Below are 72,089 nucleotides of genomic sequence, written 5' to 3'. Positions count from 1 at the left end.
TCATTCCACGTGAGTAAATCGTATAGAGATAAGTGACGTTTTTGAGATCCTTGGGAAGATATAGTCGTGTTGTTTTATTTCTACAGTAGTGGGAAGGCACTACAGGAAGTCTTTGAATGAATTCAACAACGAGCTTCACACCTCGCTCGGATGTCGCATTGGGGCGAACTGAGTGGCGTCCTCGACCATCAGGTTTTGCTGAGCCTTCAGTGGATAGTGTAACAGTGTAATTCACAAACCTTTGTGAGGTATCTAATGTTGAGAGCAAGAATTGAAGACAAACTCTTCTATAGCCTTCACTTTCGTTAATAAAATACTGAAAAGATGATGCCCGTGGGATCTTACCATGAATCCTCCTTCTTTTCACTGGAACTTGTCTGGTTGCTCTTAAGATCCAATTCCTTTGATCATTCGGTTTTAAAGACCAAAAGTGTCTAAATAAGGATTGGTGCCTCTCTTCCATAATATCAGAATATTTATTTGGGCAAGACTTGCATTTGTTTGGTTGTACAGTATTTGTTTCTTCTCCATTCTTTCTTGCCTGTTTCTGTTGTAAGCTTGGCCACTTTGCTTTAATCATTTTTCTCTCTTTTTGAATAATTTTATTTTTAATTCTCAATCCCTTTTCCCCTACGATGTTCTTTTCTGGTGTAAAAGTAATCTCTCTACTTACAATCTTCCTCCGTTTCCTAGCACCGCTTCCTCATTGGAATCATCAATTGAATTCGACTATCCAGCTGAATTTCCTGAAACCCTTTTTCTCTTAACATATACTATACCTAGGTATATTCATCTGATGAGGTTGGTGTTTTGTCCAACCAATGTATTGAGTTTTCGGAAGGACAAGCCTGATTAAATATGATATCATCGTCAGAGAAATAGTCTAAATAGCTCAGTCCCAAATTTGTTCTTTTTCTCAAGTTCCGTTTCTCAGCGAAATAATGTTCATCTCTTTCTCGATTCTTTTCTAAAGTTCCCTCTTCATTCGGGTTTAGGGTCTCTTCCTCTACTGCTGTCTCCTGATGTTTGTTTGGGTTTTTCTTCCCTTCTTCAGCCTTCTTCTCATCCGGGTTTAGGGTATCTACTACTGCTCTCTTCGGATACTTGTTTGGGTTTTTCTTCCCTTCTTCAGCCTTCTTCTCATCCGGATATAGGGTATCTTCCACTGCTACTCTCTTCTGATGCTTGTTTGGGTTTTCCTTCCTTTCTTCAGCCCCAATTTTCATGATCTCACTCTTCAAACAATTAACTATATTGGAATATGTCCCGTTTGGTACCCTCGGCTTCATGACTTGTTTTTCAACTTGCTGTTTGGTTAGATTAAAAATCTTCCTCCCACGGGAAAACTAAAAGCAGAAAATAGCAAGAAAATGAACCAACCTAAAATGTGATAAAAGGTTTTTTTGTAAGTGGAGTGCAAAGTAATAGTTTTAAAAGCTTTGACTAATAGTACCTCCTGCCTACTAAATAAATCTGACTTTTGAAGTTGGCAGAAATCTTACAGCCATTAAATAAATTAGGTAGCTTTGATTTCCATTGACCTAAGAGGTCAGCTATAAGTATTAGCACGTGATAGTGTAAGTCGAAGCTTTAGGAAAATATTACTCTGCTATTTTTATCACGCTCTTTGAAATCGGTTTAATTTTTATATAATTAACATTGGCAATTTGTTACCTGGCCGGACGGGTAAGGGCAACTTGCCTGCCTGCCAAACAGCATTGGATAGGTTGAACGTGAGCACGAACCTTGTTCTAGCTAGTCATTCAAACTGAAGATCTCCGTGATATTTTTCAGTCTTAACAGGCGAATGCCGGAACGGCACTTCTGTAAGGCCAGAGCCGCTGGCTTTCCACATCCTTGCCCTCTATTCTTCTACGGTCTGACCCTTAGTTTCCTAAAGGCCACAACTAATTGGCATTGCTAATTAGTTACTAAAAGCAACCTTTCTTAACAGCTAGAGTTTATATGCACAGAACGATCATTACAATAGGAATAACCGCCATCAAATATCGATAACACGTAACTTCCACGTCATGAGCAGGTTAAATAGAAGACGCGCACGGCTACCGAACATAATAGAATGCACCTGATGCCCGTTATGGGCAAACAAAATTATGTGAGTAAATTTTGACTAGCGCAAACTGTTGGGGCACAAATGACTGCTGCCAGTACACCTGAGACCGTCGTACTTGTGAGATGTTCACGCGCTACAGTGTCAAGATTTTACCAACAGTGCTCATGACGGTCAGTCATTCGCCAAGCGATCACACTTGGATCAGGTACGTGCGGTGGGCAGAAAATGAACAACGAATAGCACTATGGTATCTCACCACAGGCGTATGTCAATGGAGGAATTGACGCACCAGAACAATGTGGGCCAATAAATCCTACAACAAATTTCAACCATGACCATGTGACATACCTTACATCGGTTAGGGTAACATAGCCGTAGACCAACACTATCACAATAACACAGAAATAACATACGGCTGACATGAAAAAAAGCAAAGGGATCATTGGACTATGGATCAATGAAAGAAGGTTATCTGCAGTGGTAAGTCCGGCTTTTCACTGAACCATATCGATGATATTGTTGGAAACAGCATAAGTATACGTCTCCGGGTTGCAGCATGGTAATTCAATAGGACGGTGGCGGTGCTGTTTATTGTCTGGGTCTGGGAAGTGACGCACAAGTATTTCTTACTCGATTAAACTTTTCATGGCCCATACATCCAAGTCCAAGAGAGCAGCGTCATATTCTAGCAGGAGAACGGAAGGTGTCATCAGGCTCCGTTTTTTACATAATGGTTGGAGGAACATGAAAATGAGTTTTCAATACTACCCTGATATCCAAAATTGCCAGACTTAACACTATTAAGCATGTATGGAACATGCTGTGATGTTCTGTGCAATGTGCTGCACATCGTCCAAATGTGCACCACTTGCAGGAACTGCTGCAACATAAATGGCTTGGATTGAACCTGCAGAATACAAGGAGTATACCTTGAGGAATCTATTCATAAGCGTTTGAATGCTTTGATTAACCACAATGAACACGCTATTAGATAAGTGTCCCTAATGTAGTGATCGTTTAGTCTTAGTGTATAAAATAATCATTCCTAATAACTTGTCAACAACAGGAATATTTTATATAACATGTTTACTGAATTTTAACGACTCTTTCACCATTCCGTAAGCTGAACAGTGTTACCTATTGCAAAAAGCTGCGCTTAAATAAGAATTTTCGAAGATATTAGTGGACAAAAATAAAATACATGCACACATGGAGTCATCCTTAAAAAATGAATTATTGAAGTCCTACGTTATTTTCAGTGTGTGAAACCGGGATATTGTTCTTTCCATTTAAGTGATAGGATGTTTAGAACACACTTTTTGTGATTGTTCATATTTTACCTTGACTTTCATCCAGTTGTACACAGGAAGTTTATTAAACAATGAAAAACATGTTCACGAAACTTTGATGATCGTTCATTAAGCAGAAAAATGTCCGGCTTTTCAACGATGTTTTAAACGTTTTAAAGGCAAAGTTTAAACTTCTAAGACCCACTGATATTCTTTAAAAAAATCTTCAGTCAATTACGGTGAATATCAACCCATGTATGTTGATAGTAGTTCCCCGAGATCATAGGCGTATCGATCCTAGCAGGAAAGTCTAGCTTGGATACGGTCATGTGGGGTCATGGAATGCTCCATCAAAGGGGTCCTTGTATAATTGATATACTAAAGTTAACTGTAAAACAATGAATAAATAATTTCTAATAGTTCTTAATATAAACTTACTCAATATGAAAAACAAAATCTCAGTTTAAATGTATATTTCTGACTTCAATGAAAATATTTGTGGAAGTGGATGCAACTGGTAGAAATTAATGTCAAAAAATCGTAATTATTTTCATGAATTTTAATTTTTCTAGACTTTGATTTAGGTAAGGATTATGCCCCCTAGGCCCGCTATTTACACCTAAGCTACACCTATTTACACCTAAGTTTTCTTTTCTGCCCGACAACAATTACCATCGTTAGGCTTATATTCATACAATGCCGTTGCATGTACTGTCTGGGAATAGTTTGTTGTTTAGGATTTTAATTCAACTCGCAGAGGCGTTGTTGTGCTAAGGTTAAGTAAACATACATTTGCTTTCCCCCACCTATTGTTGAAAAGGACGCATATGTACAATAATTTTACCATTCTCCCTGAAACCATTAAAATAACACCGACTATTTAATACACACCAGGCCCACTATGGAATTTCTGTTCCTATTTTGTTGACAAGTTTTGAAATCATTATATTTATTATAAATGAAAACGAAATGATTGATTTTAGCCTACTATTTAGTGAAATGATGTTAAAAAAAAATGATATCTGAAACCATGCAGTAAAGGGAACGGAAACAATCATTGTGAAAACTTGCTAAAAGTTGCTTCAAGCCTTACTATTGTTTTCCTCTTGCATGATCAATATAATTGTCACTTTCAGTCTACTGGCAAAAATGTATTAAACGCCAAGCGTAGAACCTCTTAGCTCCTTCCCCCTTACTGGCTCGCAACACATTTTTTTTTTTTTAATAGGCGCTCTGAAGTCGTGTAAATTGGACGCTTGTGCAGCTTCGGAAGTTCTCGCCGAAGAACTTCTGCACCGAAATATGAAACCTTAAAATGAATTATACGACGTTACACACTGTTATTGCAAGTAAAATAGCAGTAAGTAGCTATAATAATATTACCGTTTACTTCAGAAATGAGGCTGAGAGCTTCTTACATATATTTTTAAGATAGCAAAATTGCTGTAAGGAAAAGTATTTGTTCTTAGCAGGTAAATAGAACTGCAACAAATACTGGAAATCATTGATATCATTACATCAAAATTGTTTCAAGCGACTCAGAACCAACTTCAATCTGTCGCTTACTACACTTTTGCCATGAAATATTATAATAATCATGTTAATACCACATTTATTTGCTCCAAGCACGAAAATAATTTGGTTTTTGAAACAATCTAGAATACAAGTCAGTTTCTTCGTTTCATCGGAAACATTTATGCAGTAAATACAAACGACTGAGTGTTACTTACGACATTTTTGCCTCCAGCAAGTCTAATTACACCCGTGTAAGCGACATAGCTATCTCGGCAACCGTTAAAGATAGAAACATGGCAATTAGACCATTCGATGCACCTTAAAATTCTGAGCCAAAAACTGCAAAAAAGTCAATTTCGAAAAAAATGTCGCTTACTGCGTTAATGCCGGAAAGGGACGATATGTTTAATGTTTAACTTTGATTTTTTCCTTCTCTCTTCGTCTTTGGTTTTGTCGATTTTTTTAAATGTAATCCAATTTTTTAATATCTCTAAAAGAGAAATGTGTTATTTGATATTGTTGAAAGTAACAGATTTCTGTGCATGCCTATGTATTATTATGAATATAATTTTTTTATTCATGTATCAAACTTTTTCTGTTATGTCAAACTAAGTTTTCTTTTCTTGAAATGTAATAAATGTCTATAGAAATGTAGTTAGGTTAGTTTAATTCAACGAAATACAATCTGAAGTATACATTGTCCTGTATGAATGTGAGTGTGAGTGGAATGTAGGTTTAGTATTAAACGCACCAATTATTTTGACATATATATGTGACTTACTACAATTAATGGTAGTTGGCAATTAAAGTCTTTGAATGTCAATACTAACTTAAGTCGGCTCTATGAAGGAAGCGAAAAGGACCGAAGTAACCTGAACGAATGATCATCATAGGAGAACTTCGAGAGACAAAATTTTCGACAAATAGATGTGTTACTCTGATTTTTTTTTCTGCGGTCGATTCTAACAGGCCATCAACTTCGTCGTTTTTCTTTCAAATGTTGGATACTAGTCGAGAACTTTCGGAAATATTGAATAAACTGTTAAATCAAACTTTCTCATCTATCCCAGATCTAGATTGGGATAATTCAGTAGTTGGGGTTACATGGATCTAGGTCTGGAAAGTATGGGTTGACATGTGTCTACCTTTGATCACCTTAATACCAAATATTCACCCAATAGCTATTGAAAATGATCCCAATTCGATAATTATTCACTTTCCTTTACCATATTTCTCAAAAATATCAAGTAACAGTTTCTATATAATTTATAGAAATATCACCATATATTGAGGAAACTTAGAAACTTCCCTCGTACATATCTTAATTAAATATTAATTCCCCACTTTCATTTTAACATATGTGATGTATGTAGTGTCAATCTGTTAGAAAATGCTAAGATAATGAAATTTGGAGAGGGGTAAATTGACCTAATGTTAGCCCATTTCGATATAATATATATTGAAGAAACTTAGAAATTTCCTCGTACATATCTTATTTAAATATTAATTCCTCACTTTTATTTTAACATATGTGCTGTATGTAGTGTCTATCTGTGAGAAAATGCTAAGGTTATCAAATTTGGAGAGGGGTAAATTGACCTAATGTTAGCCAATTTCGATATAATATATATTGAAGAAACTTAGAAACTACCCTCGTACATATCTTATTTAAATATTAATTCCCCACTTTTATTTTAACATATGTGCTGTATATAGTGTCTATCTGTTAGAAAATGCTAAGATAATGAAATTTGGAGAGGGGTAAATTGACCTAATGTTAGCCCATTTCGATATAATATATATTGAAGAAACTTAGAAACTTCCCTCGTACATATCTTATTTAAATATTAATTCCTCACTTTTATTTTAACATATGTGCTGTATGTAGTGTCTATCTGTGAGAAAATGCTAAGGTTATCAAATTTGGAGAGGGGTAAATTGACCTAATGTTAGCCAATTTCGATATAATATATATTGAAGAAACTTAGAAACTACCCTCGTACATATCTTATTTAAATATTAATTCCCCACTTTTATTTTAACATATGTGCTGTACGTAGTGTCTGTCTGTTAGAAAATGCTAAGATAATGAAATTTGGAGAGGGGTAAATTGACCTAATTTTAGCCCATTTTGATATAATATATATTGAAGAAACTTAGAAACTTCCCTCGTACATATCTTATTTAAATATTAATTCCCCACTTTTATTTTAACATATGTGCTGTATATAGTGTCTATCTGTTAGAAAATGCTAAGATAATGAAATTTGGAGAGGGGTAAATTGACCTAATGTTAGCCCATTTCGATATAATATATATTGAAGAAACTTAGAAACTCCCCTCGTACATATCTTATTTAAATATTAATTCCCCACTTTTATTTTAACATATGTGCTGTATCTAGTGTCTATCTGTTAGAAAATGCTAAGCTTATCAAATTTGGAGAGGGGTAAATTGACGTAATGTTAGCCCATTTCGATATAATATATATTGAAGAAACTTAGAAACTTCCCTCGTACATATCTTATTTAAATATTAATTCCCCAATTTTATTTTAACATATGTGCTGTACGTAGTGCCTGTCTGTTAGAAAATGCTAAGATAATGAAATTTGGAGAGGGGTAAATTGTCCTAATGTTAGCCCATTTCGATATAATATATATTGAAGAAACTTAGAAATTTCCCTCGTACATATCTTATTTAAATATTAATTCCCCAGTTTTTTTTAACATATGTGCTGTATGTAGTGTCTATCTGTTAGAAAATGCTAAGATAATGAAATTTGGAGAGGGGTAAATTGACCTAATGTTAGCCCATTTCGATATAATATATATTGAAGAAACTTAGAAACTACCCTCGTACATATCTTATTTAAATATTAATTCCCCACTTTTATTTTAACATATGTGCTGTATCTAGTGTCTATCTGTTAGAAAATGCTAAAATTATCAAATTTGGAGAGGGGTAAATTGACCTAATGTTAGCCCATTTCGATACAATATATATTGAAAAAAATTAGAAACTTCCCACGTACATATCTTATTTAAATATTAATTCCTCACTTTTATTTTAACATATGTGCTGTATGTAGTGTCTATCTGTTAGAAAATGCTAAGATAATGAAATTTGGAGAGGGGTAAATTGACCTAATGTTAGCCCATTTCGATATAATATATATTGAAGAAACTTAGAAAATTCCCTCGTACATATCTTATTTAAATATTAATTCCCCACTTTTATTTTAACATATGTGCTGTATCTAGTGTCTATCTGTGAGAAAATGCTAAGGTTATCAAATTTGGAGAGGGGTAAATTGACCTAATGTTAGCCAATTTCGATATAATATATATTGAAGAAACTTAGAAACTACCCTCGTACATATCTTATTTAAATATTAATTCCCCACTTTTATTTTAACATATGTGCTGTATATAGTGTCTATCTGTTAGAAAATGCTAAGATAATGAAATTTGGAGAGGGGTAAATTGACCTAATGTTAGCCCATTTCGATATAATATATATTGAAGAAACTTAGAAACTTCCCTCGTACATATCTTATTTAAATATTAATTCCTCACTTTTATTTTAACATATGTGCTGTATGTAGTGTCTATCTGTGAGAAAATGCTAAGGTTATCAAATTTTGAGAGGAGTAAATTGACCTAATGTTAGCCAATTTCGATATAATATATATTGAAGAAACTTAGAAACTACCCTCGTACATATCTTATTTAAATATTAATTCCCCACTTTTATTTTAACATATGTGCTGTACGTAGTGTCTGTCTGTTAGAAAATGCTAAGATAATGAAATTTGGAGAGGGGTAAATTGACCTAATTTTAGCCCATTTTGATATAATATATATTGAAGAAACTTAGAAACTTCCCTCGTACATATCTTATTTAAATATTAATTCCCCACTTTTATTTTAACATATGTGCTGTATATAGTGTCTATCTGTTAGAAAATGCTAAGATAATGAAATTTGGAGAGGGGTAAATTGACCTAATGTTAGCCCATTTCGATATAATATATATTGAAGAAACTTAGAAACTCCCCTCGTACATATCTTATTTAAATATTAATTCCCCACTTTTATTTTAACATATGTGCTGTATCTAGTGTCTATCTGTTAGAAAATGCTAAGCTTATCAAATTTGGAGAGGGGTAAATTGACGTAATGTTAGCCCATTTCGATATAATATATATTGAAGAAACTTAGAAACTTCCCTCGTACATATCTTATTTAAATATTAATTCCCCAGTTTTATTTTAACATATGTGCTGTACGTAGTGCCTGTCTGTTAGAAAATGCTAAGATAATGAAATTTGGAGAGGGGTAAATTGACCTAATGTTAGCCCATTTTGATATAATATATATTGAAGAAACTTAGAAACTTCCCTCGTACATATCTTATTTAAATATTAATTCCCCACTTTTATTTTAACATATGTGCTGTATGTAGTGTCTATCTGTTAGAAAATGCTAAGATAATGAAATTTGGAGAGGGGTAAATTGTCCTAATGTTAGCCCATTTCGATATAATATATATTGAAGAAACTTAGAAATTTCCCTCGTACATATCTTATTTAAATATTAATTCCCCAGTTTTTTTAACATATGTGCTGTATGTAGTGTCTATCTCTTAGAAAATGCTAAGATAATGAAATTTGGAGAGGGGTAAATTGACCTAATGTTAGCCCATTTCAATATAATAAATATTGAAGAAACTTAGAAACTTCCCTCGTACATATCTTATTTAAATATTAATTCCCCACTTTTATTTTAACATATGTGCTGTATGTAGTGTCTATCTGTTAGAAAATGCTAAGATAATGAAATTTGGAGAGGGGTAAATTGACCTAATTTTAGCCCATTTCGATATAATATATATTGAAGAAACTTAGAAATTTCCCTCGTACATATCTTATTTAAATATTAATTCCCCAGTTTTATTTTAACATATGTGCTGTATGTAGTGTCTATCTCTTAGAAAATGCTAAGATAGTGAAATTTGGAGAGGGGTAAATTGACCTAATGTTAGCCCATTTCAATATAATATATATTGAAGAAACTTAGAAACTTCCCTCTTACAAATCTTATTTAAATATTAATTCCCCACTTTTATTTTAACATATGTGCTGTATGTAGTGTCTATATGTTAGAAAATGCTAAAATTATCAAATTTGGAGAAGGGTAAATTGACCTAATGTTAGCCCATTTCGATACAATATATATTGAAAAAAATTAGAAACTTCCCACGTTCATATCTTATTTAAAATTATTATTCCTCACTTTTATTTTAACATATGTGCTGTATGTAGTGTCTATCTGTTAGAAAATGCTAAGATAATGAAATTTGGAGAGGGGTAAATTGACCTAATGTTAGCCCATTTCGATATAATATATATTGAAGAAACTTAGAAACTTCCCTCGTACATATCTTATTTAAATATTAATTCCCCACTTTTATTTTAACATATGTGCTGTATGTCGTGTCTATCTGTTAGAAAATGCTAAGATAATGAAATTTGGAGAGGGGTAAATTGACCTAATGTTAGCCCATTTCGATATAATATATATTGAAGAAACTTAGAAACTTCCCTCGTACATATCTTATTTAAATATTAATTCCCCACTTTTATTTTAACATATGTGCTGTATGTAGTGTCTATCTGTTAGAAAATGCTAAGACAATGAAATTTGGAGAGGGGTAAATTGACCTAATGTTAGCCCATTTCGATATAATATATATTGAAGAAACTTAGAAACTTCCCTCGTACATATCTTATTTAAATATTAATTCCCCAATTTTATTTTAACATATGTGCTGTATGTAGTGTCTACCTGTTAGAAAATGCTAAGATAATGAAATTTGGAGAGGGATAAATTGACCTAAAGTTAGCTCATTTCGATATAATATATATTGAAGAAACTTAGAAACTTCCCTCGTACATATCTTATTAAAACATTAATTCCCCACTTTTATTTTAACATATGTGCTGTACGTAGTGCCTGTCTGTTAGAAAATGCTAAGATAATGAAATTTGGAGAGGGGTAAATTGACCTAATGTTAGCCCATTTCGATATAATATATATTGAAGAAACTTAGAAACTTCCCTCGTACATATCTTATTTAAATATTAATTCCCCACTTTTATTTTAACATATGTGCTGTATGTAGTGTCTATCTGTTAGAAAATGCTAAGATAATGAAATTTGGAGAGGGGTAAATTGACCTAATGTTAGCCCATTTCGATATAATATATATTGAAGAAACTTAGAAAATTCCCTCGTACATATCTTATTTAAATATTAATTCCCCACTTTTATTTTAACATATGTGCTGCATCTAGTGTCTATCTGTTAGAAAATGCTAAAATTATCAAATTTGGAGAGGGGTAAATTGACCTAATGTTAGCCCATTTCGATACAATATATATTGAAAAAAATTAGAAACTTCCCACGTACATATCTTATTTAAATATTAATTCCTCACTTTTATTTTAACATATGTGCTGTATGTAGTGTCTATCTGTTAGAAAATGCTAAGATAATGAAATTTGGAGAGGGGTAAATTGACCTAATGTTAGCCCATTTCGATATAATATATATTGAAGAAACTTAGAAACTTCCCTCGTACATATCTTATTTAAATATTAATTCCCCACTTTTATTTTAACATATGTGCTGTATGTAGTGTCTATCTGTTAGAAAATGCTAAGATAATGAAATTTGGAGAGGGTAAATTGACCTAATGTTAGCCCATTTCGATATAATATATATTGAAGAAACTTAGAAACTTCCCTCGTACATATCTTATTTAAATATTAATTCCCCACTTTTATTTTAACATATGTGCTGTATGTAGTGTCTATCTGTTAGAAAATGCTAAGATAATGAAATTTGGAGAGGGGTAAATTGACCTAATGTTAGCCCATTTCGATATAATATATATTGAAGAAACTTAGAAACTTCCCTCGTACATATCTTATTTAAATATTAATTCCCCACTTTTATTTTAACATATGTGCTGTATGTAGTGTCTACCTGTTAGAAAATGCTAAGATAATGAAATTTGGAGAGGGATAAATTGACCTAAAGTTAGCTCATTTCGATATAATATATATTGAAGAAACTTAGAAACTTCCCTCGTACATATCTTATTAAAACATTAATTCCCCACTTTTATTTTAACATATGTGCTGTACGTAGTGCCTGTCTGTTAGAAAATGCTAAGATAATGAAATTTGGAGAGGGGTAAATTGACCTAATGTTAGCCCATTTCGATATAATATATATTGAAGAAACTTAGAAACTTCCCTCGTACATATCTTATTTATATATTAATTCCCCACTTTTATTTTAACATATGTGCTGTATGTAGTGTCTATCTGTTAGAAAATGCTAAGATAATGAAATTTGGAGAGGGGTAAATTGACCTAATGTTAGCCCATTTCGATATAATATATATTGAAGAAACTTAGAAAATTCCCTCGTACATATCTTATTTAAATATTAATTCCCCACTTTTATTTTAACATATGTGCTGTATCTAGTGTCTATCTGTTAGAAAATGCTAAGGCTATCAAATTTGGAGAGGGGTAAATTAACCTAATGTTAGCCCATTTCGATATAATATATATTGAAGAAACTTAGAAACTTCCCTCGTACATATCTTATTTAAATATTAATTCCCCACTTTTATTTTAACAGATGTGCTGTACGTAGTGTCTGTCTGTTAGAAAATGCTAAGATAATGAAATTTGGAGAGGGGTAAATTGACCTAATGTTAGCCCATTTCGATATAATATATTTTGAAGAAACTTAGAAACTTCCCTCGTACATATCTTATTTAAATATTAATTCCCCACTTTTATTTTAACATATGTGCTGTATGTAGTGTCTGTCTGTTAGAAAATGCTAAGATAATGAAATTTGGAGAGGGGTAAATTGACCTAATGTTAGCCCATTTCGATATAATATATATTGAAGAAACTTAGAAACTTCCCTCGTACATATCTTATTTAAATATTAATTCCCCACTTTTATTTTAACATTTGTGCTGTATGTAGTGTCTATCTGTGAGAAAATGCTAAGGTTATCAAATTTGGAGAGGGGTAAATTGACCTAATGTTAGCCCATTTCGATATAATATATATTGAAGAAACTTAGAAACTTCCCTCGTACATATCTTATTTAAATATTAATTCCCCACTTTTATTTTAACATATGTGCTGTATGTAGTGTCTATCTGTTAGAAAATGCTAAGATAATGAAATTTGGAGAGGGGTAAATTGACCTAATGTTAGCCCATTTCGATATAATATATATTGAAGAAACTTAGAAAATTCCCTCGTACATATCTTATTTAAATATTAATTCCCCTCTTTTATTTTGAGATATGTGCTGTATGTAGTGTCTATCTGTGAGAAAATGCTAAGGTTATCAAATTTGGAGAGGGGTAAATTGACCTAATGTTAGCCCATTTCGATATAATATATATTGAAGAAACTTAGAAACTTCCCTCGTACATATCTTATTTAAATATTAATTCCCCACTTTTATTTTAACATATGTGCTGTACGTAGTGTCTATCTGTGAGAAAATGCTAAGCTTATCAAATTTGGAGAGGGGTAAATTGACCTAATGTTAGCCAATTTCGATATAATATATATTGAAGAAACTTAGAAACTTCCCTCGTACATATCTTATTTAAATATTAATTCCCCATTTTTATTTTAACATATGTGCTGTACGTAGTGTCTGTCTGTTAGAAAATGCTAAGATAATGAAATTTGGAGAGGGGTAAATTGACCTAATGTTAGCCCATTTCGATGTAATATATATTGAAGAAACTTAGAAACTTCCCTCGTACATATCTTATTTAAATATTAATTCCCCACTTTTATTTTAACATATGTGCTGTACGTATTGTCTGTCTGTTAGAAAATGCTAAGATAATGAAATTTGGAGAGGGGTAAATTGACCTAATGTTAGGCCATTTCGATATAATTTACATTGAGGAAACTTAGAAACTTCCCTCGTACATATCTTATTTAAATATTAATTCCCCACTTTTATTTTAACATATGTGCTGTATGTAGTGTCTGTCTGTTAGAAAATGCTATGATAGTGAAATTTGGAGAGGGGTAAATTGACCTAATGTTAGCCCATTTCGATATAATATATATTGAAGAAACTTAGAAACTTACCTCGTACATATCTTATTTAAATATTAATTCCCCAATTTTATTTTAACATATGTGCTGTATGTAGTGTCTATCTGTGAGAAAATGCTAAGGTTTTCAAATTTGGAGAGGGGTAAATTGACCTAATATTAGCCCATTTCGATATAATATATATTGAATAAACTTAGAAACTTCCCTCGTACATATCTTATTTAAATATTAATTCCCCACTTTTATTTTAAGATATGTGCTGTATGTAGTGTCTGTCTGTTAGAAAATGCGAAGATAATGAAATTTGGAGAGGGGTAAATTGACCTAATGTTAGCCCATTTTGATATAATATATATTGAAGAAACTTAGAAACTTCCCTCGTACATATCTTATTTAAATATTAATTCCCCACTTTTATTTTAACATATGTGCTGTATGTAGTGTCTATCTGTTAGAAAATGCTAAGATAATGAAATTTGGAGAGGGGTAAATTGACCTAATGTTAGCCCATTTCGATATAATATATATTGAAGAAACTTAGAAACTTCCCTCGTACATATCTTATTTAAATATTAATTCCCCACTTTTATTTTAACATATGTGCTGTATGTAGTGTCTATCTGTGAGAAAATGCTAAGGTTATCAAATTTGGAGAGGGGTAAATTGACCTAATGTTAGCCAATTTCGATATAATATATATTGAAGAAACTTAGAAACTTCCCTCGTACATATCTTATTTAAATATTAATTCCCCATTTTTATTTTAACATATGTGCTGTACGTAGTGTCTGTCTGTTAGAAAATGCTAAGATAATGAAATTTGGAGAGGGGTAAATTGACCTAATGTTAGCCCATTTCGATGTAATATATATTGAAGAAACTTAGAAACTTCCCTCGTACATATCTTATTTAAATATTAATTCCCCACTTTCTTATTTTAACATATGTGCTGTACGTAGTGTCTGTCTGTTAGAAAATGCTAAGATAATGAAATTTGGAGAGGGGTAAATTGACCTAATGTTAGGCCATTTCGATATAATTTACATTGAGGAAACTTAGAAACTTCCCTCGTACATATCTTATTTAAATATTAATTCCCCACTTTTATTTTAACATATGTGCTGTATGTAGTGTCTGTCTGTTAGAAAATGCTATGATAATGAAATTTGGAGAGGGGTAAATTGACCTAATGTTAGCCCATTTCGATATAATATATATTGAAGAAACTTAGAAACTTCCCTCGTACATATCTTATTTAAATATTAATTCCCCACTTTTATTTTAACATATGTGCTGTATGTAGTGTCTGTCTGTGAGAAAATGCTAAGGTTATCAAATTTGGAGAGGGGTAAATTGACCTAATGTTAGCCCATTTCGATATAATATATATTGAAGAAACTTAGAAACTCCCCTCGTACATATCTTATTTAAATATTAATTCCCCACTTTTGTTTTAACATATCTGCTGTATGTAGTGTCTATCTGTTAGAAAATGCTAAGATAATGAAATTTGGAGAGGGGTAAATTGACCTAATGTTAGCCCATTTCGATATAATATATATTGAAGAAACTTAGAAACTTCCCTCGTACATATCTTATTTAAATATTAATTCCCCACTTTTATTTTAACATATGTGCTGTATGTAGTGTCTATCTGTGAGAAAATGCTAAGGTTATCAAATTTGGAGAGGGGTAAATTGACCTAATGTTAGCCCATTTCGATATAATATATATTGAAGAAACTTAGAATCTTTCCTCGTACATATCTTATTTAAATATTAATTCCCCACTTTTATTTTAACATATGTGCTGTACGTAGTGTCTGTCTGTTAGAAAATACTAAGATAATGAAATTGGAGAGGGGTAAATTGACCTAATGTTAGCCCATTTTGATATAATATATATTGAAGAAACTTAGAAACTTCCCTCGTACATATCTTATTTAAATATTAATTCCCCACTTTTATTTTAACATATGTGCTGTATGTAGTGCCTATCTGTTAGAAAATGCTAAGATAATGAAATTTGGAGAGGGGTAAATTGACCTAATGTTAGCACATTTCGATATAATATATATTGAAGAAACTTAGAAACTTCCCTCGTACATATCTTATTTAAATATTAATTCCCCACTTTTATTTTAACATATGTGCTGTACGTAGTGTCTGTCTGTTAGAAAATGCTAAGATAATAAAATTTGGAGAGGGGTAAATTGACCTAATGTTAGCCCATTTTGATATAATATATATTGAAGAAACTTAGAAACTTCCCTCGTACATATCTTATTTAAATATTAATTCCCCACTTTTATTTTAACATATGTGCTGTATGTAGTGCCTATCTGTTAGAAAATGCTAAGATAATGAAATTTGGAGAGGGGTAAATTGACCTAATGTTAGCCCATTTCGATATAATATATATTGAAGAAACTTAGAAACTTCCCTCGTACATATCTTATTTAAATATTAATTCCCCACTTTTATTTTAACATATGCGCTGTATCTAGTGTCTATCTGTTAGAAAATGCTAAGATAATGAAATTTGGAGAGGGGTAAATTGACCTAATGTTAGGCCATTTCGATATAATATATATTGAAGAAACTTAGAAACTTCCCTCGTACATATCTTATTTAAATATTAATTCCCCACTTTTATTTTAACATATGTGCTGTATGTTGTGTCTATCTGTTAGAAAATGCTAAGATAATGAAATTTGGAGAGGGCTAAATTGACCTAATGTTAGGCCATTTCGATATAATATATATTGAAGAAACTTTGCAAACTTCCCTCGTACATATCTTATTTAAATATTAATTCCCCACTTTTATTTTAACATATGTGCTGTGTGTAGTGTCTATCTGTTAGAAAATGCTAAGATAATGAAATTTGGAGAGGGGTAAATTGACCTAATGTTAGCCCATTTCGATATAATATATATTGAAGAAACTTAGAAACTTCCCTCGTACATATCTTATTTAAATATTAATTCCCCACTTTTATTTTAACATATGTGCTGTATGTAGTGTCTATCTGTTAGAAAATGCTAAGGTTATCAAATCTGGAGAGGGGTAAATTGACCTAATGTTAGCCCATTTCGATATAATATATATTGAAGAAACTTAGAAACTTCCCTCGTACATATCTTATTTAAATATTAATTCCCCAATTTTATTTTAACATATGTGCTGTATGTAGTGTCTATCTGTCAGAAAATGCTAAGATAATGAAATTTGGAGAGGGGTAAATTGACCTAATGTTAGGCCATTTCGATATAATATATATTGAAGAAACTTAGAAACTTCCCTCGTACATATCTTATTTAAATATTAATTCCCCAATTATATTTTACCATATGTGCTGTACGTAGTGTCTGTCTGTTAGAAAATGCTAAGATAATGAAATTTGGAGAGGGGTAAATTGACCTAATGTTAGCCCATTTTGATATAATATATATTGAAGAAACTTAGAAACTTCCCTCGTACATATCTTATTTAAATATTAATTCCCCACTTTTATTTTAACATATGTGCTGTATGTAGTGTCTATCTGTTAGAAAATGCTAAGATAATGAAATTTGGAGAGGGGTAAATTGACCTAATGTTAGCCCATTTCGATATAATATATATTGAAGAAACTTAGAAATTTCCCTCGTACATATCTTATTTAAATATTAATTCCCCACTTTTATTTTAACATATGTGCTGTATGTAGTGTCTATCTGTTAGAAAATGCTAAGATAATGAAATTTGGAGAGGGGTAAATTGACCTAATGTTAGCCCATTTCGATATAATATATATTGAAGAAACTTAGAAACTTCCCTCGTACATATCTTATTTAAATATTAATTCCCCACTTTTATTTTAACATGTGTGCTGTATGTGGTTCCTGTCTGTAAGACAATGGTACGATAATGTAAGTTTGAGAGGGGTAATTTCACTTTGTACTTTCAAGTTTTTTTTTCTGTTGATGAGATTTTGGAAGTATTTTAAATGAGCTGTTCTTGATACTATTTTTCTCTTTTTAATTAATATATTTAGTGGAGGAATGCTTCGTGGATAGCACAAATTGTTAGTAACAGTATTTGTTTGTTGTTGTCTATAGTGATAATTGTTTTGTTTCTATTACTGGCAACCCTGGTAGTTGTTGAATTGTCTGCGGACGAACGTCTGCCAAAATCACTCCGGTTATGCTATGCAGTGCCATATTTAAGGTGGTGGATTCAGGGCTTAAACACTCACCGAAATTTTATCACAAGTTTTTATTGTTTTATATATATATATATTGCAAAATTTTCACATTTTCAGGAATAAAGTTAGCAAAGCCCCTCGAAAGAAAATCGTAAATACCCCATTGATTCTATAAAATAGAAAACTCAACTAAAATTATACACAAATATTATTTTATCCTGTACGGTAGCGTTTGGTAAATTTATATATATGTTTAATGTATCAGACTTTTATTCTACAGGCTATTATAGTCCAAGCCCTATGTATGAAGAAAAAAAAAACAGGTACTCTGAATAACTCTTGAGAGTATATATCTAAATTAAACGGTGTCGTCCCACTTGCGACAGTCCTATTATCGACAGGAACTGTTAACTGTCCTATGAGCGACTATTCGATCTGTTAACTGCCCTATTAGTCACCGATTCGTCCATACTAAGATAATGAAAGAATATAAGGTTCTCTCTTCTTTAACCTGTTTCATGCAAATGTGATTTAGAACCTAACAAAATGTATTATGAAAATTTTCGCTCTACCTGAATTTAATACATGAGAATGCTCTCATTACAATAACAATCTTTTATACGTTTTTCCTAATATTATATTTTTGAATTAATTTCTATGAATACATTGACTATATCAAGGGGAAAACTAACTAAATACTTAGAGTAGCTCCGCCTTTGTGTATGGTTCTAATATAATTAAAAATTTCATGTTAAAATTATACGGAGCATAAGTTTAGATTGAATATGTTTATGGCATAAGATAGAAATCAGAAAGAGGTAGGGGCACCCGAAGAAAATTTTCTAGGGAAGGACATCTCCATGGTTGCTGTATCACGTCTGGTATATCTGATATTTAATATATGTGGTTTGCTATATTACGTATACACTTTTGTGAGCCAGGGGAAAAACTTCTTACTATGTGTTAAAGAAATCATTTGATAACATATTAGCATTGATAGATGCCTTCCACGCCAAAACTAAACTCCCAGAGGCGAGCCTTCGCATGTTCCCAACAATGTGTGCAATACCCAGTGATAATAGCTTCGTTTCCTGACTGTGAGCAGTATAGCCCGTAAGCCTGTCTAGCGAGCTGGTGAGGCCCAGAAGGAAGGGTCTCTAAGTGTTTCCAACTTACTATTTTGTTACCGAAAAAGGCGAAATTTTGAAGTATTTATTTTATAAGAAACCAAAGGTAAAGAAAATATACGATAGAAATCAGGGTAGGCCCGGCCTTAGAGCCTCATAGTACGCTTCGGCACTGTAAATAAATAAATAAATAATATTTTTAAAAAGAAAAGAAGCACGCGAAACTCATGTCTGTGGACATCTTGCTTCCCCCTAACAAAATCCGAAATGACGCCAGCTTCTAAAGGGTGCGTCAGCAGAGCTGTAGTCGAGGGTACACGGCGGTACACGACGTATACCCTCTGCTTAATAGTAGTCATTAGCGTTTACCTTCTCCTTCAAAGCGTACAGTACTATCTACTTTTATTTCATTTACATTTATTTATTTAATTGGGTTATGATTTCAATGATAACCCGGCGTCGGGATGTGACGCCTCTATCACCCACTTCTTCGAAACTGCAGTTAGGCTGGTCTTCCAGGTTGAGGATTATGCAGGACTGATCACCCGGCATTTAAAACCTGAGACCGAGCACAGCAGAAAGACAAACCTAGAATGTGGACTGCTCTTTTTGAATACCAACCTTGCTATGTCCTGTTTATGATAAATGGATTTGTGGTTTTAATACGCATGGATCCGGAGCCATGGGACGGAGGAGTGAAGCTCATGGAATAGATCGAATGGTTCCGCAGAGCTATCGCAGAAACTGCACATGCTATACGGGCAAAATTCCATACCTAACCTCAGAATATATCCTATGGATTGCCAACCGAACCAAAGACAATGTATCCTTTACAACCGTTATATCGCCATACCTATCCTCTACAAACGCAACCTGTCACACAACCAGTGCACAGTTATGTACCTACATATAAACAACAATTTAATCCTTCTATGACGACTTCTCAACCTAATCCTCAAGAATATCAGACCACAAATCAAGAACCAAAGACCGTTCTCCACCACGAGCAAAATCCTCCACAAAATGACCTATCTACCTTGGCCAATAAAATGGCAGAATTATCGCTGGTGATAGCGCAGACAACTTACAGAAATCAACTGAAGAACAGAAATCAGGGAAACTGAAGGAGGGATAACAATAATAACGGGAAAAAATGGGAACAAGCCTAGAACAGTCAGCAGGCTACACCCACGAAAGATCAAATTTTGGTATGCGCGATATGCCAGAAGCGGGGGTATGGTGCATACGTTTGTTATAAGCGTCAAAAACGTGTAAGGCAGCCTTTGGGCAAGGGGGCCGACAGCCATCATTATCCGGAACATGAAGACCAGAGAGAAACTAACAAACATAATAGCATAAATTACGAAATTCGTGTGATAGAAGGACAATCGGGACAATTGGCAGAAAAAAGGGAAAACATTGCCCTAGAAGACGAAAATAACAGGTCACATTTAATAATTAAAACTAAATCAGGTTCTCAGAATGCAATAATTGACACCGGTAGCACAATATCGCTCTGGCCTGCCGATATCTTGCCCCCTGGAACAAGTCTAATTCCATTGCAGACAATAGTAAAAGGAATTTCGGGAAACAATATTTGTTTAAATCAAATAGCACTGATAAAATTTAAAATAGGTCAAAGAACATTTACTCATTACTTTAGAATAATCAGCAGGACAATGGAAATAATTATAGGAATTAACTTTCTCCAACGTTCGCATTCCAACATCAACTTAAACAAGAATATAATTTCTTTCTTTAAAAGTCCACGGAAGCCACAGCTACCAGCTGAGAGCAAAGAAAATACACTGTTATCTTTTACAACTCAGATAATATTGCAGACAGACTACAACTGCTTATACGTGACTAAGCAAATAACTTTACCTCCACGCTCGCATACGTTCATTCAAGTGGCAGGAAAGAAAAAATAGCTGATGCGGAATTCTTGTATATATCATTGCTTCCTGGAATACTTGAGAAACTTATGTTAAATGCTCTCGACCAGAAGATAGAAACAGACAAAATGACAATTTTAATTTGAAATCCTAACAGCAGCAGCGTGACTTTAAAGAAGTGGCGGTTCTTAAAGAAGGACACGAATTTTTTTTAATTCCTTAGAAGAACCAAATTTTCTAGAAAAGCGTACCAGTTTAAGACAAAAGAAGAAACTGAAGAAATCTTAAAATATACAGAAAAACTTTTCAATAGAGGTCTTTGACGTCAAACCCAAAATTAGACAAAAAGCAAAAACAAGCAGTTTATGAACTATTGTTCAAGTATAGGGACGTTTTTACGTATGCCCCTGACGACATCGGATGTTTTAGGGGATATGTTTATAAAATTAGTAATTTTAAGTCTGCTGTATTTCACGACCATTCCCCACCAATTCCATTACATATCAGGAACCAGGTAGACAAACAGATTCAAGAGCTTATCAAGGCAAAAATAGACCCACATGCAATAATGAATATTGCCCTCCACTTCTGGTGCTCAGGAAACCTAATACGCAAGAATTCCCAATAGTTCTTAATCTGCAGAAGTAACTTATAACAGTTATACCAAGTATTTATCAGTGCCATTTCAATCAACAGAGGATATTCTAAACTCTATAAAGGGGAAAACCTTCATAACAAACGTTGAGCTCTCCAATTCATACTTCCAAATTTTGCTGCATTCTAAGAGCCGAAAATATATGACCTTCGAGGTCAATCATAACAGAAAATCATACAAATTTTTTAGGTGCACAATCGGGCACAAGACGAGCTCCCAAAATCTCAGTGTCGCGACGAGGAAGATTTTGGAGGGACTACCCGATAGGATTACAAGTTTTGCAGATGATTTTGTCAGCAGCGCATATAACTTTCCACAGCATTTGCAGGATTTAGAATTACTATTTTAGAAGCTTAGAAAACACGATTTTCGGGTTTCACCCAAGAAGACACACATCGGTTACCATGAGCTTAATGTATTAGGACACCTTTTTAGTGGAGAATCAATTAAAATATCTCCAAAGATAGCCAAGAAAATACGAAATTTTAAGAGACCGACTGCAAAGCGAATTCTTAAAAGTTTTCTCGGCCTATGTTCATACTCGCTAGAAATCCGCGTCTATAGTGATAGCAGTCAAATGCAAATAGCTGGAATACTCGCTTACTATGATACAAAAACTGACACTGAGAAGGTGTTTGCCTACTGTTCTCGAAGACTGATGAAAACTGAAGAGAAAGCTAGCATATGGCAAAAAGAATTATACGCAGTCATATATACTTTGCATAAATTCCGCTAATTTTTGTTAAACAGAAGTTTCAATCTATTCGTAGACTCAAAATGCATAGCGACGATGAACACAACTTGATAAAGTTGGAAAATATATCAGATACAAACTATTCTTAGCCGATTATGATTTCGATATACAGTATTTACCAGGGTCCAAAGATCCAGCAGATATAATCAGTAGGCTTGAACAAACGCGAGATATCAAGAAAGAAGAAAAAGAAGAAAATAGCTGCGAAAAAGGCAAAGACTATTATGCTTTTAGGTCAATAGTCTTCAAGTTAACACTATAGAAGTGAAACAAACAACCTTCTCCCAAACATCGCAAGAGAGCAGCGTAAGGACCTCATTTCTGTTTTGGAAGGGAAAGAACCGGACAAGATCTCTACAGTTAAGTCAGCAAGATTTTAAGTCTTAAAAACGGCATATTATATAAAAAGCAAAACCATCATGATTATGGTTTATTGTATCTTCTATGCATACCCAAATCGTTAGCCAACTTATGGTTCACAACCTTCCACCGCCAAGCAACTGGCCCACATTTCGGTTTCTCAAAATCGTATAAAACCGCCATAAAGAAACTTTATATGCCGCATCTCAAAATCTATCTTGCTCACAAAATACGTACGTGCCAGAACTGCCAACGTCTAAAGAAGCTACCACAAAAGAAACAGGCCGGACTACTACATCACCCAGTAGGAGAAATAGCAACAATATGGGTATATGACGAACTCGGGCCCTTCCCAAGTAAAGAAGGATGAAATAAATACATACTAGTAGCCACAGAATTAGCTACACGTTATGCGATTGCAAAAACAGTGGACACCATAAACGCGAAAAATATAGAGAAATTTTCGGAATATGATATCATTCTCAAATTCGGAGCATTTACAACGCTGTATTGGGACCAACATTCAGTACATGGAGCGTCTCGTTTGCAACATTTACCGCAGAAGTACGATTTCACCTATAAGTACTCACCCGCATATAATCATGCTTCGATAGAGTTGGTAGAGCAAACCAACAAAATTATACAAAATTGTCTCAATTTTTTGTACAAGAACACCATACGGATTGGGAAAGATGGTTACCGCCAGGGGCGTAACTACTACGGCGCGAAACCCCGCAATGCGGGTGGGCCTAACACTTCCAAGGATGCCCTTCCCCCTAGCCTTCTAATAGGTCGAATCAACATACTTTTCAGTTTTGTAGACTATTAGTCGGCAATGTTCTGCCATGCTCCCCTTTTTTCGGTTATATCTGAAGGAAGAAATAATTAAGCTGTGTAAAAACTGGAATGTTCAGACATCATTTAGACACAAATGATTCAAAAAGGTCAAACATTATTTTGTCGAGTTGTGTAAAAATAGTCGTCTCAGTGAGAGTGAACGAAACTTTAGGATTAACATCTATATTAAACTATTTGACATACTAAATTAACAGTTACATTGCTGTTTTACATCTTTGCGTGATACAGTATCCAAATTTTCCTTTTCGTTTCCTGCCGATATAATTCATCTCACTGATGATGAAATTCTAAGAAGGACGCAGATACTTCAAAAAACTTATAGTTGTGATATTGGTTCTTCGTTTCTGATGGAAGTAATTTGCTTTGTGAAACATTTGAAATCTGAAATAAGTGTTCAGAGTTCTGTGTTTCACCTAACAAGGCTTTTAATTGTGAAATATATCACTGGCATCTAGCTTTGCAGAACTTATTACCGTGTATTGGTTGTTTATGACGCTCTCTGTCAGTTCCACAGAGAGGTCATTCTCAAAATTGAAATTAATAATAATAATAATAATAATAATAATAATAATAATAATAATAATAATAATAATAATAATAATAATAATAATACAGTGAAACCTCTCTAAAGCGGGCAGCCGTGGGGAATCAAAAATTGTCCGCTGTAGAGAGGTGTCCGCCTTAAAGAGGATTCAATATTTTGTTACGTGAATTAGTAAACAAGGTAATATTACAATTAGAAAAGATATTTTTGCATGAATCATGTACTTACGAATATTACCAAAATGTTACGGTACCTGCATTATCCTACCCCATCCAATACTCTTATGTTCGAGGTACAACATGGAAATAAGATGTTATAGTTTTCTTGACTTTACACTTATCACTACTTACTTACGTTTTCAGTATGTCGCTTTAATTTGTAGGTTAATTGCAGTCCAGTAGTGTAATTTTTGAGACAATATACGTACCCACGGGCAAAAAATACCTAACTTGTCTTCTCCTTGGTTAGATATTCCAGCGGGACAGTTGAATAACGTGTCATCCTAAACGGCGGGCAAATGTCAATCACTTTTGTGTCTAAAACAGGTTGGGTGGGAGTGGAATGCAAGCAAAGTACAGTGTTGTTAAACAGAGAAACTTTGTCTGGGTTGCTGAGCAGACAGTTGAGGAGGCAAAATATTGTCACAATGCTTTCTTGGCGACACATGTATGAATTACTAAAAATGTATTTTACAATACTTTTCAACTTATTTTTAGAGAAAGTGTCCGTAATACGGAGGTAAGTAATGCATATAAACGACAAAAAAGACTGTTCGTGTCCGTACTAGAGAGTGTCCGCTTTAGAGAGGTTTGCCAATAAGTCTTTTTCCTATGACAGCGTTCGGGGATTACAAAATATGTCTGTTACGGGAGGTGTCCGTTAGTAGAGGTTTCACTGCAATAATAATAATAATAATAATAATAATAATAATAATAATAATAATAATAATAATAATAATAATAATAATAATAATAAAGCTATGCGAGAAGCACATTGGGCCAAAATTGGTTAAGTAATACAGCTCTGCTCTCAATAAATGCGGAGGAAAATGAAAAAATGGATGTACGGGAGTTAGTACATGCATTTTGCTGACAGGAGAGCAAGAAGGAAACAATTCAATTAATTCCTGCTACTCTTCGTGAAGAATGACGTCACTGACTACAAAGAGTTAAGTCCATCTTCCATTCTGAAGCTTACTGAATAAATTTTTGTATAACAAAGTGGTTTCCATTTTTGAATTTTAGGTCTAGTAGGTGCATGCATTTAACTCATTATTCACAAATACAGGGAATATGGTTATTTATTATGTTACCTATCATTCAAAAAATATTATGGCCGGAGGCCCTGGGTATTCTCTTGCAGGGGGGCCCATAAAACGTAGCTACGCCACTGGCTACCGCACGTTATTTTTGGCATCAATACTTACGTACAAGGAGGGACCAAATATTCAGCAAGTTTCTTATTATTCGGATATGAACCTAGGATCCAGACAAAATGTACACTAGTATCAAAACAACATATACAAGTTGACAGAAATAAATTAGCAGCCATCAGGAAGAAAGTACAAAATAACCTGGAGCAGACATATAATAGACAAAAGCAGTTTTCTAACAGACGCTATAAACAGACAACTTATAATCCAGGGGACCTTGTTTTAGTATACTACCCTACAAGAAAAATTGGTTTTCCTGAACACTTTACCATTCATTACGAAAAACCAGCACGAATTGTGGAGAAGCTTAATTCAAATTTATATCGAGTCGAATCACCACCTAAATTCAAGCACAGAATTCAAGAAATTGTGATCGACCGCTTGAAGCCATTCTACGCGGACCAAACTGTGGGGACATACAATTAAGAAGAGCGAGGCACAAATTCAAGAAGAAGAATTTAACAAAATTCCAAGTACTTACCGGGAACAGAAGATGGACTAACAACAGAAGAAACGAAAAAAAAAAAAAAAAAGATGCACTGACATAAAATCGTACTTCTTTATTTCAATTATAAGCTGTATCTCATTCTGTTATTTAACTTCGATACATTAGTATTTCCGTTCTTCTTCCAGCAAAATGCAAGATCAACATTTTTTTTCTCTTTCTTTTTAGTTTCAAAAGTCATTAATCCTTGCAAGGTCGAAATATGATGCTTTTTTGTTTCTAGCATCGCTTCTTCAATACGAAATACATGAATGCTTAATACGTCATTTTTTTCTCCTTATACAAGATGTTTATGAAATCAGGCTCTTGATAACATTATACAGAGTGAACAGAAATTCACATTCTCTATTTTTCATTTTTAAAAGAGAATTTTCCAAATTTTAAACCAACAATTATCCTTTTCTTAAATCTAATAATAATTTATTCGTGCCTCATCTTTCAACTGGCGCCTACTAATACTACGAAATTGAGACTCAACCGATATAGACTATAAACACCGGATGTGGCATAAACATAGAAACCAACAATTAGTGAACTAGTATACATTTATTAATTACAGTGATGACACTTCTGCCCACTTTGAGGGAAATGATAGGGACGGAACTATAGTGTTATTACCACTATATATATATCATAACAAGTTTTCTCATAGTGATTTTTCAGTGTATTATAGTCTTTATAGTGTTTTCTAGTGTCTACAGTGTCTCCAAATGTATCAGTGCTGTGGTGCATTCACTAATAACAATTGTGTAGTTTTCTCAAAAATAATCTTCCAGATTATTTTTTCTCCAGTGTGGGGGGTGTAAGGATCCCCACATCACGACCAAAGCACATGTCAACACAACACGTGTTATTGATGTAAACAGCGTAGCAGACAAAAAGCCGACACGAAAGACACCGAGGAACGCCGTAAGAAGACGGACCTCACGGAAGGACCCGAAGAGGACAGATAAAAGCCCGACCACCGAGGGACCCGGCATCAGCCGACCAACTGATCATAACCTATCCTAAACCCTGGAGGCTGCTATGAAGCTAAAGGGTTACCCGTACAGAACGTTATAACCTGTAAACCTCGGTCATTATAGAGACACTTTGTTGTTAGAACTTTTGTAAACACAAAAGACATAATTTTATAATAAAATTGGTGAAGGGATAAAATCTCAGTTTATTGACTCTACCTAAAGTCATTACAATATATATATATATATATATATATATATATATATATATATATATATATATATATATATATATATATATATATATATATATATATATATATATATATATACCGGGTGCACCATTTATAATGTCCCACCTTTATAACAGAGGAATCAAGAAAGGGAGAGGAGCTAAACTTTGCACAAAGCAACTATAGGAAGGGGGACATCCATTCATATATTGGATAACATCACCAGGTGAACAGTGTTGCCAACTCAATATAAAGTTATGACTTTTTAAATGGAATGACCTAAATTTAATTTCATAATTCGAATCAGCAATGAAAACAAAGACGAAAAAATAACACTCGTAGATCAGTGTTGCATACTTTTTGAGAAATAATGTTAAACATGTGAAAAATTTAAACGCCTTTAACACACACAAGGAAAGAAGTAGTAACTATTTGTGCACATTAAATTGAATACTGGGAATAACTCTTTAAGATGATTTCAAGTTTACAAGGATCAGTTAAATAGTGTTTCAAAATCGATAAGTCAAGTACCTACCGAGATATTCGGTACGTTGTAAAAGCTGAGAATTTTGTGCTGTACAAGATGGTAACGCTGTTTCAAAATTCCCTTTTTTCCCCTCAGCGTTGGACAAATCGCGAAGAAATTATTAAAACGAAATAAAACATTAATGCATGGCCATACAATGAAATGAAACCCATTTAAGTTCTTGAAGGGAGTAATTAAACGTAATGTTGTTTTGGAGCTAGTAATACGAATTTACATTTCAACAAGATCGTACAAATATGTTTACCATTTACCTAATAGCTACTTTCGTGCGGTGAATATACTTATTTTGAGCAACGTAAGGGTTGTAATATCGAAATAATTCAATATTATCTGTAAATAGTATTACCGACTTGTTACCATTTCTTTTTTTAAACACGAAGGAATGAAATAAGTAACAGTTTGGTGCAATTGAAGCAATGCAAAGGATGGTTTGCAAGCACAATTTCTTTGACTGTGTGGTAGCTGGTTAGTGCAACCAAGATACTTACACACATCCTTCGTTTGCTAATACACGTCTAAGGAGATCATTCGGAAGCAATTTTCAAGAAATTCATCATACAAGAAATGCAAGAAGTCATTATAACTGCTATGCCGATGATCACACTAACAAAATGGTAAATATTGCTTTGCGTTGACGCAATCCATATCGGAATATTCCCCCCCCCCCAAATCTCTCGCATTACCCATCAGGTCACGAAACAAATTTCTTTGTGTGGTATACTTAGTACAAATGAACTCTCACTTAGGAAATTAAAATTTTAAAGTCATTGGTCCTAACTGAGAATTTATTTATTTATTATTTTGCTATCATATTACAAATCTCTGCGGGGGTTAGGTTTATGAGTTGTAGCCTATAAACACCAATGAAATAGGCATTATTCAGGAAATACATAATCATATTTACCATAAAATTCGTGTATTTTTTATAGTTCTACTTTGCCGCCAGCTTGTCAAACTGCACGTTATCTTCTGTATTTGTCAGCTCATTTCTTGAATGTGTAGTTACAATTAATGAAATAAGTTTGAAACGCTCTACTGCTTTTCATGTGAAGCTCGACATAATGTTTTAAGCAAATCTTTAAGAATATTTCTCGTGTAGGTTTACTTTTGCCGCCCCACTCGAAATAATTGTACAAAAATTTACAATTCTTTCACGAATTCCTTGTTATTGTTTACTAAATGATTTGCGCTGGGCGACATAAATTTATCTCAAATGGCATAGTTAAATTCCATGAGGACCATCATAATCAGTTGTTGAAAAATTAAAATTCTTCTAGAATTAGCGTGTAAATACGGCGTCCGGATGTGTGCATAAAAACGGTAATGCAAAAACACGAAACAACCTGTGCTAGGAGGCCACTAAAAAGCACGAATGCTATCTGAGTCACGGCAGAGCGAAACTGGAGGCCCCGTGCGCTAGCTATGGGGTGCTTCCAAAAGGAGCAAGTGCGTCAGCGAAGGTTTGGTATATGCAAAATGAGGATAGTGAAAACGAATGGATTCGGGCAATGATATGACTTTCAATAATACTAGTAGTCACGGTTTCATACTAGTAGCGTTCCACTTGTAAACATAAAATACAACTTCTTTACACTGTGCACAAATACAGCACCGGTGGAAAATAGTTTCTAATACAACCATCTTTCATATGTACTCACTTATTTTATCCATAGCAAAGTACTTGTAAGTATTTTACAATAGTAACCCTGCACTTGTAAACATAAAATACAGGTGTATTACTTTGTATTTAATTCTATCGCTTGCAGAAATTTGTTCTTTATAAATATGTCTTTTCATGAGAAGTAATGAATTTTACCTGTAAATCTTTCAAAATTTGGTGCTCCAAAAGTAAACCAGCATCATTTTTATTATAAATTCAAAGGTAAATAAATTGACCAAAATGCAAGATAGACATAATATACTATACACAGACACGCGCGTCATATGTTTAACTTATGTAATATAGTGCTGATGGGGTTTACTAAAATTTTACTTAGGTTTTTTCTTTTTCTTTTTTGTTCCAGAACATAAAATATGAGTTAGGATAGGTAGGTTGGCTTTGGTTAGCTTAGCAAAGTATACATTTGGTAAACTCCTTCTATGATAATTCATCAAACGTAAAAATATGTGAATTGTGCATTAATATCACAAATATCACAGAGTTAATTTTTCTTTTACATACTCAGAGCTGGGTCGTAACTAATAACCCAGCTACTGCGTATGGCTGGGTTTTATACTGCTTCATTCTGCAGTGGATTGTGTTAACGAAATGTAAAATTTGGCTTTTTTTTTTTTTTTTTTTTGCAATATTTGGTATGCGATTATAATTATTTATTTCATAATTGCGTTCGTTTGCGATCCACAAATTTTGCGACACTGTTACGAAATTAGACTCACATACTGTTATTTAGCGTGGCACATAAACTATTGTTTGTTATGGTACCAATAGTTTCTGTTTGCATTTAGTGTTTACATGTACACTTACGTACAATGTTATGTCCTAGCAACTGTTCGGAAAATTTTGTGCAAAATATTGTACGAGAGTCATTTCAAGAGTTCTGCACACTGAAAGATGTTATGGAAGTAAATAATTTAATGTACAAAATGCCTTTAAAGGCCTTCAATATAATCTCCATACTTGTTTATGACAGCTTCTCAACATTTGGGAAATTCTGTGTTCTGGATAGGGCACTTCATTGTTGAGGTGTCTGATCACTCGAGTCACCTCACTGAAAGTTTCAATTGAATCAAAACGTTTTCCACACATTTTTTCTTTTAATTTGGGAAACAAATCAAAGTCTGGTGGGCTCAAATCAGGAATATATTGGGAAGGGAAATATTTCCTATCCATACTTGTCAAGTATCACCCTTACTTGTAGAGCAGTAAGCGGCCTTGCATTATCGTTCAAAATGAGGACACCAGCTGCAAGCATGTCAGGATTTCTTTCACGAACTTTCAGGCGCAAAACATTTTCCAGAAACAGCTATAGTATATGCCTGGTACAGGCGTCCCCTGTGGCACTCATTGTAGCCATCTCTCCATTCGTATCATACGGGAAGATCATCGTGAATTTAACCTTTGATTGTTGGAAGCGGAATTTCTTCGGGCGTGGAGAGTTCTTCTCAACTGTTTTATTGTCACTACTGAAACTTCAGTTCTGGTTCAAAATCTCGTATCCAAGTTTCATCAATTGCAACAGTCCTTTGTAAAAACTGATCCCCTTCTGTTTGATAACGTTGAAGCAATTCTTCTGCGATTCTTTTGCGACAGTCCTTTGTAAAAACTGATCTCCTTCTGTTTGATAACGTTGAAGCAATTCTTCTGCCCTTTACTCAGATCATGCGGAACCCATCTCATCTTCATCTTCAGCTTCTCAGTAAGGATTCTGTAAATTGAAATGACAGACATTTTGACCTAATATGCAATTTTCTAACATATTTTCGTCGATCCTCCCTCAAAATTTCATTCACAATAATCTCAGAGGTGTGGTCGGTTGCAGTTGATTCTCTTTCACTTGTTGGGGTGTCCTCAGTGCTTACACGACTTTCACGGAAACGAGCTGAGCATTGTAATACAGTGCTATGATCCACTATACTATTTCCACAAACGTCTCGCAAAGCATTGTAAATTTCAGTTGGATTCTTTCCGCATAGAGTTTCGATTTTGATATAGGAGTGTTTGTCATCATGTGTAACCCAACCTCAGTCGAGTTCACCACTGAATTTCTCACAACACAGCTACGCAAACCAGGGTTGAAAAAAAAACATGTTTTTTTTAAAAAGAACATAAAAAACGTTTTTTATGTTTAAAACATGTTTTTTTTTTTAAAACGTTTTTAACGTTTAAAACAAAGTACTTTGTTTTAAACCAAAAAAAACATGTTTAAAACGTTTATTTTGTTTAAAACAATAATCTACATAAGCATATATATTACATTTTTACACTCTTACGTACTGCTTGCCATCTATATTCAACCGCTAGATCAAATTTCGGGAACTTCCCTAATCTCGATCCGCCCAAATGTTCAATTCCGGAGAAAAAATCGGGATTTTCCCGATCTCCGTTCACAGAATATGTAGTTTAGTTTCTTTGTGTTACGTTCTACTGGTCGTCTGCATTCTTAATCTTTAAACGCCCATTAACGCAACTGCTGTGTCAGAGCGTTAAACCTCAATGGCTCAGTCTTAAACCTCAAATTAAGGCTGGAAGATGGTTTTGGTACCAATTTATTCCTGAAAGATGCAACTTTCCTGGTGTGCATTTTATGTATGTGGGAGGAGGGTAAATATCGTTTTTTTTGTTTTGTTTTGTTTTTTCAACAGTTTTTTGGGGGCCGTTTCCCCTCTTGGGGGATAGATTCATAAAAATTGTTACATGAAGCAATGAAGTAGGTTACTACATGGTAATATCGTGTATTTGTACCAGGGTTGGCTGGTTTAAACCAAAAAACGAAAAATGTTCGTAAAAGTGTGGGTTTGTAAAATCTTGATGAACACACGTTTGTGGGTTATCACGTTTCACTCCCGTATATTATTCGTATTATATTCAGACCTAAATTCCCCACTCATTACTCAAAAAGATTATACTACAAAAGCAACTTTATATATATATATATATATATATATATAGGGTCTATATATATATATATATATATATATATATATATATATATATATATATATATATATATATATATATATATATATATATATATATATATATATATATATATATATAAGTTTATAAATGTTTGTTTTGTGATTTTTTTGTAGTTGTTGTTCTTGTTTTTATTTAATTGCAATCAAGGAAAAATTCTAAATATTGTTTCGTTTCAATGTTTACTATTGATAAAATACATCGAAATGCCGTACTTTGTGTGTGTGTGTGGGGAGGGGAGGTCAGACCCCACGAGAGACATTTAGTGAAATGAGAAGTCTCTTTGGTATTTATTTATGTATAAATGAGTCTGAGCCAAAGTGGACTCAAGTAATTCGTATCTTTATTCACTTTTCTTACTAATATGCAAATTAAGTCGTTGTATTTCTTTAATTTGGACCAATAAAAGTCGCTATTAACTAACTCGAACTAAATTAGTTCTTCTGTACTTCGTAGTACTTTGAAATTGTCCATATGTAATTCTGTATAATGGTTTAACTTTACAACTGTTTATCTTTTTGTCCCTCTGAAATGACTCTTCACAGTTATATTAAGAAGCATGTAAAGATAAGTACAACGTATTTTTATCAGGATTCCTTCGTGAGTGATTCGGCAGACGTATCGCATTTGTGGCCAATTAGTCCTGGTTCCGAGTTCAAATGGAGGACAATTTCTCTCGGATGTAACTCGAGAAACGGTTTTTATTCCGCTTTAAGCTTATGTGATCCCTTCCAGCATAACCCGGTAGTTGCATAATAACATCAAGGCGAAACAAACTTATTTCTGTCCATATATGATATGAATATATAGAGCAAATTATTTAAACCAAAAAAACCTGGTTTAAACCAAAAAACCGGTTTTTTTGTTTTTTCAATAAAAACCATGGTTTTTGCCAACCCTGATTTGTACTTCTTGCTTATTATGGGGAGCAGAGAGGGGGCAAAGTTAGCCAATTTTCGGAGTTTCAGTTTTTTGACGTAAATTACATTTATTTTTACAACAAACATCAATAGCTCAGTCTTTAATTAAGCTAGAAAGGTGATTTGGTACCAAAGTATTTTTGAGAGATAAAGCTTTCCATCAGTTGCATTTTATGTACAGTATATACGGGGTACGTATGTACGGCCGAGAGAGGGAGGATGAAGCTTTTTTTCCAACAAATTTTTATCATCAGGTTTTGGCGGGTATTCCTCCCCTCTGTGTAGTACATCCATAAAAATTGGTATGTGAAGCAATGAAGTAGTCCCCTACATGATAGTACCCTGTATGTGTACTTGTTGTTTATAGAGGAAGAGGGGGTCAAATTTGGTTAATTTACATTTATTTTCGGGACGGTCCCATATAACACAAGATATATTTCACTGAAGTGGTCTAGAAGCATAATTCTTGTTCGTATACATGATGTGTGCAGCAAAAATAATTTGCATATGGACATGGTACTACAGTGGGGGAGGGGAGAGAATGTCTAATTCAATGTATGTTTTTCTGCGCATATTTTTTTTTTAAATATTTCCTACATAAAACGAATTCATTACGCAATGGCAGCATTTCTTATATTATTGTCACAAGTATGTGGCCTACACATTAGCATCATTTTGTCAGCGCAGGTAACTGCAAGGGTTGCCAGGGCCCCGCAAAGTCAATATTTTCATATTTTTAATGATTTTTTATGTCTGTTCTTTTTCTACGAATACGGCGGGAATTTCACGCATATTATCTCGTTGGAATTTGTGGTCTATAAGCTTTCCAATGGTGTATAACTCATGAAATGTTCAAATACTTCAATTGAATTTCTGTTGGTTTAGTTATAAGCACACTGATGTGCAGAATTTCGTTCAGTAATTGCTGTTATAATAAGAATATAACTCTGCTTATAATTTACTCCATGCACAAACCCTGCGGAGGATGGGTTGTTTGTTAGAAAATTAAATTAGCTTCTTCAATCTGATATTTTTAGTTGTTTTAAACATGTCCAACCAGCATCGAAAAAAAACACGTTTAAAACAATTTGTTTAAAACGTTTAAAACAAACTGAATAAAACAACAGCCCTCGTTTTAAACATGTTTTAAACACTTGTTTTAAACATTTTGTTTTAAACATATCAACCCTGACGCAAACCAGGAAACACAGAAACAATAATTAAGCCTAAACTCTGACCCACAACTAACCTAAAAGTGAACTTGATCAAACCACTCAAATAGTCGTGCATGGGCTGTGCGCAAGACTTTTGAAATTACCCTCGTACTTATATCTGCACCCTCTCATTTTGTAACGGTTCGCGTCAACACAAAGCGAAAATAAGCTTTTCGATTTTACTTTCCCGTGCTGATGTGTTTATTTTCAACGAACACGGTCCCACGTTTGCTTACGCTGAACTCCAAGAATGTGTTACATCATAATGACCACGTAGCACAGGTTGCTGCTCGTTTCTCACCCTTGTCTTCCTTTACGCGCGTACACACTGTCGCTGAAATGCCTCCTCCATACGAACAAAAGCCCGTGTGAGTTTCCAACTTCGTTCTCTTCAGATAGATGATAGTTTTTAGTGTGACCACCATACAGAGGTTTCTACGTATTTTTTTCGAGAATAATCGCTTTGGAGACATATCATTTGCAGTATATCATAAATCTGTATTCAATTATTGTGAAGCATTGTACAAAAATCAAAAGATTTTGATTGAATAGGAAAATTGTGTGATCATGCATTCTTAAAGTTAAGCTGCGAGGACACGCTGGCTCAGTGATAGAGCGTTTATCTCTGGTGCGTGGGTCCCTGATACGATTTCCGGTCCAGTAATTTTGTGGTGGATAACATCGTGTCCATGAGGTTGTCGGGTACTTTCGCTTTCTCTCACATTCTCATCTTCCATCATCATTCACTTCCCTTAATCATTGTCCGCTTTAGCCTAAACGGCATAAACGTGGGACGTTATGCAGAAAGTTAAGCTGTAAAGGAATACAATGCCGCATAAAATTTGCAGAAGAACTATGGAATATTCTTTACACAATATGTTTACACTATTTGGTTTACAAACATACCCACTTTTGCTAACGCGCCTGGACCCTATAGACACCTTGAGTTTCCACTAGTTTCGCCCTACTCTGACTTGGTTAAATACTTTCTTGCTTTTTGTGGCCATCCAGCACAGGTCTGATCATGTCTTTTACACTGTACTCGTTTACTCGCCAGCTCTCTATGGATCCAACCGTTCATGGACCCACCAGGTTCTCCGTTTCTTGACCGATCAGATACATTTCTTGTTTTTAATGGTCACCTAACACAAGTTATTAGGTGTTTGTTCCACTATAGCTTTTATGGCATATATCTACGTGCTGTATTTTTACTCATAACGTTTGAATCCTCATAAGGGAACGGTACTTGTGAATCCATAAATGCAACTCACTTATTTAAAAACATTTTGTAAATTATTTGTAGTTAATTTCGTGGTGAATGAAACACAAAATAAGTTGTGTGTGTGTTCTTCTAAAATTGGACAGTACGTATAAATATTGGATGATCTGAAAAATTTTGCTACTATTTAACAGAACTTAGCCTATGTATTTTCAATTTAAATTTGGCAACTATTAATATCTACGTTTTATTGTCTTTTCTAACTTATATTCAGGAGAAAGACATTAAATTAAAGAAATATATATTTATTATTATCAAGAAATAATTATTCGTAGCATACCTAGGTACATTACAAAATTCATGAAATAGAAAAAATATTATTTCCTAATTTTAAATGATTTGGTTTAGTTCGGCATGAAATAGAATATAACTTCTGTCACAGATTACTACTTTAATACTTCTCCAACGCAGAGGGATTACAGGGAATTTTGAAACAGCGTTACCATCTTGTACAGCACAAAATTCTCAGCTTTTACAAAGTACCGAATATCTCGGTAAGTACTTGACTTATCGATTTCAAATAATCATGACAATACTCCTTATGACATATTGATTTGCTCTATGAATTTTAAACCATACCGTACTAGGGACCTTTTCCAAGTTATTACACTATTTGCAAACTCGACTTTTCTCTCTTCTGTTGTGGCAACACTATTTAAGTGATCCTTGTAAACTTGAAGTCATCTTAAAGAGGTTATTCCCAGTATTTAATTTAATGTGCACAAATAGTTACTACTTCATTCCTTGTGTGTGTTAAAGGCAGGGTGCGAATTGGCGGGGGGGATGCCAGGGATTTCCCCCCTGACAAAAATCTTTCTCCCCCGGAGAAGAAAAATTTTATCCCTGGCAGGGATAACTTTTCCCCCCTCTGGAGTATTTTTAAATGGACATGAAGATAGAAAAAGGGAACAATTCTTACTTTGCGTAGCTAACCTAAATTGCTTGAGTGAAAATGTATGAAACATCTCACATCTCAACTGTTTTGTACTTGTTAGTAAATATATATACAGTGGAGTCTCGTTAATTCGAACTTGGATAATTCGAAATATTGGATTATTCGAACAGAAGTCCATTCCCCTTGAAAACTGTATTGAAAACAATAGTAAAAAAATCGTGGATAAATCGAACTTTTGAACCTATGTTTTGGATAATTCGAAGTAAATACAGTTGAAATTTTTTAATATTGGACAGATGTAAACAGAGAAATACAGTTTTAACGTGTTTTCGGTTATCCAGATGCAGCCATAGGGAAGAGTAATACAAAAGATAAATAGAAAATCTAGGTAATGATAAAGATGAAGGTGAGTTGGGGAAGAAGTAAAGATAGAGAACGTGTACCAATCTCATCTTGTTTCAGAATTGGTTGAAAATTTAAGATGAATTATTGATAAAGTCAACCAAAAGTTATTAGTACTGTATTCCACGCAATACATGAAATTCAAGATTTATTGACCGTATATAAACAATCAACTTTAAGCAAATGAGGTTTACGAATTCTTTAAAGTGAGAACAAAATATTCAAATTGTTAATGGTGTTTAATTGTTTGGGCTACTCAATGTATGTTGTAGTGTTGTACGTAAATATATTTTCCATTGTACACGTAGTTTGAATTATGTGGAGTCAATGTCGTTTGTTAGTTTGCGGTATTCGATCACGCAAATAATAAGCTGCTTTAAAGGTAAAGTCTACACCATATGAATATGTTTTTGATGCACAGTACTTTCGTTTGTTTGTTGTTATATATGTGAAAATGAATGTTGTTGGATAATTCGAAGTTTTTTCGTGTCCCCTTGGACTTCGAATTAAAAAGAGTCCACTGTGTGTATATATATGTGTGTGTGTGTGTGAGAGAGAGAGAGAGAGAGAGAAAGAGGACGGTGCGCATATGGGTGAAATTCATCCCCCCTGGGAAAATTTTTCAATTCGCACACTGGTTAAAGGCGTTTAAATTTGGCACATGTTTAACGTTATTTCTCAAAAAGTACGCAACACTGATCTACGAGTGTTATCTCTTTCGTCTTTGTTTTCATTGCTGATTCGAATTATGAAATTAAATTTAGGTCATTCCATTTAAAAATTCATAACTTTATATTGGTTGGCAACACTGTTCACCTGGTGATGTTACCCAATATATGGATGGATGTCCCCCTTTCTATAGTTGCTTTGTGCAAAGTTTAGCTCCTCTCTCTTTCTTGGTTCCTCTGTTATAAAGGTGGGACATTATAAACGGTGCACCCGATATATATATATATATATCTTAATATAGTATAGTAAATGTTTATTTTCTAGCTTCCTCGTGTCTAAGCGGCTAACGTCCATTTGGTTCGGATTCTACGTTAAGCTGTAAGTCCAGTCTCACATAGCCTCCCTGCTGAAAGAAACGCTAAACTGCAAATCAAATCAAATCAAATGTTTATTTTTCATATCTTTCTCAAGAAAGGAGATTGAGTCCCAAAATCCCCTTGCGTATGCCATTGGTGCGGAGGAGAGATGTACTTTGTTAGTTATTATACCATCAGAGTCAGGAATTTCTTCAAGAAAAGGAAGAGCAAAAATTAATAACTTCAAAATGTTATGAATTATAGTAACAATTTTATTACTCAAACTTGAAAATGTACAAACATAATTTACATTTCAATCCATATTCTTCCTACTTTTATTTTAATTTTATACTATGAATGATAGCATTTGTTCAAAAAGACTGAAAAAATATTTCTAGGATCATTATATCCTATACTTGGAGTTAAATGCATATGAACATAAAGTTAAGAAAAGTTCTTTTTATTCCTAATTTACATAATCGTTTAACTACCATAAACATACTTTAAAGTGCTTGCTGAATAACTTGATGACTTGAAAACGTTCCTTGGAAACCTAACAGTTAAAATAAATAAACAAACAAAATTCTTAAGTATTTAAGTAAAATTCAGATTTTTCCCTCTCTTTCAAGCCTTGAGGGAAAATATCTGTGAAGGATAAAAGCAATATATTTTGTAACTTCTATAAGAATACATTAAAGCTTTTTAAGTTAAGTTTATGTTATGTAATTGCAGTAAGATATATGACAATGTATTTGAATCATATGCCATAACTGTCTACATATAGCAAATTATAACGTTTCTATATCTCGAAAACCTTTCATACTGCCAAAATTAGTATTTATTAAAACAGTTGACAGGAATTACAAACTGTTAAATGTTAAACATAATACTCAGATGTAGTGTTTTTATAAAACTGGAAACCAAAACCATGATGATAAAACATCATAATCAAAATATAAAAATAACAAGAGTACAGTGATATTGTAGAAGTGTACAGCTTAAGGCTTGCAATTCCTCTATGAAATATTAACAACACGATAAGAACGAACATAAAGCACCCTTTAAAAGACAAGTTCCCATTTAGTAAATGGAATACAAGTATTAATATATATCAATAATAAGATCTGTTCCCAGCGACATCCTGTTTCTAGATGTAACAACCGTATTAAAGGTTCAGCTGGTGTCCTACGTTGATTTTATGAAAATATGTAAATATCGTTCATCTATATCAAAAGACAAAAACACATATGAAAAATCATTCATAGAAGATTAGAACTGGAATATATAAGTATTTAAATTAATTGGTAAATCCAAAATGTTTCATATCGTATGAGTTGTAAAGCTAGAAGCAAGAGTGGTTTATATTTTGTATCAGTAATTCTCGTTTATTTGGGGTATCTGTGGTATTACTAATCTTAATTAGTTGCAGACAAGAGAAAGAGTGCATAATAACATGTACAATTCTAACAGTAAGCCAAAGATATATTACAAAGAACATACTATTAAGTCTGTATGATACCACTCTATCATTAATGCTATATAAGTTAACGCATACCTTCAATAACTTGAAAACTACATTGGGAAAAAACAAGTAATATCATACAAATGAGATTGAAGAAAACAAAATTTAATCTGAATGTTGCTCATTCTAGCTTTTGGTATACTACAAAACAATAAATAAACTTAAAATCTGATCATAGCAAATACTTATTATCATTAGTGTGTATTACAGTTTCGGCAATATATTTGCCTTCATCAGACAATAATACATCGCCGAAACGGTAACACAAGCACACTAGTAATAATAAGTGTTCGCTATGGTCAGATTTTATTTTTGTTAAGGTTATATGAAATTTAATGTTTAAAGACTATTACTTCCTTTTAGTATCTGCACATCAAAATTGCAATACAATCTTTTATTTTATTTTGATTTTTTTTTATCACAATCAAAGGAAGAACTCCAAATCTGCCGCAAGTTGTTTTACCAAAATTTCTCTGTTTTCATAATTTTGTTACATTCTCTTACATGTTACATTTAGTTACATGTTACTCTTTAATGATGAAATATTGTAAAATGCTTCTATTGTTTTACTGATGCTATTCTGTTTAGTTGCATTTTTGTGTATCTGATTCTGTAGCAATTCAGCCAAATAATCTTAATACTTTTCATTACAGAATGTGTATATATATATATATATATATATATATAATTCTGAAATGGAAAGTATTACCTAGCAATATCAAGGTAAATCATTAGGAACTTACTTTCATTTTCTTTGGAGTAGCCCTTCTAGAAGAACGCCTTCTTCTTGTGAATGCACTTCTAGTTCCGGATAAAGGCATAATTTCTACAGGGTTTACTACCGGTACCATAACACCATTTTCTTCATCATAGTCTCCAATCAGAACTTTTCCAGTTTCGGATAAGCTCATTTCAATGGGTACTTTGGTAATATTTGCAGATGAATTATTATTTAAGATAAATAAGTCAGATTCCACTTGCTGCTGGATGTAGTTCAATAGAAGATCATTTGCATCATAATACGAAGGCGACACTACAGTCGAATTTTCCCAACGTACATTTCCTAACCTCATTACCGCTTCGAGATAGTTGTCTAATTGATCGGTATTCAAGTCCATGTTGTAATACGGAAGCATTTCTCGAAATACTTCTCTCACTCTAGTGTTACTGCCTCTCTTTAGATTCACAGCATTTCGTGCTCCTTCGAAATCTTGTAATTCCGTACATTCAGTCGCACATTCTTGTAAAATTATTTCGAAACCTTCATCATAATCTTCAGCAAGAATAAAACTATTATAACTTTCATTTTCATCTCCGTCTTCAGATTCTTCCTCGTTTTTAACGTTCTGATTAGACTTCGATTCAGGCCAACTAGGTACATCTTCCAACTGCAAAGAATTAACATGTTCTATCTCGTCTAGTAGACATGGAAATTGTGGATCAGAATAATCCAAACATTTTTCTTTCGAATACCAATCTCCACAGAATAGATCATTCCATGGTGATGTAGTTGCCTCTCCCGCATCATCAGGTTTCTTAACTTGCTTCGTAACACTAGATGTGACAGTAGCTTGTGGGGCTTTAGTATTAACAACCTTACTGGCAATATGTAACAAAGACGTGCCACTATGAGCTACTAGTTTCGGTACAATACGTACTTGCTCTGTCTGGTAGTTAGGGGTCTGAAAAAAAAATCATTATGAACGAAAATTTAACTAAAAGTTGAAGACTTTTATATCTATCTTTTTCTTATTACTATGTTAATAGGTAATCTTGAATAGATAATCCTTTAATAGGTACTCTTTTCATAATTATGTTAGAAAGAAGTTTGCTAAGTTTCAACGCCTCACCAGCACTTTAAGAAATCCATTTGTAACGAGATAAGAATTGAGGAAAAGCTGTCATAATTAAATATTAGATTGATAAAATAGTAATCTTATATTTTAAAACCCGAGACGAGACAAAATTTTAAAAATCCTACTTTTATCATTCTCAAGTAATTTTCCATTTTCCTAAAATGTATATAGGATAAAAAAAAATACTTACTGTTGACAACTGTTACAGAGTTGTATTTTATTCATATTAAATGACAAATTAGAACTTCTAAAATTAAAAATGAGTGTAATATCTAGTTGTTGCATAGTTCATGTTAGATTTGGGGTATTTTTAATTTAACACACGACTATGTTCATAAAGATGATTCCTATATATAAAGATGATTCCGTATATATAAAGAATGTTCAATAAGTTCTTTTCAAGGATGGGTATATTATTTCTATTAGTCGCAATATAATTATGAAATTTAGATTCTTTGGCTTCAAAATGGTAATAACTGTTGTTTCTCATTGTTGACAGGTAAACCGCAATGGACACTGAAGTAGACGTCAAGACCCAACAATTGTCGATGATGGAATTCATGATTCATTAGTCACATCAATTCAAAGGAAATTGCTTCCTATAAATAGGAATCACACATTGAACCGCGCCAGTATCATATTGGTTCTCCTGGACACACACACACACACACACATATATATATATATATATATACGAGGGAGGTTCAATAATTATTGTCTCCGGCATATTTAAAATACTTGAGCTGGGATGGCTGATGGTGGATATTGTAGCCGAATGTCTTAGATGCCTATATGCTAAATTTCAGAGCCATAGCTGCTATATTAATATTCTTTTTTGTCGTTTCAGGTGTGAGAGGTAGCACCTACCTTGAAAAATGGAGAAAAACGAACAACGAGCTGTCATCAAGTACCTCCAGAAAAAAGGGCTAAGCCCAAAGGAGATTCATGAGGACATGATCAGTGTGTTGGGTGATGGGGCTCCTTCCTACCAGGTGGTAAAGAACTGGTGCCGTGACTTCCGTTTCGGCAGGGAAAGCTGTCAACAGGCACCTGGTGCTGGTCCTCCAACAAGAGCATGCACCCCAGAAAACAGTGATGCTGTGCATGATACGATTATAGCAGACAGACGAATCCCGGTGCAACAGTTAGCAGACATCATGCACATCTCTGTAGGCTCAGTGGAAACCATTGTGCATGAACACTTGGGATTCAGAAAGGTGCCAGCGCGATGGGTACCCAAAATATTATCTCGTGAAAATCAGAAAGACAGAGTTCGATGTTCAAGGGCTGGTTTGGAGGTTATGGGGGCAGACTTGAAACAGTTCTGTGATAGATTTGTGACAGTGGATGAGACGTGGCTCCACCACTATGATCCCGAGTCCAAACGACGGAGCATGAAGTGGCGACACAGCTGTTCGCCTTCCCCACGCAAGTTCAAGGTGCAAGCATCAGCACGCAAGGTTATGGCCACAATTTTTTGGGATGCGAAGGGTGTGCTTCTTATTGACTACCTGGAGGTTGGACACACTATCATGGGGGCCTATTATGCAGCCCTAATCCCAAGTTATGCGAAGCAATCAAGGGAAAACGGCGCGGGATGTTGCAGCGAACAGTGCTGTTCCACCAAGATAGTGCACCGGCCCAGAAAAGCCATCTTACTGGTGCCGCAATCCATGCTGCTGTTTTTGATGTGTTGGAATATCCACCCTGCTCACCCGACCTTGTCCCTAGTGACTTTCATTTGTTCCCCAAATTGAAGGAGCACCTCAAGGGGAAGAAGTTTCACTCAAATTTAGCTGTTATTGAAGCTGTGGAGGAATGGCTCACGGCTCAGCCAGAGACTTTCTTTGAAGCTGGCATAGTGGCTTTAGAGCATAGGTGGAAGAAGTGCATTACTATGAAAGGAGACTTTTTGGATGACTTTCCAGATCAGGTCAGAAAATTATCGCCTTCTTTTTCTGAAATCAGTGCGTGTCATTTTCATAGACTTCTTGCAACATGGCTCCACAATTAACAGAGAGCGTTATTGTTTGACACTAGATAAGGTTGGTGAAGGTTGTTTTCTTCAGACCTAAAGACTAGAGATGGAAGGTAGGGTTATCAAACTCCATCACGATAATGCCAAGCCTCACACAGCCATGATGACAGCACAAAATCATGAAAAATGGCATGGGTAGTCCGTCAGCCTTCCTATAGCGCAGACTTGGCTCCTTCGGATTTCTTCTTGCTGAAGGCCCACCTGTTAGGAAAAACAGTCGATAGTGACAAGACCCTCGTTTCTTGTGTAAGAGTCAGCCATCTGAATCTTACCAAAGTGCATTCAAGGCGTGGTAAGAACGTTAAATGAGGTGTGTATCAGCAGATGGAGGCTAACATTGAGTGACATGGTATTATAACCAAAGAATCAAAGTATGTTCATCTAAAATGTCATCATCACATTGAAACTAATAACAATATTATAACCATCTGTGTAAAACTTATTGAATATCTTTGTATCATCCGAAAAGTTTTTATGCCTTTTCTGGCTATATACCATAAGAAATAGGCATTGTGTTCCGTCTATTTTCAGATCCTAGAAGATAAGATGTCTTACAGCTGCTCTTCAACGCTTCCGCAACACAGCTCCGGGAGCAGCAGACTCTATTATTATTTTCCTGCTTAATGGAAACTTGCTAAAATCGCGGTATTTCTCTAAAACCTCGCAAAGGTTCTATTGGCCTTATTAACGTGTTTAGCAAGACACCAGGCCCGAAACCAGCCAAAGAGGTTTGAGGGGCATGAATATATTAGAGGGGGTCAAGTCATTAGAAATTCTCTTACAAATATCTAAATTGTGCATTTTGTATTGAGGTCTTGGGGCCACGAAAAGTTCAGGGGGACTAGGCCCCCCTAGCCCCCCTTCCTCTGGTTGCAGGCCTGCAAGACACTAGAACACCTTTAAGTAAAACGGCTTCATCACTACCTGCATGTGAAAAACAAACTGCTAATTATTTAAGCTGGCTTCCGTCCATCCCATAGCACTGCTGAAGCATCAGTTACTCGAACTTACTACCCTTCTTGTCAACAATTTCACAGGAATAAAGGCAGTGTAAATGGATCCACAGTGCAATTGTTTCCCAAAGCTCCACTTGTGATTACTTCAGCCAACAGAATAAAGAAAGACGATGTCGTTCTACTGTTGACGACCACTAGAAGGCAATCATCAAAACAGATCTAAAGAAAACGACACAAAAGGTTGCAGGGGAAATCAATGTTGATTTCTTGATTGCAATCAGGAAATTTGAAACTAGCAATAGTGAAATAAGATGGACAACTGGATACCTTACGAATTCACCGAGAGTAAATAAGGCGGCAGTTTGAGTTAGATCTAAGCTGCTCTTGGAATCGATCCATTTCTAGATTGTTATGAGAATAGTCCTTTATATGACAATCAATGTCTTTTTATACGATGGTTGGATTGCGTTTCCGTTCCTAAACATTTTATAAAACAGACACAGTTTCACCTAAAGGAGGTCATAGTGATTGTATGGTTCTGCAGATGAAGTGATCCCTACAGTTTTCTCCATTCAGACGAAATTGCCATTGTATTATGTATGTTATCGTGCGAGAAGTATTATCAGAAAACTGACACAATTTATGAAATACTACTAGATCTAAACTTGGAATTGTTTAACAGAAAAGGTTATTCATATTATACGACACTGATGTAGCACAAATAACGCTGCAGAAATTACGGTCATTGGGATACGGACACTAACTAATCCCTTTGCTGTCATCTGAAAAAAAAAAAAAATTGCATGAACAATCTTCAACAACCAATACTGTGCTCATTGTCCCTTCAAAGACTTCACCAATACCAGAATTGCAGATTTTTGCTTAACTGTGTAACCTTGTTTCTCTTTGATAGAACTATATAAATGATGCTGAGTTTTATTTCAATTTCATTTCCTCTCAGACAAGTTATGACAGTTTAACTTTACAATTCAATCCTACATTAATTTTTCAATAACCGAATAATATATTCTTGAAAAGAATTAAACTATCAGGAAACTGTACACAATGTATTGAAGTAACCCAAAAACTGGAATTAAAAGAAGTTCTATAGAATATGAGAAACAATCCCGGAACATTTGGTTTATGATGGCAGGACCAATCTGCTGAAAAAGTCTAAATCTTCTAATCTATGATTTCAGATCTTGAGGGAGCCTTGTAGTGCTCATTACATACAGAAATCATACATTGTTTTCAAAGCAAGTGCGGTGTTAATATACGTATAAGAAAGGAGCAAGTTAAATCTATATTTTAAAGCAGAATGAACTTCATGAACATAAAAGTCAATTTTTTTTTAATTACTAATTACAAATAAAGGGTAAGGGGAAGAAACAAGGAATGTCTATGTGTGTGCTTCAACGAGTGCTTTGGTGCTATTGGTGACTCTTGGTACTATTTCACTGCGTACAATAACTTTTAACTTTATTAAGCGATCGTTTTTGTAATTCAACCTTATTCATTTTGTACACGGTTTACAATATTATACACGGTTTTGTACTACGTTTTCTCAAAAATGTAGTTTTGTGACATTACTTGTTTTTTCCCCTTACCCTTCAAATGATCTATATATTTCACATATGAAACAAAGAGCACGAATATGTTTTGAAGAAAATAATAAAATATATTCAATACTTCGTTTTACTATTGAATTTCAATGTATTTTGTTGTCAAATTTATTCATGTTTGTCACAAAGTATAAGATGAATAACATAAATAAATTGTACTTTACAACTATTAGACTCCATTCCAATTTACTACCAACTGTATCAAAATTTTTAAACGCTATATTATCAACATTCTATAGACTGCAATGAATTATGGCAAAGACAACAAATAATGTAATTCTTAACTAATGAGCGTAAATTAGTTCTTATTTCTGCTCTTAATTTTTTATTACACTGGAGATGTTTTCGATATTCCTCTATTGTCTTCATCAATCCGAATTAGATGAAAATTGTTATCTTCCCCTCGTGTTTCCTTACATCTTCTACTACGTATCGAAGATTGAAAAGTTCAGTGCTAACTTTAATGTAAATAATTCGAACGAGTTGTGTTTAATTAAACTGTTTTTTTTTTTTTTTTTAGTTATAAATAGTTAGTGATATGAGGGGACATTAGGGTAAAAAACCAAATTTTTACATAATCTGGACTAATGAAGATATACGAAGAAAAGTATCGAAACAGTTTTCAGTACAATAAAAAAGTAAAGAACAGACGAAAGATATACATTTACATTTATTATAATGAGTTTTATCCATATATATATATATATATATATATATATATATATATATATATATATATATATATATATATATATATATATATATATATATATATATATATATATATATATATATGTATGTATGTATGTATGTATGTATGTATGTATGTATGTGTGTTTGTGTGTGTGTATGAATGTTTTATACTTTAGTCTTTGCATATAAGTTTTCTACACTTACCATGTAATATGTAGGAACCTGCTGAGTAGGTGGACCATTTTTGACGCAAATCTGAATGCATTCTTTAGGAACAACAGTCCATACATGCTTTGCCTCTGAATTTGAATTTGAAGGATTTGTTTTTATTCTTAATATAACAGGAACATTAACAATATTGGTTGTATCCCGAAGAACTAGAATAAAAATTTGAAGCACTCAATACACTATAGATGATTATTGTATATACAATACTTGAATGATTATGACTTTACATTAACTGGTATATCTGGGTCCCATTACATTGTTATATTCTAATTAAAATATTTTGATATCATTGCATGAAATGGCACATTAAACTAACACCTACTCAACATCTAGTAACAAAGTTAAGTTAATTTTGCTTTATAGATACTAGAGAAGATAATTTATTATATATACTCTACTTGCTTCTTTTAAGAAAACTTCAAAATTATAAACTGGAAAAAGTATATTCCAGTTTAAAAATAGTATACTACAAGGCAATAAATGATAGGGTTTGTCAAATCTCCCAGAACTGCCTGTTCATGGAATTGAAATATGTTCTATAAGTCTACGGGCCAAAGAAGTAAAGCTACGGATATATATATATATATATATATATATATATATAGAGAGAGAGAGAGAGAAAGATAGATAGAAATATATAGATATAGATATATATGAATTATGCACCCCATAATATATGCTGTACTTAGATATTGTTAACTATTTACACAGATTTTTATTGCAACAAAAGGGTAGGTTTAAATTCTTTTCATTGTTGCACCTGTATTATCACGTAGCATCAATGTTATTTCAATTTAGCAAGTTGACAAAGAGCGGACGGGGATGAAACTCAAAAACAGTTTCGATAGTAATGAACTGTACAGTGAGTCCCGAGAAAGCAGATACTTCAAACTAGTTCAAAACATTCCAGATATATTCTCGCTATACCATTCAGTAATGCATATGTCGAACTAATGTTTAGTACAATAGAAGCTTTTTGATAAGATGATAGAAACAGAATGTCAACAGAATTTTTCGATGGCCGAAATTTGTGTTGAGATAAACTTGAAAATGATCTGTCATATTTTCCACAAAACGGTCTCTTCTTCAGCAACGAGGAGCTCCAAAAAATTACGCATAATAAGGTAGGCGCCTATAATCAATAATGTTTTGTTATTTTCATTTAGTTTAGTACAATATAACTTCAGCTAGTAGTTGGTTATAGTAGTTATAAGTGTTAGAAGCAGCGGTGATATTAACTAAAAAAATGGAAAAAAGGAAAAAAAGAAAGAAAGAAATAAAAAATCAAATTTGTTCTCTCTTACCTCTAAACCGAGATGAACAAAGCCAAGAAAAACAACTAAAGCACGTTGATTTACTGTTGGCCCATCGACTTTTATACTCTCCGCAAAATAAATCATTAATCTTATTATTTTTTACTATAAAATAAGTGTTCTGCTTTAAAGTCGAAAAGATGGCTGATATAAATGCTAGTCCCGTGAATGTTGTGGTTGAACACAGCAAGCATAACATTTACGTAATAATGAAAAGCAGTTTTTGCTGAAGATGTATAACTTCATATTTCTATTTATGTAGTTAAATATTTTAGAATTTTTGTGTATGTTACCAAAGCAAAATGTGTCTATTTCCATGACAATTACTTTTCACTTGCATCTTTATTCAGTATACTATGTAGTACAATATATAGTGCTATAGTGAGCTTCTGGGTCCTTTTAGTACTAAAAAAATCCAATAAATTAAATTTTATCGATATTGTCTGAAGAACGTTATGTTAGATATCCGAAACCGTTATTATAATTTAAAATAAAGTGTCTTTTAAGCTTTGGTCAGTGTTTCTTTTGTTAAAATTAAATTAAATTTAAAATTTATTATTATTATTAGTTCTTGTTTCGTTTCCGTTTCCTCATTTCTTTGTTTTTCAATTGCATTTTTTTTTTTTTTCTTAATTTTGAGTCACGTTTAGATGGTAGATAGGGCTTATTATAGCCTCAACCTCGACGTGAAAATAAGTCGAAATAACTAAATAAAATCATCAAGAAATTTCAATATACTCCCTAAAGGAAAAGAAAAAATTGCATGAAAATAACTCATATTTTGTTTGTTTATTTATTTTTCAAATTTGTTCTCACTTTTTCCATATTAACTCTTCAGTTTTTGATACAATGACGCTTAATTTTATACTATGTCTTGATTTTTAACTTCTTTTCTTTGTACTGCTTCAACTAAGAAAGTGACATTGTGGTCAACAATGTCAAATATTGAAATTAATACTCAAATGTTCAATTTACATGTTCATTGTAATAAGTAAACTTTACTTATGGACGAAAGAAAAATACTGTCTCATATTACTTTCTCACTTCTACTTTAGTTTATATTGTTGAAAAGGACTTTACCTGTTTGCCTACCGATCGGTTTCTTATTTGAATGAACTGAATAATGTGTCCTTTAAATTGCTTCTGTATCTTACCAATCTATTTAAAACCACAAAAGTTACGTCCAAAATATGTGAATGATACAAAGAGAAAAGCAACCACACTAAAAATAAATAGTAATAAAAAAACACAATTTGGAAACTTATACCAGAAGGAAATAAAAGTTGCACCTACAGCATATGTGCATGGAGCTACCTCTAGAAGATTCAGTAACTTATTACTCAATCGACCATTCTCTTTTATGATTTACGTGTTTGAATCATCTATGAAACCAATTGAATATCATCATAATCTCTTTTCACATGCAGTACTTTGTACTTTGACTTCTCATGAAAAAACAACATGTTTGGCCTCTTGATTAACATATATTCAGCCATTTGTTACTGTGCAATGCCTAATGCCCAACGAAGTATTTGTTAGGAGAGGAAAACAAAATGAACAAGTTCAAAGGAAGTCAGTGCTAAAGTAGCAAATAAATACTCGATGACCATTCACATTCCAACAAGAATAAATCCATGGAAAATCGAACAGAGAATTTTTGCAGTTAGCCCAACATTCCAAAATTTGTCAGTTAGCCCAAATCTATTTTCCCATATCATCTCTGTTTTCCTCCGCTATAAAACTCTGCGTAAGTTATCTTATTCCAAGAATCAGAAAAGCAAATTCCTGAAAAATGGCCCTATAACTGGAAACTAGTAGGATATTGTAGTATGTCAGAATAGATCATATCTCGTGTTCGAATTTTTGTGTACACAATAAAGGTTTATTTACGTTAAATTATATCTTTCTACAAAAAGTATCTGTAAACTATCAAAACTCATACATAAGCTACTTTTTAGCTAAATTTAGCAATGGTTAATTTATCTCCCAACTTTAACAGATACCTGCTAAATAATATGTAGTATGTGTTGTGTACATGTAAATGCTTCATTATTTACGTGTATTCAAATATAAATAATGAAGGATACCTCTACTAATTACCTTTTGACAAGTTTTCTGAACTTCTTTTATTATTGCAGTCAGTGCATTTTGGTGATATATTGATATTCTTCAATTCTGGCAACAATGACCCTCTAGCGGAAACGGGACGCACGGTTGCGAAACTGGAAATACCACTGAAATTCACAACGTTATTACTACAAGAAATCCCTTTACCATTTACCATTCGAGATTTCATGATATAGTTCTTTATTTACATCCGGTCATTATACTTGTTTTCTCTTTTTTCTAATATCTATTTTTTTAAATGTGACTTTAAATTTCTATTAGCAGATTCGAGTTTAGTAATTTTAATTATCTTATTAGAAATTGTGCAACTTTATTCTGAAAATGATGAAGTAGGAATAAAACTGGCAATGATATACTCTAATGGCCGACAGCTTTTAAGTCAAGCTAGCGTACGCACACCACAAACATAAATCCTTAGACATTTTTCTCATGAAAATGGCTCTGAAAACATATATTGATTGTCATAAATTACAATTAAAGTAATTCCTTTAGTACAAATAAATAAATAAATAAAAAACTTAATTTATATTCAGTTCTTATGCTTTTCTATTTCTATCAGAAAAAATATCCTACAGTGCAATTCAGCTACGAAACCAGGAAATTATTGCGTCCTCAGCTTTCTCTCTCTAACTCTGTTTTATCCCTAGATATCTCTGTTATCTGCCCTGACAATCTTGTGTAGAAAGTGACCGAACAGTGAAATTATCGTAACAGTTTGTACAGTTGAAAGAAAAATACCCTTCTCAGAAACTTAGAAACTTAAAATTGAATAGTAAACGTAACTTACATACAATCACTTTCTCATTAGGTAAAGAAATGTATAATTAAATTATTTAATCAATATTGGTAGTTGCATTTATTGATTATAATCCTACTTATATTTGCCTAAGATCTTAAGAAAATGTGTATTCAACTATCGATCTCTACTAGCTAAGTTCAATATATTATCTCATAAACACACTATGTGTATATATGATTTCTTTTTAAAAAAAATCAGAATTTAATGTTTCAGGTATTAATTTTACCATAGTTCAATGAAAGAGAACAAGATACAGTGTATAATAATATAAAGGAAATCATTTTAACTTTTTCGACTGTGAGGACCCTTATCAAGCAACAAACTATGCATTATTAGTAATTGGAGGATAATACAGTGGAATAGATATTTGAATAGGCGAAAGGGATAAGACAAAGAGAGGAAGCTATATAGACTTTAACAATAAACAACCTCACATTCATATTTTCTCAACATGTCTCATATAAACTGAAAAGAAAATCTGATTGGTTACGTTTATTTTAATATTTTAAGTTAATTATAACTTAAAATGTAAACATGATTAGTACTGGCAACTTATTCCTAAGCTAATACAATACTTTTTAATTAGAATTTTCAAAGTACCTTCGTTTCTCTGTCTTCATATCTATTTCACGATTTGCTACCTTCCTCTTTCTCTTCTGTTTATTTTCGGTCAAATCTAAAGTGATAGGCGTAACAATCTCCTGGTTCTCTGGTTTTGGTCTAACAGCAATTCTACTATTTCCAACAGTAGGGAGTTGATGCTTACAATATTTGGCCTTACCCCGGCCTACCTTTCCATTCACAATTGACACAAATTGGTTATTTTCATCTGGACGACTGGGAGTCGGCACCGTTGTTGACGATGTACTCGGCTTATGCTGAAAGAGCTCCGAAAAGTATTTTTCAAACATCTGTTCACTAACAGACAAATTTCCAGACATGTTCTCTATTCTGTAACTGAATTCCAAAAGAAGAAAAAAATATACTTAGTTGTAAGGATAAAAAATAATATTAGATGTAACAATGTTTTTGCACGGCTTTACTATGTATGTTGGCATGTATATACTGTGTAGTTGTTGATCTCTATATATGTATCTTTTCAATAAGAATGATATGTGTAATAAAATATTATTCGCATGCTCAAACAAATTAAGAATATTGGAAATAAGAAACCACCAGGCTATTTTATTAATGGCTTGTTGTTTCTGGTTATAATATACAACATACACCTCATTCATTATGAACGAACGAGTATTTTGTTGTCCTTTCTATGGATTGTAACTTATGGAGAATTGCCTGCAACTTTATCTTTCCTTATTGGCATAGTGATTACCATTTATCGTGAAAGGGAGTTGTAAATTTATTGAAATCAAATTAAATTTTATATTTAATCCCAAAAAATCCACGGACACGATATTGAGCACCAAATGTGAGCTCTCTTCCACTGATCCACCGTATCTCCTATGTACTAATTTAGGATACGTTACTACTCACTTTAAAATTAAATGGAAATTTCTTAAGTTCGACAATAATGTAATTCTCATTCACATGTGACATCTCTTACAATATAGTTTTGGTTCTATTATAATTTACTGCACACACACAGTTTCATTCGTTCAATTTACAGTTCTTTCACAGTTCTTTTTTAATTCATACAGTTCCGATTTAAGTTACCATAAATAAGTTCGTTTATATTTCGTTAGCCAGTTCAGTTAATTTGTTCCTAATCTACGTAGACTCAGCAAAATGATTGGTTATTTACTGATATTTAATAGTAATTTTTATTGGTGCTACTATTATGAAATGTAAATTAATTAAATAATTTATAATAACTAAACATGGTAGCTTAAAACTGCCTCTTATTATTGTTGTGAGTTATATTCTATGAAGAATATTATGTCGATTTAGCAAGAAATAATTTTTTGATATGATGAAAGTAGTTAACTAGAGAAAGAGCAGATTTATTCGTGAAATATGAGATCCAAATCACGGATTTTTGCAGTGTTGTCAATGAATGGACTTGTGGTTGGATTTCTGTTTCCATCTTGATATTAAGATAAATAAGTATAATAAATAAACAGAAATTAGATTTTTTGTTAGAATATCTTTTTAATTTGTATTTTTAATTAGCAAAATTTGTTATAGCTTTGTTCTCTTTGAAAGAAATTTGTTTGTCGGAATGGTAAATTAAGTTGATTACAACGAGGCTTAATGCATAGACATGAGAATAATTTTGGAATATACGTTTTCAATATTAAAGTTGTAGTTAGGTTTGGGTTGACTTACTTTTGTTTTTCATATAAACTGTTCGAAAAATGAATATACACTTAGAGAATATAAATATTTTGTAAAATTGAATTATTGTGTTCCCGTTCCCTGCTCCTATTACTGTGATTTTTAAAATATTATTCTTTACGTACTCAAAACACTTGTAATTGGAGCAGTGAGTCGGAACATTGAATCGTGTGTGCCATAAGTCTTATTTCTTCCAAAAAGTTTTTCCTGTTTCCTATAAGTAATTAAGATGCACAGAATTCATCAATAAAAATAGAATCAAAGTAGTAGATCCCGCAACATTATTAAGGAAAATGGGTTTAACATACTTTTCAAGTCCCTGACCAAGTCTTCATGACAACAAAGTTAACAAACTTACAGCTTTTTGCTACAGGTTTTCAAAGTGCCTGGTTACGTTATTTTGGGTACGATCCTTTAGGGTTGGGACAAAGAATTTATGCTGTAAATGCTTTTTAGGCTGTTTCATGCAATCTGACAGGTCTTCGAAAATTTAACCTTTATAAACGATACTGAAATATTGGCATTTATTCCAAAGTTGGTCATCCGCCTAGATTTTGGCTAAAAGCGTAATAATTGGTTCCTTTGTGTATCAAAGTTTAATATTTAATTCACATAGTATTGCCGAGCGAGCGTCAGCGAGTGAAACCGTGTTAGAGCTCCACAGGGCACGTTGTTTTCTGTCTTTGTTACAGCTAAGTGCGAAGGGGGACCTGTGTTCTAAAACCTTGCAGCCATGTTGGTTATGTTACTTACCGTTACATTGAAAAGTATAATTTTCTCCATGTTTCTTTACAGTTATTAGCTTATCGCATTTTCTATAATTTATTTTTAGATTTATTAATCCATGACTTTTACCTACTTTAAATAGATTTTCCTGATTATCACCAGACATGTTTACAAAATAAATGCTAATTCCCATAATTCTACCATAAAGTAACTTTGCGCCAAGTAGTTCCCTCCGTTTGCCAAATAGTTCCATATTTAGAACTGTTTATATAAGAAAATAAACACAACTTTCGCTCTCCTTATACATTATCAAGCACACGAACAAGCAAATTATCCATTTCTTCCTGGTAAATTTTCGAAATTTTGCTAGAAACGGACGACCAAATTTGGAACTTAATCCGAAATATTTCTTTACGATTGGTAATGTGTTTGTTAAAAGGATTATGGTAGGTTTTTCGATAACGTTTGTAGATGTGAAATATCTGAAGGTTTGAGTTAATACATCGTGTAAAACATTTTAGGGTGTGTAACAAATAGTATGTCACAATCTCTATATTATACTCAAAAATCATATTTAAAAATTTTCTGTCTGATCTCCCTTGTGGCTATGTGGATAGTGTATGCACCTTTTGCATGGGAAATCCAGGTTCGATTCCTGGCGGGAATCGTGGTTCGGATCCCACGTTAAGCTGTCGGTCCATATTCTATGTAGCCCCGCTGCTGAACGGGTCGCTAAACTCAAATAGATTTTTAAGAAAAGTCCATTGGGACTTTTGATCGAGATCTCGAAAACTACATTTTTTTTTTCTCAAACTTGACCTAAACACATTTTCCATTAAATTAATGCTATTCCTTTGTAGATTCAAGTTTGACATACCTTCGTGACAAGGTAAATATATTTCGCTTTTTGTCGATATTTAACACCTTCTATACTGAAAATAATTGACGAATATTCTTTCGTTTTTTCTATCTAAACATAAAACAGAGACATTATTGAAATACACGTTACAATAATTATTTTGTCTTTAAGATATTCTTTTCAAATTACAGCATCATGATAATCTATTGCATGATTGGGATCCTTGCTTCTAATTAAGCACTTATTGCCCATTTCTTACATGTTAATATGCACATTTTTAAAACAATTTTATTTAAAGTGTTCAACTACTTGTAAGAATGAAGACAAAATATACAATAGAAACATATCCTAATTTACGTTTAAGATATTACTTTACTAATTATATATCGTGTAGGTTAAGTTTAAGAACACTACTCTAAATAATTCTTAAAAATTAAACCTCTTTCACTGTTTTCTCTCTCATTGCTCTCCGAACTATTTGCGCTGGGCGGCATTACAGTACCCCACTTAGCATAAATGAAGTTCAAGCTGGCTACCGAATATAAGTGTTGAAAAAAATAGAATTCTGTGCAGATAGGGAAATGGAGTGCCATTTATAAAATTATTGAGCTCCTTCATGGCTAAGCTGTTAGCGTTCGCGTCTTTAGCGTGGGAGACTCGGGTTCAATTCCCGGCGGGAGCTCATGTGGTTCGTATTCCACTTTAATCGGTAGGTCCACGTCTCATATAGCCTCGCTCCTGATGTGGATATAAAACTCAAAATCAACTCAACTGAACTTTATAATATTGTTTTACATTAATTATTTTACTTTAAATAATGTCACCATAAATTCAAGAGTGTTATTTATTATCTTGGCACATACGCAAATAAATGTGCCTTTAGCCTACACGGTATAAATGTGGAACGTAAAGCTGAAAGAAAGGTGTTTGCAAGTAACTGCGTAAATATTGATAATATGCCAACAAACTGATATAATACGAAAATAGTTATTGTTCGTCCTTGTTGCAAACCATTGTCTTAGAAAATGCTTCTTAAGAGAGGAGTTGAACTAAAGAGCCCATATTGACTTCAGGAGGGCTGAGCGTAAATATGAGTGTAGACATATGGCATAACAAGTAGAGTGCGTAAAATACGAATCAACTTTAAAACACAAACAGGGAGTAATCTACACCCCCCTAACACCCCTCCAAATTTCTTTACACACACCCCTGGGTGGAAAAGGAATACTCCCCCAAATCTAATTGTATCAATCAGTATCATATAGGTTATTTATTACATCAAGTTAAAAAAGGTTTAGTGTTTAGGAAGGAAGGCAATATTCTTATTTATTTATTTCACTTCAAAATACGAAGCGACCTCGTTCTCATGTACGGCTTCGAGAACCACATGACCTCATTGTTTCGGGTGGCAGTGTTGCCAACAAGTTGATACAAAAAGACGCTAAATAGGAGACGAAATGACTCCAATTTTGGGTGAAAAGTCGCTAAAAAACATTTCGTGGAATTTTGCTCTTTCATATATATATATATATATATATATATATATATATATATATATATATATATATATATATATATATATATATATATAAGATACGTGATCAATTCAAGCCATAGTACTATCTACGCTGAAAGAACGTATATGAAATACTCAAAGGCTCATTGTATAACTAACAATAATTTCACTTTTATATATTTTTAACTTTATGATCAATTTTGCTTCAACGAAATCAAAAGTGAGTTTAGAGAAACGAACAAAATTAAAGGTCTAGAAAAAAAATCTTACTTCACTTCTATTCACGCTCCCACAGATAATATGTTTGCTATCGTTAGTGTATTATTTGTGCCTCTAAACGGAAGCTCTGTAAACTAAAGGACATTAAAAGCTGGAGTTGGTCCCCGTTAGAAGATAAGAGATAACAGTAATCAAAGCGGGAATATAGAGATAAATGTTATGTACTTTCCCAGCTCGTCAACATCTGAACTGATTCAAATAAACAAAAGAAAAATAAACATATATCTGAACTGATTCGAGCTAATAGTTCTTATTTTAGGACAAGTTGTTCGCAGCGCAAAAGTCGCTAGATTTGTAAGTAAGTCGCCAAATCGTCATTCCAAAATCACCAAAAAAGTCGCTAATCGGAAAAAATATTTTTTGTCGCTATTCTGGAAGGCGAATTCCCTAGATTTAGCGACTTTTCCCCCAAATTGGCAACACTGTCGGGTGGTGTTTCGATCGAAACAATTGACAAAACAGACCGCTGATACCTACCCTCCTGGGTTTCGAGGTCGTTTCCGAGAAAAGAGATTAATGAACAGATGCAGATGACTGAAATTGGCAACGTCTTGAGCGGTCATTCACCTATCTCCTTTCTTAATAAGGAAAAATGTGACAATATAGTTATAAGCCTGTACCAGATTCAGTTGGTAAGTGCTACTCTGCAACAGGCTCGCAACCAGAGGAGAGCTAGGGAGGGCCTGGCCCTCCCTAAATTTTTCATGTCCCCTCCAGACCTCAATATAAAATGCACAATTTAGATATTTGTAAGAGAATTTTTAATGACTTGGCCCCTTCTAATATGTTCATGGCCCCCCAAAGCTCTGTGGCTGGTTTCGAGCCTGCTCTGCAAGTGGTGTATCAACGGACGGACGTTAGAAGGGTGTAGTCAAAACGTTTTTAGAAATGAAGAGATCGATCGAAGTAAGAATTATATATATTTTAGACTGAGTCTAGTGTTATACAGGAACGCATTTGGCGCTACCTTAATTTTTTGTAAAGTATATTTTTATTCACGCAAATTCATTGAGCGGAACAGGGCTCGTAGCGAGTCACTTTCTAACTAAAATTTACTTTTCTTCAAGTGGTCTCTAAAAGTTACTTTTTTTTAAATTTGTCACTAAAAGTTACTTTTCTGAGAGGTAAAGTGACTTTTTCGTGTGATTTATGTTTTGCATTGGCAGTTTTCTAAGAAAAATATCATAAAAAACAAATGGAAAAAGGCAGAAACTTGTTACTCATTACTCTTCTGAAAGCTTCAATACTTGCTGCCACATGTAAAAAGTCAGCTTTATTCTCACTTCAGCTTTTATTCTGTCTAAAGCACAGTGGACGGTTGGTGGATGCTTAAGTTCTCATGGTGGGGTTGAGACAGGGGCGGATCCAGGCCCGACTTCTGGGGGCAAACTCTGGGATGGATTTTATTTATATATATAAAACAAGAAAGGTTCCTCTTCTGGGAGGGCGATTGCCCCCCTCCTGGATCCGCTCCTGGGTTAAGAACCCTTCTGTGTCTATTCTTTTTTCTATCATAATAATCTTTTAGTTGTCTCTCGTAATAGTTAACGCTCCGTTCAACGTTGCGTGTGTGTGTTTGTGGTTCATCATGTTCGTCTTGTGTTATGCTTCTTGTATGTTCTTCTTAAGAGTAGGTGATGAATTTGAATATTTCACGTTTTTGAGAACTATTAATGCGAAGTTAAATATAATGTCTGGGATGAAAAAATTCGGAAATAGACCAAAACTGGTTCCACTTACTCAGAAGCTTTTTAAATCTGTTAAGTATGCTTACCGTAACCACAAAACTTACTTTGAAAACCTAAGAAAGGAGGAAGCTCAAAAAGAAGAAGTAAAGAAGAAGCAAAACAACAAACAAAGAGAGAGGGGTTGGAGAAATTGACAAAGAAAAAAAGGGGCATAGTGAGATTTTGGTCACTTTTTCGCGTGCTTTTGACAATTTTTGGTCACTTTTCAACTATTTACAAGAGACCGGACTACTATGAGCCCTGGGATTACTAAATTAGGGTATATTAAAGAAGACAAAACAGAAAGATACAAAATATTTGTAAATTGAAAAACTGGATTTCTGGAAAACAACTAAATCAATGAATAATTTTCTTATGAAAGATACTCAGAGCCAATAACGTAGCCAGGAAGGAGCAGAAACGGATATTAAGAGATCAAATAATATTACAAGACAACAATTAACGTTAACGGAGTTAGAATATTAAAATAATGAAATTGGAACTATGTACTGTATTAATTACTAAACGAATGTGATTTCAGCATGGGACGAGGGAATTTTTTCCCAATTAATATTTTGAAAAAAAAAAAATCACCCACTAAAACTTGCTGGGGTTGAATAAATTGAAATAACAGCAGAATTTGCAAAATAATTACAATAATTCGTATGTAATCAATTCACATGTAATTAGTGGATAAAATAATGAAGGTTAATTCTTAATACAATGAAACCTCTCATAACGGGCATCTGTCAATAGTGGACATCTTCATAAGAGGACAAACTTTCTTATTCTTCCATGCCATAAATATGTGTGGTGTAGTGTTATCAGAGAGAACCCTTCTTTTTAGGGACACCTCTCATTTACGGACAAATAATCGGTTCCACCGATGTCCGCTTTGAGAGGTTTTACTGTATTACTTAGTTTAATAATAATAATAAATGCTCAAATGTGTGAACTTACTTTATTGAACCTACCACTGCGAAGAGCTGATATTATTATTATTATTATTATTATTATTATTATTATTATTATTATTATTATTATTATTATTATTATTATTATTATTATTATTATTATTATTTCAATAGTTGCGTAACAAAATATACTGATTTCTTGTTTGAATTTGAGCACACCCCTCCTTTTGTTTTGAACACCCCCCCAAATAAAAATTTCTGGCGTACTTACTGAACACAAACCAACTAGTGGTAGATGGCCACTAAACGCATGAATGCTATCTAACTAAGTCAGGGCAGAAGGGCTCGAGTACTACCGGGTCCGCGTTGAGCAGGTTTGTCAGCGACGGTGGGTATATGCACAAATGAAGATAGTGCAAAACACTTCATATGGCATAAAAGCACATGCCTTGCGTCTGGTACAGCTTTGTGACACTTCTATGATCACTTTGTATAGGCCTATTGCCTCCATATACCATTTTAGTGGGGGGACCCGGAACCCAGTCATTTCAAATTGATGTAAAAGTTTATATTTTAGCTTCATATTAAAGTTTTGGCTCCAAATGACAATTTCAGTCCAAGTGGACAATGATCATCCCTCGGGGTGCTCTCTGTGTATAGGGGTCTATTGCTTCCTTTTCGGAAAAGGCAAAAATTTTGGTATTTTTGTAGCTTTCGAATTTTTCGTCTATTTTAAAGACATATTTGGCTTCATGTTAAAGTTTTGGCTGCAAATAACAATTTCAGTCCGAGTGGACAATGATCATCCCTCGGGGGCTCTCTGGGTATAGGGGTCTACTACTCCCTTTTCGGAAAAGGCAAACATATTGATATTTGTGTAGCTTTCGAATTTTTCATATATTTTATAAACATTTTTGACTTCATATTAAAGTTTTGCCTCCAAATAACAATTTCAATTCGAGTGGACAATGATCATCCCTCGAGAGGGTCTCTGGTTATAGGGGGTTATGGGCTCCTTTTCGGAAAAGACAAAACTATTTGTGTTCTTTTAACTTTCAAATTTTTCGTCTATTTTAGACATTTTTGGCTTCATATTAAAGTTTTGGCTCCAAATAACAATTTCAATCCGAGTGGAAAATGATCATCCCTCGGGGGGCCTCTCTGATTACAGGGGTCTACGGCCCCCTTTTCGGTAAATGCAAAAATATTAAAATTCTTGTAGCTAGAATCATCATCGGAATCGTGAATCATCGGTATTGCAGAAAGCCCGATTTTGCTGGAACGCTCGATTCGGACAGACCGGAAATTTGTCGCATTTTACATAATTTCACCTCTGGAAGCAGCAGGAACGATGAAGAACTGCGTCATCACGAGGAATGACTTGCATATCAGAGTCGTTTCCAAAGTCATGTAACCGTCCTAGTAGAAATCATAATTAACCTAGGAAATCCCTTTGAGGAACCCACTAGAGATCTGGTATCGTTAGACAATCGTGTATGCCTCGGTACCTTACCAGCAGAATCTATCCGTGTGTTGGAAAGGATACGGCAAGAGCAGTACTTCAAGTATGAGGAGGAGGTCCTCTATAAGAAAGAGAAGCCCTTCAAGACTCCTATTAGGAAAAATAATCTACTACTTTTCCAAGACCAAAAACGCTCGTACTACAGCAAAACCTGCATCTGAAAGGAAACTAGAGCAATATAAGCAACAAAACAACCTGTATGGACAGGTATTTATTTCACTGGAACTTCGCGAAGACAAGTTGGAACATTTTTCTGCCATGAACCAGTGTTGGGCAAAATCAATTGAAATCAATTGCAATTGATCAATCAATTGAAAGTAATTGCTCTGAAAATCAATTGCAATTGATTTCAATTTGTAATTGACAATTAATTTCAATTGCAATTGAATTCAATCATAAAATTTGCAATTGAATTTTCGTCAATTGTTAATTGTTAATTGGTCACCAGGCAATTGAAACTTTTAATTGTTAATTGTCAATTGCAAAGGATGCAATTGAAACATTCAATTGTTAATTGCAATTGACAATTGAAACTTGTAATTGTTAATTGCAATTGAAATCAGCAATTAAAACTGAAGATAAGAAGATGTGTGTATATTGTATTGTCCACTTGTCACTGTTTTACATATTTCAAATAAGGTACTTATAAGAAATGCTGGATACCTACCATCCCTTTCCCCCCCCTGGGAAGAAAGCCAGGAAACTAAGTATTTTTAAAAATATATTATGTTTATGGTTCTATCCCTTTCGAAAGAACTCTATATGCCCGTCATGCATACAATAGGAATGGGCACCAGTGAGTACGAGCGAGTTTTCTTTAAAACTCGACTCGACTCGAAGCAGACATCTTTGAGCTCGACTTGAGATCTCGGCTCGAAAAATTTCCCCCAACTCGACTCGAATTCGGATCGAGTTTCCAGTCGAGTCGAGCAAATTCGAGCTAAATCCTTTGTGTAGTTCCAAGTACTACTATCTTCAAGTATCCTGCATAGACAATATAATAATCAATGATACTACTACTACTACTATAATTAATTATCATTATAACACCGTGTACCTGTATAAACATGGAATATAGGCGGTTTGTATCGGAACACTAAAAATTAGTTGACTGTCGATCTCGGTCGTCAAGAAATCTTCAGGAGGCAAGGACATCGGTCACGAGGTTCTTGGTTTGAGTTCAGGAGGAGCAAGTATTCGGGCTCGAGCCAAAAATTGTTAGAAGTTATGGGACTCCAGCCAAACATGTTCAAAACTGCTCGACCCGGGTTTAGGGTTGTCAACAGCTCAAGCGGCTCGCTCACAGCTTATTCACTTATCGAGCCGAACCGAGAAGTGAGCCGAGCCAACAGCTCATCCAACCGAGCCAGCTCCAGCCGATGGCTCACACGAGCCGAGCCGAATTGAGCTGATTGCTTACCCCAACCGAGCCCGTTCGAGCCATCGGCTCAGTTGAGCTGACTCGAACCCAGCCTATGGACTCGTTTCAACGGAGCTGGTTCGAGCCATTGGCTCCAATCGAGCCGAGCCGATGACTCGTCTTTACCGAGCCGGTTCAAGCCATTGGCTCAATTGAGCCCAGTCGATGGGTAATCCCAACCAAGCCAGCTCAAGCTGTACGCTCAGTTGAACCAAGCCGAGTCGGTTGACATCACTATTCCGGTTGGGCTTCTACTTTGGCTAAAAAATTGGACCGTGCAGTTCTCAGCCTTGATGGTAAGAACTACAAAAAATGATAAGAAATCTTTAGTTTTACGTCTCACGCTTATGCCGGATAGGCTAAAGGAGACGGTGATGATAGGAAATGAATGAAGTGAAGAAAGTGGGAGGAAACGGGAGAACCCCGAGAAAATCCACGAGCACGGTGTTTGTCCACCACAAAGTACAAACTGCGCGAGCTGGGATCGAACCAGGGACCTCAAGCACCGGAGGTGAACGCTCTACCACTGACCCACCGCGCCAACTGGTAAGAACTACAGTATATACTTATATTGGTGCTCACGGCGTCATTAACTTGTTCCGTCACCAACGAATTTCAAGGTACTTTGTTTTGCATCTTTTGTGCGTGTTTTGTGTCGCTTTATGCGCCTATTCCCACATTTTGTGCATCACCGGAAGTGGGTCAAAATGGGCCTACAAATATGGCGGAACAAGTTATTGATCTTCCGCCACCAATGAATTTCGAGATTGTTTCCTTCACATCGTTTTGTGCCGTTTTGTGCGTCTACTTCCGTTTTGTACGTCGTGGAAAGTGGGTTAAAATGAGACCCCAAGGTGGGACGAAAACGATCAAGAGTTCCGCCACTATTAAATCTCGAGGTCGTTAATTTCACATCGCGTACCTTTTTGTACGTCTATTTCGACGTTTTGTGCGTCACTGAAAGACGGTCAAAATGGGCCTCAAAGGTGGGACGAAAATGACCCACTGCTCCGCCACTACCGAATTTCGAGGTTCTTCCTTTTGCATCAATTAGTGAACGTTTCGTGCCGTTTCGTGCCCTTATTTCCACGTTTCGTGCCCTTATTTCCACGTTTAGTGCGTCACCGGAAGTGGGTCAAAATGGGCTTCCAAGATGGGACGAAAATGACCGAGAGTTCCGCCACTATTAAATCTCGAGGTCGTTAATTTCACATCGCGTACCCTTTTGTACGTCTATTTCGACGTTTTGTGCGTCACTGGAAGACGGTCAAAATGGCCCTCGAAGGTGGGACGAAAATGACCCACTGCTCCGCCACTACCGAATTTCGATATCCTTCCTTTCGCATCGACTACTGAATTTTCGTGCTGTTTCGTGCCCCCATTTCCACGTTTCCTGCGTCACCAGAAATGGGTCAAAATGGGCTTCCAAGGTAGGACGAAAATGACACACTCTTCCGCCACTATCGAATTTCGAGGTCGTTAATTTCACATCGCGTACCCTTTTGTGCGCCTATTTCGACGTTTTGAACGTCACTGGAAGATGGTCAAAATGGGCCTCGAAGGTGGGATGAAAATGACCAAGAGTTCCGCCACTACTGAATTTCGATATCCTTCCTTTTGCATCGACTAGTGGATTTTCGTGCCGTTTCGTGCCCTTATTTCCACGTTTTGTGCGTGACCGTAAGTGGGTCAAAATGGGCTTCCAAGATGGGACGAAAATGACCAAGAGTTCCGCTACTATCGAATTTCGAGGTCGTTAATTTCACATTGCATACCCTTTTGTGCGCGTATTTCGACGTTTTGTGCGTCACTGGAAGACGGTCTAAATGGGCCTCGAAGGTGGGACGAAAATGACCCACTGCTCCGCCACTATACCAACCGAATTTCGTGGTCCTTCCTTTCGCGTCGAGTAGTGAATGTTTCGTGCCGTTTCGTGCTCTTATTTTCACGTTTTGCGCGTCACCGGAAGTGTGTGAAAATGGACGTCCAAAGTGTGACTAAAATGACCCATTGTTCCGACACTATCGAATTTCTAGGTCGTTTCTTTCGTATCGTTTAGTGATTATTTTTTAAAAAGTTTTCTGTGCCTACTTCCTCGTCTTGTGCGTCACCGGATGTGAGTTAAACGGGCCTTTAAAGTGGGAGTTAAATGGCTCACTATTCCGCCACTATCGAATTTCGGGACCGGTTCTTTCGCATCGTTTAGTGTGTATTTTGTACCGTTCTGTTCGCCTACTTCCACGTTTTGAGCATCACCAGAAATGCGTCAAAATGGTCCATCAATGTGTGAGAAAATAGAGCCATTGTTCCGCCACTATCGAATTTGGGGGGTCGTTTCTTTCGCATCGTATAATGCCTGCTTCGTACCGTTTTGTGCTCCTATTTCCACTTTAGTGCTTCTATTTCCACTTTAGTGCGACAACAAAATTGGGTCAAAATGGCCTACAAGTATAGCGGAATAACTTAATGCTGTTCCGTCACCATCAAATGAGGTCGTTTCCTTCACACTTTTTATACATGATTTGTGTCGCTTTGTGCATCAGTGGAAGAGGGTCAAAATGGACCTTGAAAGTGGAATGAATATGTCTTTCTCTGCCATATTTGTGGGTCACCTTTGACCGACTTTCGTTGGCCTACAAAACGTGAAAGTATGCGCAGAAACGGTATAAATATGCACTAAACAATGCGAAAAAACTGACCTTGAAATTCGATACTGGTGGGAGAGTGGATCAGTTTTCTTCCCACATTGAATGCCCATTTTGACCCACTACCATTGATTAACAAAACGTGGAAATAGGCTTACAAAACGGTAGAAAACACGCACAAGACGATGTGAAGGAAACGACCTCGAAATCGTTCCTGACGGAACAGCATTAACTTGTTCCGCCATGGGGCCGCGGTGGCTCAGTGGTAGAGCGTTCACCTTTGGTGCTTGCGGCCCCGGGTTCGATCCCAGCCCCCGCCAAGTGAACTTTGTGGTGGACAAACACCGTGTGCGTGGGTTTTCTCGGGGTTCTCCCGTTTCCTCCCGCTATCTTCATTCCACCATTTCATTCATTACTCATCATCACCGTCTCCTTTAGCCTAACCGGCATAATCGTGGGACGTAAAACTCAAAGATTTCATTTTTGTTCCGCCATATTTGTAGGATAACATTGACCCATTTCCGGTGACGCAGAAAACGAGGAAATAGGCACACAAAACGACACAAAAATGGAAATTTAGCTTAATTACATGGAAATTTTAAGTTTGTAAGCTTAATTATATGGAAAATTTTATACATTTTTCCTTTACGTTGATTTGAGACTTTTAAATTGTATTAATTTTTCCACTGAAAAATATGTATAATTCAACAAGTTGATTTGATTTTGAGTTGCTTTTGGGGTTTAACGTCCCGGTCAGCAGCGAGGCTATATGAGACATGAACCTACTGATTAACGTGGAATCCGAACCACATGAGCTCCCGCCGGGAATCGAACCCGGGTTTCCCACGCCAAAGGCGCGTACGCTAACCGCTTAGCCACGGATGAGCTCTATGATTCAACAAGGAAATATTTATTAGTTATAATTATAATAATTATCTATATAATTGAATTCATTGTAATTTGGTCCATAACAAACACTTTACCATTTCGTACTAGCTGTTATGCCCGTTCTTCGCACGGATCAGATAAAATATCAATGTAAACAAACTGAACAACGGGAGAACAATTAAGAAACATTTCTAACATTGGATATATTTTGTGTGAATATATATCCAACAACGTACATGTGTTTTCATTGGGAAGGCCGATGGGGCTGAATTTAAACGTAAACACTATCGGGGGTGTCACTATATGTCTGAGCAACCCCGATAAATATGGATTCGACACAAATTCTACTACTTTTACATATCCCGGTGAACGCCCCCTCAGACCCCCTTGGTTCGTATTGTGAAACAATCTCCTCTGGCCCCCACCAACCCCCAACTAATACCACGAAAACTATGAATGTGACACTAACATCTGCCATTTTCTACTACTTTTTACATATGCCGGTAAAAATCCCTATAATCCTCTGGTTCCAATTTTGAAAAAAACAATGCCTGTGGTCCGCAGCCGATGGGGGCTGTATTTGGAAGTCAACGCCTGTGGAAGTATCACCATTCATCTCAGCGACAGCGAAAACTATGGATTTGACACTAATATCGGTCACTTTCCATTAGTTTTACATGTCTCGCAATTCCCCCCCCCCCCCCCCGGTGACTCCCGGCCCGCATACAATGGTGGCTAAATTTGAAAATCATCGCTAATGAAAGTATCACCATTGATCTCAGCCACCGCGAAAACTACGGATTTGACATCGGTCATTGTGGATTATTTTTACATGTCTCGTGATCCCCTTCATAATGCCCCCGTTTCTTATCTGATGGGGGCTAAATGTGAAAGTAAACGCGGTCTTGAGTTTCACCAATGAGCTCAGCTACCCCGAAAACTATGAATTTGACATTAATATCGGTCATTTTCGATTATTTTTTTACATGTCTCGGAATTCCCCCCTCTGGTGACCCAAGGCCCGCATACAACGGTGGATGAATTTGAAAGTCATCGCTAATGGTAGTGTCACCATTGATATCAGCAACCGCGAAAACTATGAAATCGACACTGATATCGGTCATTTTCTACTACTTTTACATGTCCCCGTAAACGCCCCCCTGAGACTCCCTGGTTCGAATTTTTTTCGAAAAAGCTTTGCCTTGGTGTGGGACCTGGACCAAGGTATCTTTGACCAAAATTTGGTAACTCTCGGTCGACTTGTCTGGTCCCCAGGCCGGTCCCGGTAAACGTCTCCTGGAGACCCCATAGTAAGGAATTTAAAAAAAACAAACTCTTCGTCTTGGTCTGGGGCCTATAATAGACCAAGCTACCCGTGACCAAATTTTGAAAAGTTTCGGTCCACTCGTCTCGTCCACAGGCCGCACAAAGATAGACAGACAGACACACGAACAAACTCTATTTTATTTATATTAGAAAGGTCAGATCCGCCGTTATTGTATTAGTGCGGTGCTTGAGCGATTGATCGTACAAATTCAAACTCCGATGAGTGATAATTTTATAGGCTTGTTTTATTACAAGTTTAAACTCTTTAGTCAGTAGAGAAGAGGGCGTGAATCATGGGTCAGAGTTATGACAATGGGTTTTGGTGGGTCTGTGGGTCACAGTGGGTAAGAGTGGTTTATGGTGGGTGGTGGGTCACAGTGGGTCACGGTGGGTCGTGGGTCACGACGGGTGGTGAGTCAATTGGTCGTGGCTAAAGTTTTCATTGCCTCACGCCCTCTCTGAACTACAGTGTTGAAAATTAATCAGTGAAAATCAATTGCAATTGATCAATCAATTGAAAGTAATTGCTGTGAAAATCAATTGCAATTGAATCAATTGCCAATTAATTTCAATTGCAATTGAATTACAGAATTCAATTGCAATTACTTTCCACTGCAATTACTTTCAATCAATTGATCAATTGCAATTGATTCTCCTTTTTCAATGGCCAACTGCAATTAACAATTAACCATTACTTATTTCAATTGTTAATTGCAATTAACAATTAAATTTACAGATTAATTGTTAATTGTTAATTCAATTGAAATTTGCCCAACACTGCCATGAACCTTGTTCATACCCACCAGCACTTTCCACTGCGGGCGTTCTCCACACTTGTAGAGTCAGATTTCCTGCTATGTCTTTTGGAAACAATTTCCACTTATTACGTAACTGAAGATGAGGATTTAAAGGCAACAGATACTTTTGACTTCATTGTAAATGATGGTGGTTGATTTTAGTTTAGCGTCCTTTTCAGCAGCGAAGCTATATGAGACGTTTACCTACTAACTTGGAATCCGAAACACATGAGCTCCCGCTGGGAATGGAACCCTGGCCTCCCACGCCAAAGGCGCGTACACTAACCGCTTAGCCACGAGTTAGCTCTCGATCAAATAATCTCTGTGATGCCAGCAGTGCCGTGTTGTGGGGGGGCTAAGGGGCGACGGCCCCGGGCGTCAAAGTAAGGGGGCGCAAAACTCAGGAGGAAAAAAAGAAAAGATATATATAAAATGGAAGGAAAAGAGTATTAAAAAGTGCTAAAGATCAAGGAAAAGCAGAGTTTATTTTTGAAAATTTTCTTAACGCGTCGCTTTGCTTTGCGGCTGGTCTGTCGACCTCACTCATATTTACGGGAGCGCCGTCGTATACTCTTGCCTTGGGCGCTGATTTCCCACGGCACGTCACTGGATACCAGCACCTATTTTATATACTGTTAGACACAGTGTTTCTTTTTATTATTATTATTTATGAATTTCCCTACAATATGGGTGTAAATGGGCAAGTAAAAACATTTCCTAAAGAGTAGGTGGTGAGAAATAAATGTACTACATATTATTATTTTTATGTGATAAAGGCGAGCCTCAAGTAAAGTAAATAGAATTGTTTGTGTACAATGCTATAACAGAAGAGCATAAATTGACTTATTTTCGATTTTATTTCACTTTTGAAATCATTCTTATTGAGGTTTTATGTATTGATTCACACGGTGTCCTGCCCGTGACACAGTAAAATTTAGTTTTTTTATTATACCTAATATAAATATTTGGCAAATTTCTCGTATGTGAAGTTTGTTGGAAAATTTTATCATTTATACATGATAAATGATAAAATTTTATCATTTCCGTTGAAATATAAACATTTTGAGCTAAGAATTCACACAGTTTTGTAACATTCCCTTGGTGTGTCGAAAGGCACTTCTCTTTTTTGTCCTCGCCCGTGACAGACGTTTAGGAATTAATATTTTCTACTCTAAACAGAAAAAAAAAATAGTGAAAAAATCAGCTACATATATTCCTAAGTCTGTACTGCTCATATATATCATCAATTAGCAGAATGTATGTTGTACTTTTATACAACTTTAAAACATCAAAAATGTAGTGTAAATGTCCTGCCCGTGACGATGGAATAGCCCAAAATCAATTTTTAGGTTTACAAAAAAAAAAAAAAAAAAAAAAAAAAAAGCTTTTCTACTAATGTATATTATTTTGTTCAATTCAATAAAATGTCTCTCTCGTCTTCGGACATTGTTTCGTTAACACTATTAATATAAAATTAATGAATATTTTATTTATGAAATATATGAACATAATCGCCGGACTTTTATTTAAAAAAAACTCTCTGAGGAGTTACAAATTTACAATTTGATGTTGAATAGTTGACTTATGTGATATCTATGTATGTCTTTCCAAATATGCAGTGATTCTGGGTTTCACCCCAATCACAATTTCACTTTAACAAGATATTATAGATAAATTAACATTACCATATGAAGATACGTAATCAAAAATCATGAAACGTTTTAGCTTGAACTTCCTCTATTGATCTTTAATGATATTTTGAATATGCCACTGCAAATACGACAACCAAAAAGCATTTCTTCAGCATTTAGGCGTAATTGGAATCTCGAATTGCATTTTTTCGCCCACTCTTCTCGTTGCTTGAAAGTAAAAAGGTTTATATATCTTTATTTTATGTAAATAAGAGCGTAGAGTAAAAAGAATATTTTTACTCTATGATAATAGTGAGAAAAACCCTTACCGGTATCCTTTGCAAACTGTACTTTTATCAGAAAACACTTTTTTTTTTTAAGATGATATGGTACCGTGCGCTGCTGCTACCTGGTAGCAGAAACCTGAACTAAGTGCCTGACATGTTCAGTGTAAACATAAACCATTTGGTATCAATGTTGCCTGTGTTAGAACGAACCTCGATCTTCAAACCGTAGAGGTCATCTCAAAATTTGGGCATCGCACTGCAACGCAACTAATGCAATAATTGCTATGCCGATCATCGCAACTAAAACACAAACTGCTATGGAATGAGACCCCTGCTTTTAGTTCTAATGGAAGAATTTTAGAAAACAAATATTACAGTGTAATTATTAAGACCCGAAACAATATTTCATGACTGTTAACTGTTCTTTAAGCATGCTTCTTGGGTACTTGCAGGTACGTAGCCAGGATTGCGTGAAGGGGAGGGGGGCGTGATATGAAATACTGTGGTCATCACACCAGGGGCTCGATCATTCTAAACAATTTTATTGGAACATATATTGGTTCGTTTAGCCAGGATTTCGTAACGGGGGGAAGGGGTTGACATGAAATTCTGAAGGCCCAGGAGCTCGATCAATCTAAACTATTTTACTATCAACATATAGGGTATATTGGTTTGTGAAGATATGTTGGTAAGTATTTTAATAAACTATGAAGAAATCTCGAGTAAAAAAAAAAAAAAAGGTATTGAAAAAGATTATACAATATTTACATCCTTTCTCTGTTTATTCAAATATAAAAATTTTCCTATCATTATGACCTCAATTATTATAAAATACATATTCACTATTACACATATTCTAGAAAAAGTACATACTCAATAATGTCTTGTAAAATATTTTGCAATGTCTGCGTTCCTTTTTCTGTTGAATGAAATGTTAACAGAACTTTCTTTCCACATAATTTTTTGTTTTTATTATTCTGTCAACTACTGTCTGTTTCAAATGACAGGTTAAAGAAGCAGTAGAAAATTGCTTTGAAATAACATATTTGATATTGTAAGGAAGCGATGACGAACAATTATGATAAAAAATGTCCACGCTGTTATACAACGGCACTATGCTTTCGGAAGCTTGAAATCTCCCTGACTAGTAGCAGAAATTCTGAGAATTCCGCAACTTTTCTAGAAATTTCAAATTCCCTGACTCTTCCAAAATATATCGCTCAGCTCGCAACCATATACTGCAAGCAATACAAATTTCCTCGTAAGAAAGAGTAACCAAAAGCTTCCTGTAGTTTATTTTTAACGCTGATCCTTCTTTTTCTCATTTCATTTTGTTTCATCCTTCCTTATTTTATCAATTTCTGGTCTCGAAGGGGGGATCCGGACCCCCCCTTGGCTACGTGCCTGGTACTCGCCAATCCTGTCTCCACATTTATATTATTTACTACTACCTACAATCAATTCAAAATCTTATTTGCGAGAACAATACTTCCGATAAGTGTTGGTTTTGGAGATTGTCCTGTTTATTTAGTTAGAATGTAACTTAAAAAAAAAAAAAAAAAAAACAGACAGAGAGGGTTTCACCAGAAAAG

The 72,089-nt window shown here is 34.5% G+C and overlaps 1 protein-coding gene across 1 annotated transcript; it reads right to left on the bottom strand.

The window, feature by feature from the left end:
* Window positions 1–38,794: 38,794 nt before the first annotated feature.
* Window positions 38,795–55,750, bottom strand: LOC145695074 (uncharacterized). Its single transcript, XM_081771930.1, has 6 exons — window positions 55,564–55,750; window positions 52,266–52,622; window positions 50,840–50,973; window positions 47,403–47,575; window positions 40,777–41,715; window positions 38,795–39,734 (listed from the first exon to the last, which is right to left on the bottom strand). The coding sequence occupies exons 2-6, from the start codon at window positions 52,604–52,606 to the stop codon at window positions 39,708–39,710; spliced, it is 1,614 nt and encodes a 537-aa protein (XP_081628056.1). The 5' UTR covers window positions 52,607–52,622; window positions 55,564–55,750; the 3' UTR covers window positions 38,795–39,707.
* Window positions 55,751–72,089: the final 16,339 nt, after the last annotated feature.

This window comes from Thermobia domestica, chromosome 9, assembly GCF_964235325.1.
Source record: "Thermobia domestica chromosome 9, izTheDome1.hap1.1, whole genome shotgun sequence".
NCBI classification, from domain to species: Eukaryota; Metazoa; Arthropoda; class Insecta; order Zygentoma; family Lepismatidae; genus Thermobia; species Thermobia domestica.
This window is presented reverse-complemented; position numbering and strand designations above follow the sequence as displayed.

Excerpts from the sequence above, each read along its gene's own strand:
- LOC145695074 (XM_081771930.1), bottom strand. The coding sequence starts at position 52,606 with ATGTCTGGAAATTTGTCTGTTAGTGAACAGATGTTTGAAAAATACTTT. Across the intron at positions 50,974-52,265 it reads ATGAAGACAGAGAAACGAAG|TGGTATTTCCAGTTTCGCAA; the intron begins GTACTTTGAAAA and ends TGTGAATTTCAG. Across the intron at positions 39,735-40,776 it reads CTACTCCAAAGAAAATGAAA|ATGAACGATATTTACATATT; the intron begins GTAAGTTCCTAA and ends CTTTTGATATAG.